Source organism: Lactuca saligna, chromosome 7, assembly GCF_052625555.1.
Source record: "Lactuca saligna cultivar CGN05327 chromosome 7, ASM5262555v1, whole genome shotgun sequence".
NCBI lineage: Eukaryota > Viridiplantae > Streptophyta > Magnoliopsida > Asterales > Asteraceae > Lactuca > Lactuca saligna.
In genome coordinates, this window is record NC_136423.1 from 141,826,060 (window position 1) to 141,898,148 (window position 72,089).

At 35.2% G+C, this 72,089-nt stretch overlaps 1 protein-coding gene and 1 pseudogene across 2 annotated transcripts; both read right to left on the reverse strand.

The window, feature by feature from the left end:
- Positions 1 to 15,761: 15,761 nt before the first annotated feature.
- On the reverse strand, positions 15,762 to 25,965 carry LOC145006194 (pyridoxal kinase-like; annotated as a pseudogene). The gene is made up of 13 exons (XR_013662830.1): positions 25,780 to 25,965; positions 25,408 to 25,501; positions 25,256 to 25,360; positions 25,053 to 25,136; positions 24,888 to 24,946; positions 23,182 to 23,199; positions 23,007 to 23,071; positions 22,822 to 22,885; positions 22,678 to 22,743; positions 22,521 to 22,577; positions 22,399 to 22,443; positions 22,240 to 22,293; positions 15,762 to 15,902 (listed from the first exon to the last, which is right to left on the reverse strand). The product of XR_013662830.1 is annotated as a pyridoxal kinase-like (transcript).
- A 23,249-nt stretch (positions 25,966 to 49,214) lies between these two features.
- On the reverse strand, positions 49,215 to 49,921 carry LOC145005902 (small ribosomal subunit protein uS9). Its single transcript, XM_078965017.1, has one exon. It carries the CDS (start codon positions 49,835 to 49,837, stop codon positions 49,400 to 49,402), a length of 438 nt encoding a protein of 145 aa, XP_078821143.1. The 5' UTR covers positions 49,838 to 49,921; the 3' UTR covers positions 49,215 to 49,399.
- Between the last annotated feature and the right edge of the window lie 22,168 nt (positions 49,922 to 72,089).

The window sequence follows — 72,089 nt, forward strand, 5'->3', positions numbered from 1 at the left end:
TCTGAAAGTGCAATTAGGATCTATCACAATCCAGTGCAACACTCAAAAACCAAGCATATTGCACTTCGATATCAATTTATCAAGGATCATGTAGAAGACGGGAACGTGGAAGTACACTTTGTTCGATATGCTGATCAACTGACTAACATCTTTACTAAAGCCTTACCTGAAGCTACATTTAATAAAATTTTACAAGGCTTGGGCATGATGGAAAGAGAGTCAGTACCGAATCCTCAAATCTCTCACTAAAAATTAGACAGGCTAAATGGAGCAAACGCTCGGTCTATCTCGGCTCCATAATTTTCGGGAACCGAAATGAACCGAACGCTCGGTCTATTTCGGCTCTGGAATTTTAGGGAACCGAAATGAACCGAACGCTCGGTCTATTTCGCGTCACTCATTTAAGATAAGGTTTCGGTTGTATATCTTGTACATTCTTTTCTCATGTCTTTTATTTAAACTTAATTATTTTATCTTTCTTTTTTTATTCTTTTTCAGAAAATTTCAAAAATCCAATAATATTTTATTTTTCTGTTTTATTCTTTTTCAGAAAATTTCAAAAATCCAAAAATATTTTATCTTTATGTTTTTATTCTTTTTCAGAAAATTTCAAAAATCCAAAAATATTTTATCTTTCTGTTTTTATTCTTTTTCAGAAAATTTCAAAAATCCAAAAATATTATATCTTTTTGTTTTTATTCTTTTTTCAGAAAATTTCAAAAATCCAAAAATATTGTATGGTGTGTTTCTTGTTCTTCTTAAGTGATATGAGTACCAGTACAACAGAATATGGATCTAAGGCAGGTATATTTAATTTTCATAAGAACTAGTTAAGGGTCCCTAGAAGCATGCTGCTGCATGTTGACCTAAGCCTCTGTGATGTGTTGTACTGCATTATTTCTATGTGGTTTATGTCATGTGTATATCAGAGTTAGAACCGGAAGGTTCACAGAGTTAGGACCAGAGGGTCCATAGAGTAAGGGCCTACGGGCCCACAGAGTTATAGCCTCGAGTGGCTAGTATGTTTTATGTATGGTATTTTGGGGAACTCACTAAGCTTTATGCTTACAGTGTTATGTGTTATGTGTTTCAGGTACCAGTGATGATCGCGGGAAGGCGCTGTCATGATTCGTACACACGCATGGGTTTTTATGCATTTTGATCTTGGGAAATATTTTGTGAAACAAAGTTATGATACAATGGGGTTTTACTGATAAATGTGTTTGGAAAAATGTGAAAAAATTTGTTTTAAATTTTACGGTGTTACACATATTTAGTGCAAGTGCAATTCTCGTGTTCTTTATTACGTTATTGTTTATTAACTTGCTTAGAATCATTCTATCCTAAAAGAACTTAGTTCTAACACCGATGATGACATCAAAGCTTTTTATGGTGATTGGCATTAAGTCGATTTGAAATGAATGTTCGTTTAGAGTTAGTGTGCAGCCTATGTACATATCGTTTGTGCTTTCTGTCCTACCGTTTGTCATTTCAACTGTAAATATCTTATTGAGTGATTGAGGGTTATGTTTTAGTATGTGTTTGAATTTATGACGCACGAAACTCCTTTCCGCACCACAATCAAAGAGTATGCATGCATAAGCGTTATTAAGGAGAAACGTACCTGTAACCACCGTGGGATCAGCTATTGCTTCGTTATGCCCTATTGCCAGCACTCTTCCTATACCGCTAGCATTCCTTGCCTTAGGCCAGTCACTCTTGTAGTGTCCAGCCTCACCGCATCCATAACATGCCTGGCCCACCCTGACTCCAGGGACTTGGGTGATTGGTCGTGCCGGTGCCTTACAGAAACGGGCAGTGAGCCCTTTCTTGTTACAATTGTTGCAGTGCATCTCCCGACAAATTCTGTTGTGATGGAAATTACATTTGTTGCACTTTGGTATGTTCCCCGCATTTGCTTTGCTGGTGCAGGGGTAACTGGAGCAGCAGTGGGGGTAGTAGCGGCATGGACTGCCACTATTTGTTGCTTCTTGGAAGGTTCCTGTGAAGACTGACCCTCCCTCTTGTTCCAAAACTTCTTCTTGCTGTTGTTGTTGGTACTGATTGTTTTTTTTTTTTTTTTTTTTTTTTTTTTTTTTTTTTTTGTTTCCTATGGTTTGCTCTGGGATAGCAGTTGCGAAGCCTTGACAGATTCCATGGTCAACGAGAGCTTGTGCCAACTGTTTGGCGCTATCGAAAATGACTGGTTTGGAAGCTAGTACACTTCCTCGAATCTGGGGTGACAGTCCCCAGATGTATCTTTCGATCTTCTTGCTCTCTAGAGCAACCATCCCTGGGCAAAGGACTACCAAGTCACTAATCCTATTGGTATAGGTTTTGATGTCCGAGCCTACCATAGTAAGCTCCAAAGTTCCTGCTCTAGCTTTTGTACTTCGCCCCTTGGACAATACTCTTACATTAATAGTTATTTTAGATTCTCCTAGCCCATAGAATTTGCCACTACCAGAGTTAGTGACTTAACGTGTCCATTCCACCACGTCAGGGCTCTCTCGGAGAATGTACATGCGGCAAATTTTACCTTACTCACTTCTAGACATGCACAGATCTCGAAAACCGCTTATGTTTTCTTTATCCATTGTGATAGAGCCATTATCCCTCCGGATCTGTTAAAAGTCATGGGCTTGCTATTGGTGAAGTCCTTGAATGTGCAATCCCCTAAACGAACTTGACGTTGGCCATTCGTAGAGCTATTCACTCCTCATCCCGACCCATTATTACTCATCTGCGCCATTGCTGCTGTTACTGCAACTGTTACAGCTGCTATCAATGCGGCATTTTCCGTCGATGGAGGTGGTGCTGGTGGAGGTATCGTGCCCGACCTGGGTATTAGGTTTGGACGAGGAGGCATCACGCTGCCAAGAAATATAAATAAAAGATTATAAGTTTTGGTGGTTGAGAGTTGAATGATAATGAGTTAACTATCTTTAATAGTTTAAGAATTTGGTTTGACCAACACAGGGATTTGAGTTTTCACCAATGAAGTTTGAATAAAAATAAACAAACTCATGAACTCGAATGAAATTCACAGAATTAACACACGAAAGAGGTATGCCCTATATATATATATATATATATATATATATATATATATATATATATATATATATATATATATATATATATATATATATATATATTAAACATATGGTTGCCTTACATCCGAAGTTAGAAGATTTTGACCTTTCTAAAGGTCTCTGATTACAGAAAGTTAAAGAAGGTAAGACTTTTAGCCGATGATCCTATTCTATATCAAAATTTGGGAGTTAGGCGAGCACTACTTGCTGCACGGATTACGCTTGGAGCATGACTCTGCATCCGATTGCTTGGCTCCCATGAGACGCCTGTCAAAGGCAGCTTGTTGCTCCCTCAAATCTCTCATTTCGGAGTGAGTTGCAGTCATTTGTTCCTGGAGGGAGTTGGTGTGGAGTTGAGCATTCCCTTGTAGCATGTCTAGGTGACGGATATCAGATGCATTCTCTTCCATCCTTATGTCAACCTTGCGAATCCGGTTTGCTTGGACTCCAGATTGATAAGCCTGAATGGCAAGTTTGCCAACCACAACTGGGAGTGCTCGATCAGCTGAACTTCCTCCGCTAACATCATAGAAGTCCCGAAACATACCGTAAGTAGGATGCAGTCCTTGCTGCTAGCTCCAATGGTGGATGTGGCTTCCCTAGATGAGAGTTGGTCCTTGAAATCCCATCCTGAAAGGAGGTCGAACCGATGGAGGTTGGACGGCTGGCGGATTAATTACCTCGGACTCTGAAGCTGAGCTATCTGAATCTTCCTCTTCCTCGTTTTCCATGGGTTCCTCCTCGGGGTCGTCTACAATCCATCCTTCATTACCTTGGTTGGGGTAATAAGGGTCGCCATGGTAATGAAATCCAACCATTGAGTCTATAGGTGAATAGGGTTAAGAATTGACTATATGCTAAAGCATGTAAAATTTACCCCTAAGTTTGACGGTTGAAGATACCCAAATACTCCCATAGTATTCTTAATGATATGCTCTTCGTAAGTTTTAAATTTGTTGTCCACTGCAGACACCCCCTGGCATACATTAGTCGACTCTCGGACAAATATAGTAGATCAGGCTATATTCATCCCAGTTCCGATTACATATCCCAAGGCACACCTGCACTGCACAATTTATATATAATACTTCTATATTGCTCTAAGTATGAAAATAAATCGTTGTATTCATGTATTTGTGCTTTTACAATTCAAATATTTTAAGTTAAAATGAAACGCGGTTCAGGTGTAAAAACGTTTTGTCAGAAACTTTGAGTCCCTATGCATTTATAGTTTTTATATCTTATGTGGTTCGATATACTTAGTCCACTATAAACAATGCTCTGATACCAATCTGTCACACCCCCAAACCAGAACGGCGGAATCGTTCGAGGGCGGATGACTTCATGTAGTATCATAACAATTGAATACATAGTAAAGAAAGTAATACAACCATCATATATATAATTTAAAAGTTTACATTGGTGAAAGGTACTTATTTCAAAACAAAATACAATATGATGTCAAAATGAAACTAAACTGACGCCACAGCTTCCCTTCTTCAAAAGCTGTTTGTTTACCTGTTTTACTAAATTCCTAAGAAATACAAGTAGTTTTGAAAGAGTAGATCAACATTTAAGCTAGTGAGTTCATAATTATTTAGTAACAATGTTTGGATGAAATAGAATGAAATGGTTTGTACATGTTTGAATGTTCCTAGAAAATCCCATATTTTCTACTATAGTAGATGGTAGTTTAATTGTTCCAAAACATTTAATGCAATAGTGCTTTTCATGCCTAAAATAGTAGGTTTATGTATAAATCGCTAAGGCATTTGAAGAACCCCGTAAATCAATTTGTTTTTAATACTCCATGTGAGTCTTATAACCATGCTATTTGACCAGGATCCCTATAACAACGTTCTTCAAGCGTTGGAAGGTTATGACGTTTGTCACCCCAGGCCTGCCGGCCTAGCTGTAGCTAACAACTTAGGTGTGGGATTGTCCATCCCGTATAGATTTGTACACAAGTATCACGCTCCCCCTACAAGGGATTTTGGTATATAATACAAGACTTAAAATGCATACTTGAAAGTACGTAAAATGTCTCACAAAACTAAGTATAAAACAGATATACGTATGAAAATGTCCATTTGTTCTTGTGTATGAAAATATCTCCTTGATATAGTGTTTCTAGTATGTAAATGTTCATGATTTTCTCGTAAACTATACCTATTATAGTTGTTCAAAGTATGTGTTTCGTACGTATAGTAAACCCTAGTGTAATGCTCACTTGTTATGTAAAGTATAATATTTATAGTGACATAAAGGATCATATATACTTAAAGTATAAATAAAGTGTTTGATTCGTGTATATATATAAACATGTTTTATTTCCGAAATACAAGATGTTATCGAGAATATATATTGCATACGAAAGTTCCCATGTATTAGTTATGAATCACATATGATTTACTTGATAAAAAGAGTATATAGTGCAACTTTATGTTACACACGATAATAACCGTGTATTTACTTGTATCCCCCCCTTAAAAGTGTATAAAAAGCATTGATAAAATAGTTGAAAGTGTAGTTTATAGGGGTATGAACTCACTTGATTGATGGGAGAAAGCGAGATGATAATCGAGCAGCACTTCGACTTGGAAGAGTTGATTTTCTCGGGATTATCGGGAATCTCGGGACTCTCGGGAGTGTAGAACCTTCCTTCGGAACTTGAATATGAAAACCGGGGCTTCGGGAAGGCTTATCAAGGTAATTATGCAGAGTAATAGCACTTAGATGGAAAGAGATGAGCACCAAACCCGACACCCTTAAGCTTCTATTTATAGGTTATTTCTGGTGTGTCACGTCATGGACAACTGTGCAATGTCGTGGTGAGAAAAATATTATCCTCTTCCATTGATTGGATGCCCTCAGTCACTTGTTGGGTCGCGGCCAACTGTGCCACGTCGTGGCAGACCTGACAGCCTCGGATTTTGAGCCTTAAACTTGTAAAATCCGTAACATTCGCGCACGAGCTCCGTTTTCGATGTTCTTTATATGCATGCGTAGGTAAGAATATACTCTACAAATATCATTTAGACTTTGTTTGCTAATTTTGACTTTATTTTTAATTATTTATTTTTAACATGCCGGGACTGGAAAAACCCGTTAAAAATCCATAACTTCTTCGTCCGGCGTCCGTTTTTGCCAGACTTTTTACCGTTGTGCTACTTTGGTTGAGACTTTCGATTCTTATTTAGGTTGTTTCGGCCAAAAGTCTCTCTATCTCTATTTCGAGTTTTTAGCTGTCTACTGCTATATCCGGATCTTGGAAAAATCATAACTTTCTCATCCGAAGTCAGATGTGGACGTTCTTTTTATGTACGCTCACAGTTTAATGATATCTAAAACTTTCATTTAGATCCTTAGGTCTAAAAACTATTGTATTGAAACTTCGTGTTTTTCGTTTAATCGGTGTTGCCGGTTTTATCGGAAATCTTAGAATGGTCATAACTTCTTCGTTATAACTCGGATTTTAGTGTTCTTAGTATTTCTGTAAACCTTGACACAATATCTAACATAGTAGGTAACCCAATAGAGACTTTTGTACATTTTATTTTCAAAGTTAATTTCATTATTTCAAAAGTGGTTACAATACCTGACTTTTTAGGTCTTTACATAGAGTCGAAATATCGGGTTGTCACACTGAGGTTGTGGCTACTGTAGCTACTGCCGCCGTTGCGGCTGCCAGGCCTCAGGGAGGTGACTCGTTGTTGTTTCGGGAGTTCAGCAACACGAAGCCACCAGAGTTCGATGGGACGCAGGATCCGATCGCTGCGATGAGATGGATTTCTGATATTGAGGGATGTTTCTACACATGTTCTTTTCCAAAGCATTTGAGGGTACGGTTCGCGCTGAACCAGCTTCTCTTGGGAGCGAAGGATTGGTGGAAGTTCGTGACGACGAGCTTTACTCTTGCGGAGATTTCTAAGGTGACCTGGGAGAGGTTCACCACCATGTTTAGAGATGAGTATGTTCCCCCTGTGGAGAGGGAGCGGTTGGATCAGGAGTTCTTGACCCTCAAGCAGGGTACTAATTCGGTTACTGTGATTACCAGGAAGTTTCATGAGAGGGCGATGTTCTACCCTGATCAGGTGTCTACCGAGCAGGCACGCATGAGCCTATATTTGAGCATTTTGAGGAGGGATATTCGGGAGTTTGTATCAAACTCGACTTACCGGACATTTGCTGAGCTTCAGGAAAATGCACGGAAGAAGGAGATTGAGTTGGAGACTCATGCCAGGGAGGAGGCCGAGTCTCAGGGGATGGACAGACGGCCGGCACAGTCTCAGCCGGCAGCAAAGCGGGCAAAGCCCGCCGATCTGAGAAATAGAAGATAGAAGGGCCGCACTTGCAGAAAGTGCGGCAAGGGACACGATGGGGTTTGTCGATCTGGTGCTTGCTAAAAATGTGGCAAGGAGGGGTATATAGGCAAGGATTGCCCCAAGGGATTCATGGTTTGCTTTCATTGCAACCAGACGGGCCATCGGAAGGCCGAGTGTCCGCAGCTGCGAGGGACAGCACAGGGAGCACAGCAGGGATCTGCCCGTGCTGCCGTGCGCGCTACTAAGGTTCGGCCGATGAAGGCCGAGGCACCGAAGGGTCGCAGGAGAGCCTTCCAATTGACAGCAGAGGAGGTCCGTGCAACGCCCGATTTCGTGGCTGGTATGTATTCTTTCATTTATTTATGTTGATATTGAGATGTTGTGCTTATATTATGATATGCGTAGGTACTTTTCTTGTGAATTATGTACCTGCTTTGGTGTTATTTGACTCGGGTGCGAGTCGGTCATTTGTTTCCTTGGCATTTAGTCAGCACATCAGTATCCGGCGAGAGGCATTGAGTCGGCCTCTGCGAGTTTCTATATCTAACGAGCGAGCGGTCTATGCGACAGATGTGATTCGAGGATGTATACTTGAGATCTTCGGTGTGGAGTTTCCGATAGATCTGGTCCCGATTGCGATGGGGGACGTATGTGTCATAATGGGCATGGATTGGTTGAGCCTATTTGGAGCTTTTATAGACTACGAGCATTAGTTGGTGACGATACGAGACCCTAGTGGGGGAGTACTTACAGTGTACGGTGAGGGTACCTAATGCGGGTCAACATTTTGTTCGGCTGCCAGAGCGAGACAGAGTTTGCAGCAGGGTTGCAGCGGGTTTGTAGCCTATATGATGGACACACGAGTGGCCGTTGGGAGGCCAAGTTCGATTGATGAGGTCCCGATAGTGTGCGAGTTCCCAGATGTTTTTCCCGAGGAATTGCGAGGTGTGCCTCCCGAGAGGAAAGTAGAGTTCTGTATCGATTTGGTTCCGGGGCAACACCTATCCCCAAGGCGCCTTACCACCTTGCGCCACCAGAGATGCAGGAGTGATCCTCGCAGCTTCAGGACCTGCTGGGGAAAGGGTTTATTAGACCGAGTAGCTCACCTTGGGGAGTGCCGATCCTTTTTTCAAGAAAAAAGATAGTTCACACCGGATGTGCATTGATTACCGAGAGTTGAACAAGTTGATGGTCAACAACCGTTATCCGTTACCGAGGATCGATGATCTATTCGATCAATTGCAGGGGGCGTCTTGGTTCTCCAAGATAGACTTAAGGTCGGGATATCATCAGATGAGGGTTCGGGACAAAGATATCCAGAAGACGGTGTTCAAAACTCGTTATGGGCACTACGAGTTCGTGGTGATGCCCTTTGGGCTCACCAATGCACTGACAACGTTCATGGATCTCATGAACAGGGTGTGCAGGTCGATGCTGGATCGGTCAGTGATCGTGTTCATTGATGACTTTCTGGTGTACTCGAGATCTAGAGAGTAGCACGAGGAGCATCTGAGAGAGATTCTCGAGGTATTGAGATCAGAGAGTCTTTTCACCAAATTCACCAAGTGTGATTTTTGGTTACGAGAGGTCCATTTCTTGGGACACCTCGTTAACCAAGATGGGATATTGGTCAACCTGGACAAGATTGAGGCGGTTATGAGATGGGAGGTACCGGGATCACCCACCGAGATTAGAAGTTTTCTAGGGTTGGCCGGCTATTATCGGAGATTTATCAGGGATTTCTCCAAGATCGCCGTGCCTCTCACCAGGTTGACCCAGAAGGGTATCGCTTTTTCATTGGGTCCAGAGTAGGAGACCTCGTTTGAGACACTTTGCCAGAGATTGTGCAAAGCACCGGTGCTAGCCCTCCTGGAAGGGATGGAGGATTTTGTGGTGTATTGTGACGCATCGATATCGGGGTTGGGTGCATACTTATGTAGAGGGGGCATGTGATAGCGTATGCGTCAAGGCAGCTGAAGCCTCATGAGACGAGGTACCCTACCCATGATTCGGAGTTGGGGGCAGTGGTGTTCGCCCTCAAGATCTGGCATCACTATTTGTATGGGGTTCGGTGTACCATCTACACGGACCACAAGAGTTTGAAGTATTTGATGGATCAGCCCAATCTGAATATGAGCCGGAGGAGATGGCTAGATGTGGTAAAGGATTATGATTATGAGATCATGTACCACCCCGGCAAGGCTAATGTCCTAGCTGATGCCCTGAGCCGTAGGGCGGAGAGCGCCTTGATTCGAGATAATTGTATGTGATTGACAGTGATGACTCCGGTGTTGGACACCATCCGGGAGGCCTAGGAAGAGGCCGTGAGACCAGAGAACCGTAAGAGGGAGCGGGTGATTGGGCAGGTGTCGGAGTTCATTACCGATAGTCGCGGGCTAATGACCCTTCAGGGTTGGATTTGGGTGTCGTATGCAGGCAAAGCGCGCACCACCTTGATGGAGGACGCGCATAAATTGAGATTTTCGATCCATACCGAGGCCACTAAGATGTATTTGGATTTGAAGAAGAAGTATTGGTGGCCATGTATGAATAGGGATGTAGCATGGTTTGTTGAGAGGTGCTTAACCTGTCGCATGGTTAAGGCTGAGCACCAGCAACCGCATGGCTGGTTGCAGCCACTTGAGGTTCCCCAATGGAAGTGGGAACAGATTTCTATGGATTTCATCACCAAGTTTCCGATGACTGCGAGGGGTGTCGAAGCAATTTGGGTGATCGTCGACCGGCTGACGAAGATTGCTCAGTTTCTTGCTATCAGTGAGAGATTTTTTGCTGAGAGGCTGACAGAGTTGTATGTGAGGGAGGTGGTATCGCGACATGGTGTACCGATCTCGATTGTGTCAGACCGAGATGTGCGTTTCACTTCCAGGTTTTAGAAGAAGTTCCATGAGGAGTTGGGTACTAGGCTGCATTTCAGTACCGCTTACCATCCACAGACGGACGGACAGAGTGAGCGGATGATTCAGACGCTCGAAGACATGCTTCGGGCATATGTGTTGGACTTCGGAGGGACTTGGGACACATATCTGCCATTGGCTGAGTTTTCTTATAACAACAACCACCATCGAGCATTGGTATGCCTCCCTTTGAGTTGTTGTATGGGAGGAGGTGTTGGACTCCCATCTATTGGGGAGAGGTAGGGCAGCGAGTGATGGGCAACACTAAGATAGTGCTTCAGACAACATAGCAGATACAACAAGTCAGGCAGAGGTTGTTGACAGCTCAGAGTCACTAGAAAAGTTACGCGGACAGACGACGATCCGAGCTCGAGTTTCAGGTCGGGGATTTTGTACTCCTGAAAGTGTCTCCATGGAAAGGAGTGATTCAATTCAGGAAGATAGGCAAGTTGGGGCCCCGATGTATTGGGCCATTTAGGGTGATCGCGAGGGTGGGCGGAGTGGCATATCGTTTGGAGCTACCTGCGGAGTTGGGCCAGATTCACGATACCTTCCACGTGTCTCAGCTGAGGAAGTGTATAGCCGATGAGTCAGCAGTGGTACCGTTGGAGGATATCCAGGTGGACGCGAGTCTGAATTATGTCGAGAGGCCAATCGCAATCTTGGATCGGAAGATCAAGGTTCTGAGGAGCAAGGATGTGCCCCTGGTTCAGGTTTGTGGCAACATCGGAGGGGGTCCCAGTTGACTTGGGAGTCGGATTCGGAGATGCGGGAGCAGCATCCGGAGTTGTTTTCGACATGAGACTTCGAGGGCGAAGTCTGGTTCTAGTGGTGGATAATTGTAACATCCCTAAATTCAGGTAAAGCTATTTAACCCTTCTTCTTTTTCCAAGTTGTCAGTTAAGTCCCCTTAGTAAAAGAGTTAGGCTTGTGAGTACATTGGGCATACAGAGGAGTACGTTGCACATACTCGCACACTAATTTGGACGCAGATTCAATTGGGTACGCTGGGCGTAGTGAGCCCAGGTGGAAATCCTAATTTGGGGCTTGAGCACTATAAAAGGAATGTTATGGCCTTGAACTTAGCCTCCATTCCAGAGAGTGAAACCCTAAAAGAGAGTCCTCCTTCGTTTCTAGCTAGTGTCTTGGTGTTCTAAGCTTCTAAGTATCATTTCATGATGGTGGAGAAGAAGAAGAGGTCATTTTGGAGGCTAGGAGTTCGTGGGAAAGAGTAGATCCGAGCTTTTCATAGGTTGGAGCTTCTTCATGAGGCAAAAAGCTCAAAACTTGCATTGTCTTTTGTGTTGTGTGCTTCTTGGACCAATTTCTAGGGTTTTCGGTCGCAAGATGGAGACTTTATGAGCAAATGGTCTCCATTGGCCTAGATCTATCATATTTCAAGACTATAAGAGTTGTATGTTCATAAAAATGCAATCTTGGACGTACACATTGAGCCATGCATGAGATCTAGACTTTAGAGGAAAAAGGAAAGGTGTTAGATAGTGTAGGGTCCTCTACATCCATGCCAAGGCTTAAAGGTTTCGACTTTATGGGATAAGAGGCTTAAGGAGAACCAGATCTGGGAGTTGAAGGAGTGTCTTAACCGTTAAGACCAAAATCCATGGAATGGCTGAAACTGAGACTTACGTTGGGCGTAACTCTCAGTGCGCACAACGTAAGGGGTGGAGACCTCAATTGTGGTTCGCCGACGTACGCCCCACGTACAAAAAAGGTACGTGCCACGTACTACCCCCTGTTGACTTTTAGGGTTTTGGTCAACCTTTGGACTTTTGGGTCAGAGAGGGATAAAATGGTATTTTACCCTTCTGTGGAAATCGTAGAATGGATTTTATCTAGCCTTTGAGAGTCGTTATTTATTTGAGAGTATTGTTATGTGTTTAGGCGAGGACTAGACCAGTGCGTTCGAGTGCAAGATTATCCGAGATACCGAGGTGAGTCTTCTCACTATACTGTACCTGGAAGAGTACCTATGTGTGACCGGAAGGTCTTGTATGCTTTGAGATGTATATGCTATATGCTGTTATGTGATATGTATGTGTTATGTATGTTATGTATGATAAGGACCGGAAGGTCAGGAGGTTACAGACCGGAAGGTCGATACGGGTAGGACCGTAAGGTCTACCGGGATTCGGGATGGAAGTCTCCTGAGACACTTGGATCGGAAGATCCTACAGAGTTATGGCCTGGAAAGACTATGTGTTGTATGTGGTATTTTGGGGAACTCACTAAGCATTTATGCTTACAGTATTGTGTTATGTGTTTCAGGTACCAATGAGGATCGCGGGAAGGCGTCGGCCTGATCAGTACACACATGAGGAGTTTTTACATATTATGATCTTGGGATGTAATGGGTTGTTATGTGATACAATGAAATTTTTATAACCATTATGAATGAAAGTGTGTTTTTAAATTGTGAAAAATTGTTTTGAAATTTACGTCGTTACATCTGGATTAGAGATGAGATTTAAAAACAGAAACCAGAACCGGAACCAATAGAACCATAATATGTAGAATCGGTTCGAGTTTCGGGTTTAAAAATAGTTTATCCGGGTTTGGGTCCGCCAGGTCCAGGTGAATCAGGTTTATGAATCAGAACTAGTGTTAGGAACTGGAATCGGTTTTAACTTTTAAGGATGGAAACGGTTTCTATAAAAAGTTTAAAACATGCATATTTAATTCGTTTGAAGTCGGATTGGTATGAGTTTTTTTCAATGTGTGGTTTATAGTTTGTAAATGATTTTAAACTATAATTTTATCATTTTTGGGTTAATATTCTATGACTTACAGTCTCTTGAATTCGAGATATCAAAGCTGAAAATTTTAGCTTTTCAACTATCTGTTTTTGTACTTTGTATTATGTGGAAAGTTTAAAATATGCATATATCATTCTTTTGAAGTCGGATTCACATAAGGTTTTGTTTCAGCATGTATTTTAGAGTTTGCATATTATTTTAAACTATATATTTGTCATTTTTTGGTTCATATTCAATGACTTATAGTACCCTGAAGTCGGGATATCAAATTTGATTTTTTTCAATGTTCAACCCAAAAAATTCTTGTTTTTCCGGGTTTTTCGGTCCTAGACCCACTCTACCCGGTTCCACCCTACCGACTTTGACATTTCTGATTTTTTCGGTTCTAGACCCATTTTACTCGGTACCATACCTGGAACCAAACGGGAACCGATTCCTATATACCGGTTTGATTTCCGATCCTACAAAATCTCATTAACGGGTTTCCAGGTTTTCCTTCCAGGTCGAGTTTGGACCTCCTTTCATCCCTACTACGGAGAATGTAAAACCACATCCTCAAACAACAAAAAAAAAATGACCAAGTCTACTGGATTTTTCACCATTAGTGCTAACTCTAATGAAAGAAAAACCATCCATCCGAATATCACATAAGCATGCCTCCGAGATAAACGAATTAAAATCATTTGCTATTCTTTGAGAAAAATTGCAACCCATTCGTTCACCTTGATTTCTTTGGTAGCATTAAAGTGACCTAAAATCATATAACAACCACCAATTACGAAGCATAAAAGAAATAAGAAAATTCCATAATTGTCCTTTTTTAGCTTCCTTTTACGGGGGGAGTATACATTAACCATAAAACATTGCAATTTATTCACCAAACATTCTCCTTGCATAATTACAACATACTCGGTACAAGTAATTTATTTTTAATAAAAGTCGTTGGATCCCAAATAAAAAGAATATCTCCCGATCGCCCGCAAGAACACCTATTAGCAAACTCAAACGAAAAGTTACCCCACATGCTTCTAAGAACAAAAAGATCGACTGATTGCATCCGAGTTTTTTGAATAACAAGTACACATGAAGTCGAAATCTTCCTCCTCTTCAGATTTATAGACAACGTATTCAATTATCAATAAGCTTTACACCCATTTCTTTTAAAATAGATTCAATATTCACATTACATATATTACCAACTTCTGCAATTCTAGCCATAACATCAAGTAAAGACGTTCCATCTATATCCTTAATATTAGCCCAACTAAGAGTGTTCACCTTTCTCCTATTCGAGCTGCCAGAAAAAAGATGCTTTTGGTACATATAGCTTTGACACTCCCTTATTAAGAATATAGTTACTAAAACCTGGTGGCTTTGAAAGAGACCGAAAGTTTTCATTCAACTCATTAGGCATTTGTGTCTTGCTTGTAGAGTCGCCAAGTTCTTCAAGAACAAAGTTTTCATCATTTTCTTAAGAAATCGAACAAAAAACAAAGTCTTCTACAACATTGTCGCTCACAAAGTTTCCATAGATCATTCGGAGTCATTGTTTAAGGGAAATTTGTAACATAAACACTAACTGAAACCTCGTCTAGGTTTTTGTAATTTGATTGCATATTACCATCGTTTCTATTATGTATTTGGGGTCTTCCATGCAAATGTGATGTCTACCAATGCACCATTGCCAACCTTCATCCTTATTTTACGAACCCTTAGTGAATACACATGAAAAAGACTTGAAAAACAACCGCAAAGAGAGATCAGAGCCTAGCGGGAAATCATTAGGGTTGCCGGTTTTTTATAATAACTTTAAAGTTCTTTATTTAATTTTGTTTTAATGATGATAATCAACCCGATCATATTTCATTATCAATTGTTTCATTTGAGTGTTTACAAATAAGTTGATTGAATCGGGATTGTGTTTCAAGAAACCATATGCCATAAATTCATCGTTACGCGTGCCACCACGAACTTAATGAGAAGAAAATCATACAATGCGTTCTAAAGTAATCAATGGACTAAATCATTTTCTTTCATACACATCAATTTCAGGAGGTCAAGAAAATGGTTTTATGCAGAAAAGTCTCATATAGACCATATGATCAAATTGCCTTTTGATCCTTATAAAATGAGATTTTGACATGTTGGCAAAATTGCCTCTTAAGTCCTGTTTATAAGTTGATGAGAACGTAACGGTCAACCAGAGGTTTCTTTGGTCAACCATATAGACCATATGATTGTTTGGCTTGGCCAGACTTGTCCTAGCTAGTGTCACAAGATGTCTGAAAAACATCATTTTTATAGGGTTGTGTCTCTTTACTTTGAACTTATCATGTCTGAAAAACATCATTTTTGTTGCGAGAGAACATACATATCATAATCTATATATGTTTATCCAATATCATATTAATTCTCCACTAAATAATCAATGTGATTGTTTACATTAAATTACCCCATTTAGAATCCCTACGATAAAAATCGTTGCATAGAAATCACCAAAATTGAAAATCTAACAAAAGAGTAAATTTTCTAACTTACGTAGATGATGTACATCAACTTAAGATTTGACGCTATAATTTGTAATTAATCACAAATTATCTAAAAATTCTAAGTTTGATTAACATTAAGAATTGTACATACGTATTTAAATATTTAATCGTATAATTGAGAAATGTATTTAATTTGTGGGTTCCGAATATCATCTTGACTTTGAATCAATCTAATCTCCAAGCTGCTTGACTGTGGTTCATACCCTGCTTTCTCATAATCCTCTAATGTTCGACTCAAAACAGCCTGTATGTAAATATTGTCACACAAATAACACATCACATAAATATATAGAAGATAATTTGAATTTTGTCTTGTCCAAAATATATGCTATGCTAATTATCAGAGTGAAAGACAAGTGCAATAAATGCTTTTGATATAAGAAAGTAACCATAAGAGCATAGAATCCAGTAAAGTAGTAGGGAACTTGCCAAAAGTTATAACAATATTTTTGATACAAGAAATAGATCCGATAAAGGATAGAATAAGTAGATAAATACTCAAATGCAAATAAAATTAAAATAACAAACAACTATACTACTCCACTACCCTAACAGTCTCCACCCTCCTTTGGTCATGCCCAAACCACCGTAATTTGCCTTCCCTCGATTTGTCAATGTTAGAAAACTCCTAACTTATTTCCTGATATACGAATGAATATTACATTCAATATGTTGGGTTAATCGCTCATTTATCGGTTAATGTGATCATATGAATGGCTTGAACTTGGAATTAATAAGTATTTATGGTTACGTTGAAAAAAGTGTATGTGAAGAAGGTGGGTCATTAGGTTGTATCAGTTCTTTAAGTGGATTAAATGAGTAGTATTTTATTGCTACTTTAATGTTTCATGTTGCTCTCTGAAAAGCCACTTGGTATGAGAGTCTGTTTGTGGTTCGTGTGAAAGGGGTGTAAGTTGAATCTAATAAAAGGTTGAAGAGTCGCAAAAACAACCTCTACTCTTGATCAGCCCGTTCGTGTTGAAAATAGATTAAGGTGTTGTTTGTTTTTTCGAAGCGAAAATGTCTGAAATCTGCAGATCACTTTTGCAATATTTAATAAAAACTTTGTTTGTCTTTTAACGTCTGCAAGTTGTTGCAGTAAGTTAAGGTAAGGCGTGAAGATGTTCGAAGTAGTTGGTTTAGTGTTGCGCTACGCAGCACACGCGCAATAGTTTTTAAGTCGGAAGTTTTCTGAAAAACAAACAGTTATGAAGGGTCAAGTGTTGCGCGGCACAACAATAAGTGTTCTGAAGTGGTTTTTAGAAAAAACAAACAACATCTAACCGACAGAGGTGCGTAAGAAAAAACGAATGAAAAGGATGCGTAAAAACAGGTGGCATTGGAACCGGTTCGTTTTGCAGATGCAAAAAGACGGTAAAACTTGTAGTTTGTTTTCTTTGTCGGTGGAATAGGCCTATGGAGCAGGTCTGATGGGCAAGGGTTAAAGCTATCAAAAGGAAGAATAGAATGGAGATGGTATCACATAAAGAAGGAGGTTCAATGTCGTACCAAGTTACGGTTTTGACCACACGACACTTCGGAGTGGATCAAGTGAGAAATGTTCGGCTTGCAACTTTTCTTCAAATTGTGGCTTTAAAAAAGCAATGTTTCGAGTTGGATTCGATGCTATTTGACGACAGCATTTGTGGATTTAAGGCATACATGAAGCATACAAAAGAAACCAAGCAAACGAAGGACATTCAAGGTGGGTTTTTGTTAGCTACTCAAGAAAAACTGCATGTATGTCAACACTGTGGCGGTAGAAGTTAATTTTAAAAATAAAATAAATAAATAAATAAATAAAAGACTTTGGACGTTGCCAGCGAAGAGGTCATGGGTACAGGAAGAGCTTCCCAAGATGATAATGAGCGTTTCCGGGAGAAAAATCATACGAAAGGTTATAAGTGTAGTTGAATTTGATCATTAGAACAATGAGTGTCCAAAATTGAAAAAATAAAGAGGCAAAAGTGGTCAAAGAGGAACCAACGTTGTGAATGGATGGGAAGATAACCAATTAAAGGGGTGATTGTTCGGTTAATCGTTCATTTATCAGATTCACGTGATTATATGCGTGGCTAGAAACTTGGAATTAATAAGTATTTATGGTTTTATATGTTATATTTTAGTTAATAGTTTATTAGTTGAAATTGGTATTCTAGCTTGACTGATTTCAATAGATTTGTACGTTGAGAGAATGTACGTGAGGGGAGTGGGTCATTAGGTTGTATAAGTTCTTTAGGTGGACTAAATGAGTAGTATTTTATTGCTAATGTCATCCTCAACGTTGCTATCAGAAGGCTATATATAGTTTTTCTCTTATATGAATAAAAAGTATAGTTTCAATCCTTAGTTCTCCATTGATTGCATATTTAATTCGTTCGATCTGAGAAGTTTTTTTTTCTTCTTTTTATCTTCATATTTATTTACGTAATAAACAAAAAGAGACTATCATTTTGGTTTTATAAATTACAAGAAAGTCCCAAATTGCATAAAGACAGAATGACAGCCTCCTTTTGTTTGTAACACAAATATTAAAAAAGAAAGAAGAAAAAAAAAATAACTTCTCTGATTAAACGAATTAAATATGCAATAAATGGAGGACTAAAACTTATATATATATATATATATATATATATATATATATATATATATATATATATATATATATATATATATATATATATATATATATATATTCTAATAAAAAAATAGTTTTATTCTTATTTTGACATTTGTCATACTATTAGGCCTCCTAATTAATACATATTTTATTCACCTTTTTGTCATATGTCATCTTATTATGTCTCCTAATTAATGTATGTCATTTGTCAACTCTATTTCAAATTTTAAAATTTTAAAATTTCCACTTTAATTACATTAAATTAAAAACATTAGAATAAAAATTAAAATAAAAATAATACAAATCATATAATTTCACGTATTTATTTAAACCAATGATTAAAAATTTTATAAATAAAAAAAACTCTTAATTAATAATTTATTTAAAATAATTAATTAATAATTTTAATTTTTTACTATAAAAATTTAATTAATTTTATAACCATAGTTCCCACGGCTTATAAACTAATATATATATATATATATATATATATATATATATATATATATATATATATATATATATATATATATATATATATATATATATATATATATAAGATTAGGTTCATTTGAGACCATTCTAATTTTGTAAGACCGTGAGACCAAATTTAAAAATAATTTTAAAATGCAAAATAAATGGAAAAATCCAAAAATTCTTTTTTTAAATATTATTTTCGGAACTTGAATTAACTAAAAAAATAAAAATAATAAAAAAATAATAAAAAAAAAATTCCGTTTTTTTTAAGAATAAGTGAAATATTTTAATAGAATATTACACTGACATATTTTAAAAAATAATTTTAAAATGCAGAATAAATGGAAAAATCTAAAAATTCTTTTTTAAATATTATTTTCGGAACTTGAATTAACTAAATAAAATAAAATAAAATAAAAATAAAAATAAATTCCAACTTTTGAAAAATACGTGAAATATTCTAATAGAATATTACACTGGTATATTTTAAAAAATAATTTTAAAATGCAAAATAAATGGAAAAATCCAAAAATTCTTTTTTTAAATATTATTCTCGGAACTTGAATTAACTAAAAAAAATAAAAATAAATAAAAAAAATGCGTCTCACGGTCTCACAAAATTATACCATCTCACATTAACATAACTCTATATATATATATATATATATAATCTTCTGATAACAACTTAAAGCATGAAGATAGCAACAAAACACTACTCATTTTGTCCACCTAAAGAACTAGAACAAACCTAATGACCCACTCTCCTTACGTACATTTTCTCAGCATATAAATCCATAGAATTCGGTCAATAGAATATTAATTCTAACTAATAAACTATTAACTAAAACAGAGCATATACGCCATAAATACTTATTAATTCCGAATTTCCAATCATGCATATAATCACGTAAACCCGGTAAATGAGCGATTAATCCAACAATCACCCCTTCAATCGGTTATTTACCCATCTACTCCTAACAACGTTGGTTCCTCTTCAATCAAATTTGTATCTTGATTTTTTAATTGTGGACAGTCATTGTTGTAATGACCAAAATTCACCCCTTATAACATTTCACATGGCTTTTATCCTTGAAACGATCATTACCATCTCGACTCTTTCCGGACCAAGACCCGCAACCTCTTCTACGACCACGTCTAAAGTCATCACTGTTTTAACTTCTAATGTCACAATGTTTATACACATAAGGGTTTTCTTGACCAGCCAACCTACCAACGACCTCGTCAAATAATATCAAATCCAACTCGAATCATTGTTCTATTGAAGCCACGATTTGGAAAAAAGGACTTAGGCATCAAATCAAGTAACCTTTTCACCAAAACCAAATTTTCAAGCTCATATCCAAGGCTCCTTGCCTTAGAGGCTAAACCAACAAAGTTGGTCACAAAATCAACAACCATTTCACCCTCCTTCATACGCAAACCTTTAAGTTCCTTCTTTAAGGTTGCAAGTCGAGCCATTCTCACCTGATCCACTCCCAAATATCGTGTGTTTAGCCCATCACACATTTGCTCTAGGTCAGCGTAACTCGCCATTTGCAATACCATGTCTTCGGGTATCGCTTGAAACAAAAAGTAAGTGCTTGTTTTGACTTCCTTGAATCTAATTCTTCACCTAACATCCTCGGTTTGACCATCTCCCATGTGTCATGTGCATCCATAATCAACATTATTTTGACTGCACACCAGATAATTTGATGTGGTCAAAACCAGAACTTGATACGACATCAAACCTCCTCTTTAACTGGTGTTATCGTCATTCTATTCTTCCTTTTGATAGCTTTAACCCTTTGCCCATCAGACCTATTCCAGAAGACTACTCCACCGACCAAGAAAACAAGCTACAAGAACATGCTTTAATGCATCTTTTCCGTTCATTTTCCACCGACCAAATCCAAAGTCACGTGCTTTGACACATCTTTATGTTCATGTTCTTATGTACCTCCATCGGTTAGTCTCTTTTCAACACGAACATGCTTATCAATAGTAGAAGTTGCTTTCGTGACTCTTTTTCCATCAGATTCAGCTTACACATTCACACAAACCTCTGATACCAAGTGTAGTATATAAAAACAAAATGACAGCCTCCTTTTGTTTATTACGCAAATATGAAGACAAAAAGAAGAAGAAAAAAAACTTTTTTGGCCAAACATCTAAATATGCAGTGAATGGAGACTAAAGACAAAAACTCTACTTTTTATTCATATCAGACAAAAGCTATATATGGCCTTTTAAGAGCAACATGAACCATAAAAGTAACAATAAAATACTACTCATTTAGTCCACTTAAAACACTGGTACAACCTAATGACCTACTCCCCTCACGCACATACATATAAATCCATGGAATTCGGTCAAAACTAGAATAACAATTTTAACTAATAAACTATTAACTAAAACATAACATATAAACCCACAAATACTTATTAATTCTAAGTTTCCAACCATGCATATGATTACGTGAACCTGATAAATGAGCGATTAACCTAACAATTGTATCTAACATTGTTTTACCACATGTTCAGTGGCGGATCCAGGCCGAAGGTCAACTGGGGTCCACTAGTGGGAGCGTTTTCCGGCGACTTTAAGTAGTTTCGAGTAGTTATCGGCAACTGTAGCAGTGTTCGACAGTTTCACACGAGTTTGAGCAGTTTTGTGACTATTATTAGTCGTTTGCAGTGAATGAGAGTGTTTTTCGGTGACTTCTCGGTTGCATCTGACTTGTTTTCTTAGCGTATTTGAGCACACCAGTGCCATATTAGGCTAATAATGAATGAAATTATTATTTCTTGATGCAAGTGGTGCCTGTCTTTTTGTAAAGTGGGGGCCAATCATATATTTAATAACTATAGTTGCAAAGAATTAGATGTATATAAAAGGTTTAGTCACTCCAAGTGGGGCCATACACCCCACTTCACAAAGGTTGGCTCCGCCATTGTACATGTTCATAGTAGCCTCCTTATTTCTCTACAGCTTCTAATATGTGTTGTTTGTTGGCTAACATTTGGATGCATGCAACATAGTTGGCATAACTGTAACCTTTTTTCTTCCAAAGTCATCCTCCAAATATCCAATCTAACATTCAACTCCATCCTTGTCTTTGGCACCAACACAATATCATCTGTAAAAACACACACCTTGCACCCTTCATCTGGGCTAAGTGTTGATCCGTGATGAAGCCCTATTTCCAAAGGGAAAGACTACACTTTGTGTCAACTAATGGAGTTCAAAATATCATTGACTCACTTGATTTAGAGTACGTATCGAGTTAGTGCTAAATAATATATCTCATTAGGACCCTTCTATTGTAACTTCTATCTTACAAGGTCCTTTAAATCCTCTCTCGTGGAATATTATTATATGTATTCCCAAGTTCAATGAACACTCTATGGAGATTCATACATCTTTCTCTATATTTCTCCATAAGGTGTCCAAGTAGATGAATTGCATCTATCGTCGACGATACCTGTAAGCTTGATACAACAAGTTACGCTGCTTTGTCAAGGTTGTCAGGATATTTCTGAAGAAGAAAAAAAGACAATTTATAAGAACCAACATTTAATTAAAAAAATATGAAACCTGAAGGATGATGAACTAATTAGCATAAAAAAAATGCATTGATTACATTGCTCCATCCAAGTAATAATGCAGTCATCAAATCTCCTGTTCCCTACAACTAGAAAGATGAATACATACATCATATGCTACAAACACACACACACACATAAAAGAAAAGAAAATGCATACAGTGAAATATGCAGGGATTTTAGGGATGACAATCTTGAATTGTACAGGAGATTGATCCTATCATATTTAGAATTCATATTAGAGTAATGAATTTGTATATTAACAAAACAAAAAAGTTAAAAATAAATAAAACTAAAAAGATTAGTGGAATGTGTACCTTTAGTTTCTGATGACTTCCGATTAGAAGAAGATTTCCATCAATGGATATGCTTGTTATCACAACCTGAGAAAAAAATTTTAAGAAAATTAGATGCTAAAGAAAATAAATAATGAAAAAAAATAGTAGAGAGAGAGAGAGAACCTCTGATGGACCAGTTGCATGAAGATGTTTGCATGCTTTTCGCCCATCTTCTTCAGATGCAATTCTACAAAAGGTGGATAAATATATCAAAGGGTTGATATCATAAAAGATCTTTATATATTGTTGCTTTTCAGATTAAAAACTTAAGGTTTTTTAGGAAAAAATGAAAAAGGTGAAAAAAGTACCTGAATCCAGTCAATTGTTCAGCTTCAAACTGATTGGGAGTCCACATTGATGCAACAAGGACAACCTAAACAAGAATTACAAAAACAGATGATAATCATTGTATATAAGTAATCAAATTTATTTCAATATATATATATATATATATATATATATATATATATATCAAGATGTTACCTTTTCACGATATACAGACTGTTGGAATCCTAAGTCGGTGAGGACTTGGAGACCAAGCAATCTAATTTATGGAAAGTTTAGTTTATGGCAAGTTGGTCATAAATTTCCTAGTCTAATACAAGTTGGTTTGTTAGGCTATATATATACCTATCTATAATCGAGTTTATGATTATGAGAACAGATTGTAAAAACATTGGTTTTGAGTGATTTTCCAATTAATCAAAGAGTTATTTTGGTTATTTGTTTTGCATTCTTGTTTTCAAAACTTTAATTGGTATCAGAGCTTAGGTTAAGAAGCTGTGAGATCGATTTGTACCTGTTGACGAGTCAGGTCAACATGACAGATACAGGGGGAGAAGGAGAAGCTCCGGTGAGAGTGAAGGAGGTTGGGACAACCTCAGTTTCGTGTCCGATGCTCACATCCACTAACTACACCGTGTGGGCAATGCGTATGAAGGTTGTCTTACGCATCCACAAAGCCTGGACTGTGATTGATCCAGGAACCGATGTCAATGAAGAAAAGGACTGCCTTGCCATGGGTTTGCTATATCAAGCCCTACCAGAAAACCTCATAATGCAGATTGGAGATCAGGATTCGGCCAAGAAATTGTGGGATGCGATTAGAGCACGTAATGTGGGCGCAGATAGAGTCAAAGAAGCGAGATTACAAACCTTGATGTCGGAATTCGATCGCCTGAAGATGCTCGAGTCAGAAACAATCGATAGCTTTGCCGGAAAGCTGTCCGGAATCGCGTCTACATCGTCGGCATTAGGAGAAACGATTGAGGAATCAAAATTAGTGAAGAAATTCCTCAAATCATTACCCAGAAACTTCATTCACATCGTTGCATCTCTTGAACAGGTACTAGATTTAAAATCGGTAGGGTTTGAAGACGTAGTGGGTCGATTGAAGGCATATGAAGAAAGAATAAGGGAAGTCGATGCTGGAGAAGGACAATCGAGGGTTGTATTTGCCGAAAAATCGACCGGAGATGGAGGTGGGTCGTCGACTGGTGGGGGTAACTCATCGGGAACGAAGGGAAATTGGAAAGGATCGATTGGGTCTAATAAAGCAAATGAGTTTAATGGGACTAATGGGTCAAGTGGATCCGGATATAGTGGGTTATCCAGGTCGGGCGGATCAGGCGGGCCCAAAGGGAATAATAGGGTTTCTCAAAGCAGTCGGCCCAATAAACTGTCCAATTCTAATTCTGATTGCAAAAATTGTAATTGTTGTTGGGGGAAGAATCGGAAAAATAGGGAAAAGGATCGATCTAAGGTGATTTGTTTTCGGTGTGACAAACCGGGTCACTTTGCTTCTGAATGTCCGGAACGACTCCAAAAATTACAAGACGGTGATTTTTCGGAACGTGACGACAGTGACGAATCCGTTTTTTAAATACGGATCGGGTTGAAGAATTCTCTAGAAGGACTTAGAGATTCGGGGGTGATTGTTGGAATCCTAAGTCGATGAGGACTTGGAGACCAAGCAATCTAATTTATGGAAAGTTTAGTTTATGGCAAGTTGGTCATAAATTTCCTAGTCTAATACAAGTTGGTTTGTTAGGCTATATATATATACCTATCTATAATCGAGTTTATGATTATGAGAACAGATTGTAAAAACATTGGTTTTGAGTGATTTTCCAATTAATCAAAGAGTTATTTTGGTTATTTGTTTTGCATTCTTGTTTTCAAAAGTTTACAGACACCAATTCTTGAGGGACATACAACTTTCCTTCATCACCTATAACTAGATCACAAAGTAACAATGGAAAACACAGAATGATAAGGCAACTATATATATACACTACAAAAAAAAAAAAAAAAAAAAAAAAAAAAAAAAAAAAAACGTATCCTTCGTAACTTAGCATATGTAAGTGTAGGATTGATGGATCGAAGCTTTTTAACTACTTCTAACACATTATCCAAGAAAGAAACTGAACCAATGTAACCTGTAATTGTAATTTGTAAATGCATCAACAAAACCATAAAATCATAATTCTTCTTCTAAGTAGTCATGTTAAATAAGATGCTTTTTGTATTAGAAAAAAGATAGAAAATAGTCAAATACCTGTCAATAGATGTGTGTAGTATAGTAGATTATTGGCTTCTAGGCCTTCTATCAACTCCCAAAGTTGTTTTCCATTTAGAGCTTGCCGCTTGAAAGTTGGGTATCCTGCAAACTTTGTGTTTGATTTGATGAAGTAGATAAAAGAAACTTGCATGTATGATTTGAGAATTGCACTGACATAATCGGATCAACATCATAACATAGTAGTTGGAGTGGAAAGATGGCTGATTTATTGCCAACATAACCCTAGAGAGAGAGAGAGAGAGAGAGAGAGAGAGAAAGAGAGAAAGAGAGAGCAACTTTAGAAAATCAAGATGTATGATCAAAGGATGATTAAGAATTGCTTCATTAAAGATACTGAACATGTAAAGTGTTATACACAAAGTAACAGTTGTCATCAAAATCACTGTAACTAATTTCCTGATTTTGATCGAACATGGGAAAGCGATAATCTAATGTCAATTTCCAATAAGTCAAACAAATTTGCAGTCAAACGGTGGAAGGGGACGAATAGCAAAACGAACCTGAACAGTGTGAGACTGAATACTGAGAACCCGACCTGTTTCTGATGGTAAAGCTAGAGATAGAATAGGAGGTGCCATTTTTCGTGAATCCTTCTTCGAGCTCCTACCCCTTCAATTCGAATTAAAATCCATCCGCACAAATAAAGGAACGAATTAATTACAATACGCCCAATCAGCTCAAATCAACAAAATGTACACAGGTAAAACTTCATCTTCACCTAAAATAAGATAATCTCCGGAATGCGATCGATTCAAAACGGAAATTATTGCACAATGAACTCTGTAATCTAATCATAAACCAAAGAAGACGATACGTGAATTACCACTAAACAATTAAATTCAACACTTTCGATTTATGCTGAGAACTTTGCTTGTAAACTAAACTAAAATGTTTGCAAATTTTCGAAGCAAATCATGAAGAATTTTGTATGGGTGTTCATACGAGATAAAGAATAAGATAATAAGGTTTTTAGGATAGCTAGTCAAACTGCATAGTTATAGTCGTCAATAACGTAGGGTCATAGCGACTAGAGACACTATGGCGTTATTTGGGCTTTAGCTGCAGATAGCGGGCTTGACAGCGTCTTGGACTTGATCACTTCTCATCAGCGCCTGTAATATAGACTTGCTCTCTTTGACCTTCGACGCCCTAAAACTGTTTGCCTATTTTTATTGTTCATATTTATTTTTATTTAAATTGCTATTATCTGCTTTTATAATTGACAAAATGACCATTAGTCCAATAATATTTTTGAAATTTACTGAGTTTGCTCCTTTAACTTTTTTTGGTGTGTTATAAGGACATAAAGTAGATGTTGTCATGTTCATTTAGTTTCTTTAACCTGAAATAATTTGTCTACTTTGACACACAATCAGTTGGAGAATATGTAGTTGCCTAATCAGCATGATGTTGTTGACAACCTTCCGATCCATCAAACCACATTCTAAGTCTCAGCCTCCAAAATCACCGTCAATCAGACTTCCATCTTCATCACCACCATCATAAAACTCTAATCTCTCGCCGTCGGTGGCCTCAAAGCAACCTAATTGGTCGGTGTATATGATCTTCTTAACTAATCACCCCTCCCTATCAAAATATATGTTGGTGGAGAAATTAAATATTCTTCTACATTTTAGTCCTACTATCCTCCTATAAACATTAAATGGTGATAAGTAAACTAAAATATTTTCAATTTCATTAAATGTGACACATATCAACATTTGATATGGTAGGAGGATACGTATGAATAAAATGTAGGAGGATATTTAATTTTTCATGTTGGTGTCACCACCAATTTTTCTCGCGGTAAACCCCATGAGGAAATTTTAGACCTTTCAAAGTCAATGTGGGTTAGGAAAATGGGTCAAGTAGTGTTTATGTGGAAAAAGGGTAGTCAGGTTACCCCTTCATTTTGTCCAAAGTGGCCAATTAGACCCGACAAAAATAAATTTATTCTTTCATAAAGCATGAAAATAAGTTAAGGGATTGATTCGAAAATTTTGAAATACATTGTTGGGCTATATATATATATATATAATGGGTTAAATCATAACCATAAAAGATTAGGAACCTGAACCCCCCATTTCATAAGTAAATATGTATTCAGAATATTATTAAATATGTTAAAATCCTGATTTTTATCTTTTTGGTGAGAAAAATATAACCAAAAAGACAAAAATCATAATGTCTATAGTCTAATGTGACATCCGGATTTTCATTGCCAGAAAATATCGATTTGTTTATGTTTATTTAAAAATCAGAGTATCCTTTTTGAAGCATAATATTGCGGAATTTGTTCCCAGAAAACATGATAATCATATTATCAAAGCATTTCCGAAGAAATGTATTTTATTTATATTAAAACATTGGGATGTCATCGTCAATATAGAAACATAAGTATAACGAAATATTACAAGTCTTACGGTAATTAAACTAGTGGCTTAATACTTTTGAATCTCTCAACATAGGGATGGTAAAAGAATCTGAACTCGATGGTGAAAACCGAAAACCGACATATTAGGTTCGGTTTTGGGGTCGGTTAATCGGGGCCGGGATCGGGTTTGGTATGCTTTTAGAAAATTTTTGCGGGTTTGGTTACGAGGATGATAAACAAAATACCCGTCCCGATTACCCGAAACCAAAACCAAAACCCGTTACCTGAAATAGTTCATATGATTATATATATATATATATATATATATATATATATATATATATATATATATATATATATATATATAGAGAGAGAGAGAGAGAGAGAGCGCGTTAGGTTCAAATGTTTTTAGCAACTATTGTGTGCCTAAATGCACCAATCAGAAAATTGCAAATAATTAAATAATTAATTAAATAGAAAAGGGTATTTTCGGTTTTTTGCATTAGCAATTAATGAGATCATTTAAATAAATCCCTACAATCTTAAATATTACTAAAAGAGAAACCTTATGACATCATCTTAAATAATCTGAACCATTGATTGTATTTCAATCTTATTTTTTCCACCCATAGATCAAATTGCTGACATCATCTTCCCCATATGGAATGTAATTAATTCCAATAAATGATTTTCAATCATCAATCAATAACTTACATTCGTTGAAATAGAATGTATTTTATCCAATAAAAGTTTTCCATATTTTACATCTTGAATTTTCAGCTATAAAGATTTTAATATGGTCAATTTTAAAAACATATTACTAACAAATCATTTCAATCAAGGCCTCAATATCAACCATTAATATAAATCCGTTTATATTAGTAAACAATTAATATAAAATCTTTTTTTATTAGGAAATCATTAATACCGAAAAATCATATTCAAATTATCACATACATATACGAATCATCATTGAATCCGCGACTCACATTTATTTTCAATCGTTTCTTTTCTTCAAACCTTCTCCCACAACATCGTTAATATTGCTTATAACTTCCATCATCATTCTCTGCTATAAACATTCACTCTTGTGCGCTAGAAGGTCAGTACCTTCTTTCGCTTTTTATTTTATTTTTTCGATTATTTTTTGTTCCTATATCAAATGTGTGTATTCATATATTTCGATTTTCTTTGTCACAAATTACATGAAATCAGTTAACTACTTTTCTGAAAATTTTCAAATAAACATGAAAAGATATTAGGTACCTTTAACAAAACAAAAATTAACTATCTTGGGAACTGACATTAATTACGAAAATGTTACTTTTATATATTAAAGATAATTATGATTTTTTTAATTTTTATGTCATAAGAATCCGGTTAATTTTGACATTATTTTAAAATATCATTGAAATTATTATGATTTTGTATATCATATCAACCTACTTTTTTATCTTTGTATAGTAACAATAAAATTTATTAATTTACACAACAAATATAGATATTTCAAATTTTGAAATATTATTATACCTTACAAAATATAACTCCCTCCAAAATAAATTTTCGCTAGTAATTTCATCCATAATTTCAACAAATTTAAATTTGTATTTTCTTTATATAACTTTTTTTAATGATCCTGGTTTTTTTTTTTCTCCAAAAGTATATCAAACATTTACGTCTTAGATAATGTTGCCCTATTATAATTATTATTTTCCAAAAGTATATCCATTTAATGAGGAATTTGATATGATAAAGGAAGTGAATGTTAATTAAAATGAAATATATATTCCATAATTATTAGATGAGTTTATTAAAAAAAATAATATCAAGGTGTAAACATTAAACATTTTTAAAGTGAAATTTCAGAATACATACAAACGATGATGTTGTACAATGAAATATAAAATTGAATAGACTGAAAAAAAAAACACTATTAAAGCAGTCAATCTTGAAAATAATATAGTTATGAAAAATTATAAAGTAAGATAAAAATTACAAGATATTAGGAGATTTGTAAAAAGTACATTTAGTAAAAGCGTTACGGTTATTAGAAAAAATAAGACCGTTAAGATTAGTGAAAATACAATATATCAACTAAATTATCATAATAGTAATGAAATGTCATTATTTGATATTTCATATAATTGACAGATATATCAAATTACATTGATGATATACTAAAATTATTCAAAATTGCGCCAAAACAAATGCAAAGTTCTTGCGAACACTAAATAAATATAAACAAACATAAAAGCTAACATTTATATTTATAATCAATTTAAAATAAACCAATCATGATTTAGAAAAGAATCTCCATTGATGATATACTAAAATTATATATATATATATATATATATATATATATATATATATATATATATATATATATATATAACATTTAACATTTTATAAATTATATTGCATAACTTTATTTGAATAAATGAAATAGTTGTCAATATTTAATGCAATAGAAAAAACGGTATATTGGTTGTCAATATATGTTTAAATTAGGTAACATTATTATGCAATGAACGTCTAATTAAAATGCTTATAAGTATATAAATATCATAATTATATGAGATGAGGAAAGTCGTTCAACTAATAAAACAAAAAAGGATGTCTACAAAGAGATCTTTCAATGATTTTATATATATATATATATATATATATATATATATATATATATATATATATATATATATATATATATATATCGTTTTCAATGTATTTTCTACACATTTCAATAATACCAATAACCATATATTTTTTTTATAATCATTATACAATATCTATAAACGATTATATGTTTTTTATGCGTTTCCCGCGTTTAACGCGGGTTATAATCTAGTTAAGGGAACAAAACAAATACCTAATATATTTCTTTTACAAACGTGGACATCAATTTTTTCCCTTTATTATCTATTCTCCCTCTCTTTCTCTAATCCTACCTTTGCATCTTTATAACCCTAACCAAATTGCCAGCTATCCCATTGCTGCCGTTCACACACATTTTTCCATCCCCTCATCACCTCTCATTTTTTCACGATTGTTCCTTTTGGGCAGGTTCGATTTGCCTTTGATTTACCTGTCGATCTTCACCTTTCTTTATCCCTCTCGCCCCACGTCGCTGATTTCGACCGGAGACGGAAAAGAGAAGCAGCAACAACGAAGATGCATCCTTCAAGCAGCAGGTAATTAGAGGGTGTCCACTCAGTCAACGGTTGTGTCTATTCTCTCTATGATTCCTGCAATACTAGACGATTTGAAGGTGATGTCGATTTAATGGTCACCACATCACCGTTTGTGGATGATAGATCGATTAGGAGAGAGGCAAAGACCAGCCCACCAAGGTACGCTGTGATTTTCTAGAAATATGTTTTGTTATTGATTTTGAATATGAATTTGTAGGATACAAAATTGTTGCAAGCATTTATCTGTATAAATGTCTGTTTATATTATATGAAATCTTTGACTAATGAGTAACAACTGATAGAATCTGTGATGATACAGTGTGTGCCTAAAAGGTGTTCGATGAAATGTCGATTAGAATAAATTACAATTGTTTGATGTCTACTACATTCTATCAGAATTTACAGTTATTCTTTTAGAATGCTCCAAATTTGTTAATATTTGAAAGTTGATTGTCTTTTTTTTTTGTGGATTTAGGGTTTGAAGAGACTAAATTCGATAGAATTCTATTTCAATCTCTCCTTATTTGTCAAGATAGGAAAAGTAAAAAACATTGCAATATAGGAAAAATGAAATACATTCTGTTAGAATCTGGTCATGTGGTATGTATTCTGTCAAAACTCTTAGAATGTCTATTATTCTGGCAGAATTCGATTTTAATCTCCTTATTTGTCAATGTAGGAAAAGTAAAAACAATTGCAAGATATGAAAAATGAAATACATTCTATTAGAATATGCTATCATTCTATAATATATAGTTTTTATAAAATAAGTAATTCTTGTATTCTGTCAGAATTTATTTGTAGAAATACATTCTGTTAGAATGTCTTTTGAGAATGTTTGTTAACAACAAGTACATTAGCTTCATTGGTAATACTAATGAATAATGCATTTTATTCTTTCAGAATGGCTTTGAAGAAGGAATTCAATATTGATCATACAAGAGAAAGATTTGGAATCGAGGTCAACAACAAATACATTTTTCGAAGAATTACATTCTTACGATAATATATCACATTTTCATCATAGTTTGAATCAAGTGCATTATTTGGACCTTTGATGAAGAGCATGTGTATTTGCTTAATAATTGTATATTTAAGAATGTTATTTCTTAATATTTTTATTCATTTTTGATGATATTCTGCTAGAATATGTATAACTATATTAAATTGTATAAGACTATTAGTTTGTAAGAATATGTATGATTTTGTATTCACGTTTGAATGTATATGAAGAATATATGTTGAATTATTAAATCAGGTTAATTATAAAAAATATATGCATTGGAAATACATTCCACAAGAATAAAATTGAAAATATCTTTACTAATTAATGTTTGACATTCTGATAGAATAAAATCATATTTAAATTTGGATTATTTAAAAATATTCAGATTTTAAAAAATAAAGGTATTCATTATCCTTAAAAATCCGAAAATTTCCTTTTTTAAATATAGGTTGATTGACTAAAATGCCCTTATGCTGGAATTTGTGTGATTATATGGTACATGTTACCCTATTGTGATATCATAGACCATCAGATCATGATCTTTAATTCTATTCCATCTGGTGGTCTACATTTGGGCATTCTGACACACAATAGTTAGTAAAAACAAAATAACCTAACCCTATATATATATATATATATATATATATATATATATATATATATATATGTGTGTGTGTGTGTGTGTGTGTGTTAGGGTGCAAAGTCGTGCTTGGATGTAATGTTTTAGGCTTTCCTCTTTGTATGTGTAAATGGGTTGAGTCTTTCCTATAAATAGGAAGTGAGTGACTCCCATTATGAAAAGAGTCAATTTGGAGTGTTAGACTAGAGAGAGAATTTGTATACAAACCCATTTTGTATAATCTTTCTAGATCTAATAAGAGCTTACAAAGAATTATTTACTCCTTGTGTTCTTGAATTTGTATGATGAATCACTAGATCATTCTAATTCCGCATATGCCATCATAATCAACACCACTACAATTGGTATCAGAGCGGGTGTTCTTGATTTTCATCAAGAATTGATCCTTAATGGCTATTTTGATTTGGTGATTCTTTTTATTCATTGATCTTCGTGTTTAGAGAGTGTTTTTGTGATCTAGAAGTAGAATTTTTCTTTGATTTGATCCATAATTCGACTTTCTCTCTCTAGAATACTTGTTTGTATCACTTTATCTCTCTAGAAAACCCATTCAAAATCACTTTCTCTCTCTAGAAATCTTCAAGTTTTTGTGATCATGGTGGGTTTGCCATATGATTATTGGATTGTGATCGTTAAAGATGTGAAATACAAAGTCAATGAAGATCAATTTTATGGGTTGGTGTTAAGCAAATTGATTTCATGGGGTAATTTGGTTTCTTATGGAGGTTTGAAAGATGATCACGGAAGCTTGGTATTTCAACCAATTTGTAAGATTGCATGGTTGAATAAAATTGCCTTGTCCATATTAGTTTGTAGTAGAAATCAAAAGGAAGGAGAAGAAAGAGATTTGTTCAATAAGAAATATGTTTCTCTTATTGAAGACCCAAATGATCTTCGCGCTCTTAAATTTCTTAAAGTTCTTGATAATGGAGTTCAATGTGATGTTCTTGATGTTCAAGAAAAAGGAGTTCAAGTTGATTCTCAAGATGAAAAAGTTTTTTGCTCGATTGGTAGCGATTTCAAGTTGTTACCTAATCATTGAGCTTATCCTGGTCTAATTTTTGTTCTTGACTTCACTGATTCGTACTCGTTGAGTTCACGATTTCTTGATTTTACTCATTCTCAAATCGCATTTTCTTTGATATTCATATGATCGATGTTTGTATTGTATAATGATTAATAATCGATCTTGTTTTTACATCAATTTGGCTTATTAGTCCAAGGTTGATTCCGATTGTTGATTGAATGTAATGAATTTGGGAATTTTCTTGGACATTTCGTGATTCTTGAGATGAAAGGTCAAGAACAATTGAAGAAATGTTGAACAAGTTGAATATTTAGTAAACGATGATAGATTCATGAATTTGTGGTTGAAAACGATTTTGGAATTGGGGCATAAGATCGATTTTGAAGTCGATTTTCGAAGGGTTGGTTAAGTGAAATCAGGAATCGATGGGTTTGTTGGAATCGATGATGTTTTGGTTTGAATGATAAAAACGAAGGATTGTTGGTAGATATGTGAAGTCATTGATGTTGATGATTAACTGGAAGGAATCGAAGGGTATAATGGTGATTTTGATTTGAAGAATGTTTGGGATTAATACGAACGGTTAAGCATCGATTTGGGAACAAAGACTGTAAGAACAGATGATCGACTGGAAAAACGAAGGGTATAAGTGAATTAGGAAAAACGAAGAGTCTCTAATTGAACGAAGGGGTACAAAATTTCAGGTGTTATTGTTTTGGAACGAAGGGTGTTTGTGATGAATTTTCGAAGGGATGCTTATAATGGTTTACAGTTGAATAGTTTGATAACGAAGGGTTGCTTTACGAAGGGTCGTTAAAAAAAAAAAAAAAAAAAAAAAAAAAAAAAAAAAAAAAACTCTTCGTATGACTGGCCTTGTATAAATGGTGAAGAATCTTCGTGCTTCGAATCTTCAATGCTTCGAAAGAATCGAGCAAAACACAAAGTTTCAAAGACAGCCCCTGAACCTTCGATTTGTTGACACTTCGAAAATTAACACAAGTTTCAAATGTTTGACACTTTTCACCCGATTTCGAAATTTTTTTTTTTGGAGCTTCGAATTTTTGGAACAACTCTTTGTATGTTTGAACACAAAGAGCAGAATTTCGAAGATGGTCCCTGATACTTCGAATTTTTGGCAGTTTTCACCCAAATTCGAAAAAGGACTATTTTTTGCTGAAAATTGAAGATTGTGCATTTCTGGTCCCTGCAGTTTGTGCAAATTGACGCTTTCTACCCAGATTTGGAAAAGGGGAAGAGTTTTGCATATTTGGCTGTATTGGATGCAACGGGTCCCTGCAAGTTTCAGAAATTGACAATTTCTACCCGGATTTTGAAAAATCTTGCAACTTTCACCCAAAAAGTCAAAATTTTTCATAAATTGAAAATTTTTTGTGGCTTTTTCGTGATTGTTTTTCCGTGCAAGAATTTTGTTGATTCATTTTTGGTACACATCAAGGGGGAGTATCGTGAAGATTATTCCTCAGGCGCTTCTCATCCTTAGTGGGTTTTATAATCATTTTTTGATTATAAAAAGGGGGAGAATGATGGGTATTCGAAGCTTCTCGGGTTTGTCGAATATTCATTCGCGGATTTGAAGACCAGTGTTACTTCGAGGGGGAGTTTGGTCTTAATCGCGCTAGCTCGTTGGAGATTAACGCCGGACATCCAATCTTAACTTTGAGGGGGAGAATGTTAGGGTGCAAAGTCATGCTTGGATGTAATGTTTTAGGCTTTCCTCTTTGTATGTGTAAATGGGTTGAGTCTTTCCTATAAATAGGAAGTGAGTGACTCCCATTATGAAAAGAGTCAATTTGGAGTGTTAGACTAGAGAGAGAATTTGTATACAAACCCATTTTGTATAATCTTTCTAGATCTAATAAGAGCTTACAAAGAATTATTTACTCCTTGTGTTCTTGAATTTGTATGATGAATCACTAGATCATTCTAATTCCGCACATGCCATCATAATCAACACCACTACAATATATATATATATATATATATATATATTTATGTATGTATGTATGTATGTATATTAATTTCCTTGAGTTATCTTCTTTGTTGTGAAAGATTTAAAGATAATTTCTTGAGATAGCTTCCTGTTTATTTGTATTTGTAGTGCTAGTGTTTTGACATTTTTTATTCATAGTACTTAGAGTAATAGTGATATTATGATTTATGAATGCTAGTGTCTTTATTGTTTTTTTTGCTACTAGTAACAACTTATGTATCAGAACAAATACGTCTTCTCTTAATGGTTTTTTAGATGATCAAAATTATTTTGGCTATGAATTTATGTTTGCATCACTAAGTCCAATGGTTTTCTATTCTCATTGCATCAAAATTATTCTTAATTTGAATGTTAAACAAGGATCCCCGTTACCCCATCGGGATACCCGCAGACCCAATAGTGTTTGTAAACGGGTACCCGTTGGGAATCGGGTCGGTGATGGGATCGATTTTGATATTCGGGGATGGGGACGGGATTACCAAAACCCGTCCCAAACCCGCCACGTTTCCATCCCTATCTCAACATGATTTCTCTTTAATATCGTTACCTGTGATACAATAAACTGAGTGAGTCAGGTTGGGAAACCCGGTGAGTACATAGGGTTTTCAACCCACAATAATATAATTATATTTAATTATCAAACAATTAACTCAATTTGTCATCCTCATTATCTTCTTTATTCTTAATGATATTTCCTAAGAATCATGTATTCTTCCTTTATTCATTCCTAAGGATTGTCTTAAGGAATAGGCTTGAAGTCCATCGTTGTCAGGGTTTATCTAACAGGAACTAAGCCTATAGTTGTCGATGTTATCTATTAGGCACAACTGTCAATGTTATTTATTAGACACTAAGTTCATAGTTGCCAATGTTCATTATAAGGCACTAAGTCCATAGATGTCATGGTTTTTAGAGTACATCTGGTAAACACGTAGTTCCAAAACACCTACAGGTTATGAGCCTACTAGCGTTCCATAGGACTGTCTAGAATCGTTCGTGGTTGTCATCTATACTATGCTAGATGACTAGATCAACTTTAAATTCAAGGCTTCTCATCATCTATATCATCTTTTTTCTCTCATCATCCATGTCATCTTTCATCTACCCATCTTTACCCATTATATTTATAGGTATAAAAATACATATACGATTTAAATCAAGTAAAACATGTATAAATCGTTCATCTAGCATAGATATCAGGAGCACAGATAATAAGCACATATAGCATGTATTAATATTAAATACTTCATATCTAGGTGTAAGATGAAAGTAACTATGCACTCACTTGTTAAAGTGACGATTCGAAATTCGGACAGCGCTTCGCATCTAGCAACTGTCTTTTCCTTAGACGAAACCTAGTATCACTATCACTAAGTTTTAGTCTAATAATTATTGTGACTAATTATTAGTCTAGATTCGTCATTAATTCAAGGTCTACTTCAAGATCTATCAAGTAAGGAACAACCAGGTAGGATCATATCCAGAGCCGACCCAAGGGATGATCAGACAGTGTACGTGAACAGGGCCTACTGAAATTTAGGGCCCAAATTTTTGTATATTTTGTACTATCATGTGTTCATATTTTGGCCCAATCATATTAGGTTAAGTCGTTAAGGAATGTATGATCAATATGTACCAGGCGAGAGTAAAGAACGGAAGCGGGAAAAATTTCGGGAAAAGCAAACGACGCTTTGGTTCCTTCATTCTCACTAATAGTGATTATAATATTTCCATCTCGATTCTCATAAATTCTTACGATACTCTATCATACATTGATACGCAACAAAGGAAAGTTGCAAAAAAGAATGATGACAACCGAATCGATTTGAAGTCTAAAATATTCTTTCTCTAAGTCTACCATATTACCATCTTGATTCTCGGTGACTCCATCATTATTGGTTCATGTCTTGTGGTTCCTTATCCCTCAAACTAGTTCTTCAATCTCTGTAATTTATATTTGTTGCAGTGTTGCTTCAATTTTAGTCGACTATTTCGGTCCTATTTTCTCATCGGTTTACACCAAATACGAAAAATTTATGTGTTTTAGTCTTTTACATCCACAATGTTATTGAAACAATATCTCTCGTCTGCACACTCTTTCCCTCATTAGTTTTGTGAAATGTTTATTTGGTATATGTTCTTTTTAATTGCAATCTAATTTTAATTTGATGTATACTGATTTTTCTTGCTAATAATATTAACTGATGATGTCTAGTTAAAAAGAAATTTAATTTTTTAATGAATGGATCATCTGTGCTAATTGCTATGTTTTGAATTTATTTTGATAATATATAAACATATCTCTCTAGATTTTACTTGCGAGCTGTTGATTTCTAAGAGAAATTTGCTTCAAGCGTTTTTGCTTTCTTTTTATGTTCTAACCATATAAGTTCATTTTGTTTGTTGTTTGTATCTTGGTTATTTAGCCGTTAGGCTAAGAGGAGTGGTAACATTTAAACATGATTTTTAAAATTAAAAGAACTTTTCCAATATTCTTTTGGTTACTTAGCTTTTAGGCTAAAGGGATTTTTAAAATTAAAAGAACTTTTTTCAATATTATTCAAGCATAACCGATGAAACTGTCATTTATGGATATAATGACAATACTTTTAGGGCCTAAATTTGATGAATCACACAGGGCCCTTAAAATGTTAGGGCTGACCCTAATCATATCGTAGGTAGGGTCCGTTTGGTATACGAAATATACTGTTTGGAAATCTTACTTTGAACACCTCACTAAATCCAGCCTAGACATCATCCTTGTAAGTAGATCAATCAGCATAACGACTTGGGATCACTAATAAATCTTGTTTATAGGTTCATAATAACAATAATGAACTTAAACATAAGTTATACTTAAAGTACGGTAAGCATAACTCAACTTACAGGTGGTTTAGAGAGAATCCAGACTCTGCACGGGCAGAGCTGCTAAGCTGAAAGCTCTACTTCTCAGAGCTGTCTGATGTTATGCAACTTCGCTACTAACACTTAGGAAGTGCTAGAGAAAAGGCATAGAGGATTTGAGGGTTGGGGAGAGAATTGGTAGAATTGTGTGAAGAAAAGAGTGATTTTCGAGCTCTGTTTATAGGTTGCCAGCAAACATGTATGCGGGGCGTACTCAAAGGATACGTTGGGCATACACATGCTACATGTCGTGATCTTGTGGAAAGTCTTGAGGAAGATGGTGTGGCCTAGATCTTGCCACGTGTCAATTTCTGGTTAATCCGAAAATTAATTATCTTATCAAATCCGTCACTTCCGCATACTAGCTTTGTTTTTTTCTTTCTTTATATCCACGCGTAGCTATCGACGGGATCTACAACTTTCGTTTAGACTTTGTCGGCTAATTTTGATTTTATTTTTAAAGTTATATTTTAACAGGCTTAAACAGTTAAAGCCCGTTAAAAATTCATAACTTTGTCATCCGACGTCAGTTTTTTACTATCTTTATATAGTTGAGTTCCTGTCAACGAGATCTTCAATTATTGTTTAGATGGTGTTGGCCAATAATCGATCGATCTAAATTTCGATTTCCAGGTTGTATATTGTTACGCAAAGTGTTACAAATATCATAACTTCCTCTAATGAAGTCAAATTAAAAACTTTCTCTACATGTACGCTATCGGTTTAACGTCTACTACGACTTTCATTTAGATTGCTAAAGATAAAAAGTATTTTATCAAAAATTTACTTTTTTACAATACACAGAATCGTGTCGGTTTAATCATGAAACTTCGATGGGTCATAACTTCTTCGTTATAATTCGGATTTCAGTGTTATTTATATGTATGGAATCCTTGTGACATATTATAAATTTGGTTAAGATTATTTATCCTAAATAATCTTTTATCAAAAATTCATTTTTAATGCTTATTATCTCTAAATTGATTAGTCCAAATTTGCGTACGTTACAATTATCTCCCCCTTAGGATGATTATGTCCCAGAATCATCAACAAAACAGGGCTCCTATAATGACTCCATACTTTATCTTTTCATCCTAGGTAATAACTGTAACTCTTATGTCCTTTCAAATGAGTATCTAACTTTTGGACTTCTTGACCACTGACGGTGCTCAATCTTGCATCTGATCTTCATACTATGTTAGACTTTTAATCGTAACCTTCGAGTTACAAACTCGATCCTTATTGGAGACTCCTGCTCCTTCTCGAAAAAACTTAACTTAAGATAAGTTGTTTACTTCAATTATTGTAGCCAGACCGATGGGTCATGCTTTAATGACCTCTCGTCGTATGATGCAACGCTTAGACTCAGGTCTTTTAGAGTTAAAATCCAGAATTGAAGATACCTTCCTTCATGTTCTAATGTGATATAATCACATTCTAGCATGTAGCACTTCTAGCTACAAGCTTCTTACTTTAATGACGATCACGATACTTCCATTGAGCTCTTCAATTATCTTTCACTTCAATCTTCTGGCTTAAGTCGGATGCTACATCGAAATTGGTTCTCTAAACCACGTAACATACATATCTTATCCAGACTTTATTTGATATGACCACTAGGATCGCAATATCAATCATCTTCTTGGTCATTACCGAAACGATGGTAACGACATACATGAACAAAAAGAAATCAATTACTAGCGCCTTGGTAACCTTATGACTTTCTTTGATCCAAGTGTGAGTCATATGCTTCTGGTAGTATAGGCCTCTACTACTTTTCACACCTACTCATACTCTTCCCAAGTATTGCCTCTCAGTTCTCCAAGTCACCACACAAGAATTTCACATAGTCATTTAACACATAGGATAGCATAACTAAGGTTTATATTATTTCTTGAAACGATTACATAATATTCAAGTTCACCCTATACTATGCCTCTTATATTAGGCTACACCACATGATACTATCTATATGGCTACTTTTATATTTCGATCTTAAAATATATAGATCCTTACTCCTAATCCCTTGCATTGTCACTTGCTTCATTAAGGATAATCTGGAATGCTCTTTCCTTTGGCTTCGGTGGCGCATTCGGCCTTCCAGCTTCATTTTTCTTCGAGGAATATTTTGACATGTGCCCTTTGTCTCCACATCTGTAACATACTTTATCATTAATCGTACAATCTTTGGAATAGCGACCGATCCTCCCACACTTATAACAAGTCACTTTTCCATCGCATCTCCCATAATGCTTCTTCTTGCACTTCTCACACCACTTTTCTCCATTTCTATCCCCATAGCTCTTGTTGTTGGGGTCAGATTTCGGGAACCTATTTTTCTTGTCGGATCTTGAAGACCCCTCAAACTTCCTTTTCTCGCCAACTTCAACCTTATTGGCAGTTCTGCCTTTGATCATTTCTTCAACAGACTTAGCAGCCCAGATGGCCACCTCAAGAGTAGGTGTCTGGCGTATTGGCATGATGTAATCTCGTGGTATTCCCTTTATATACTTATCAATTTTTGTTAGCTTGTCAGGGACGATGCGCAAAGAAAACTTCATCTTGTCCGTGAAGGCATTGGTATACTCATCAATGGACATGCTGCCCTTTTTCATTATTAGAAACTGGTTCTCCAGCTCTAGCATGTTTTGGGTTGAGCAGAACTTGAGTTTAAAGTGTACCAAGAATTTTTCCCATGTCAGTTATAGTGGCTCATTGGGGCTTATGATCTTTCCCAAAGTGTTCCACCAACGAACACCCCCGCCCCTAAACTGACGCACAACATAAGTGGTTTGTAGCTTTCCCTTGCAACCACATGTTATGAAAGCTAGCTCCATCTCAGAGATATAGTTCATAACTCCGATTGGATCTTCTTTCCCAGTAAAAGTCGATGGTTTGCAAGTCGTAAATTCTTTATACTTGCATCCACTCCTTTCAGTTCCTTCATCCTGGTTATTCCTCCTAACCATTTGTGGTTCGGCTTGACTTACGGTTCTACTATAATTTCCTTCTTCTGATTGTTCAATGTTCAGTTCGGGTTGTATAATAGGTATAGTAGGTTCATCCCTATTAAGCAACATTTTCTCATCTCCTTCATTTGTTCGGCATCATAGCCCGAATCATCGCTTAGACTCCTGCCATCGTGATTGGCTCGAGTGTAGCTGCTACCTCTGGTGCACGCTCAATCACTCGTGGCTCAGGCTGTTGGTTTCCATTAGAATTTCCTAATCCGTTGCGAGTTCTCACCATTTCGATCTATACACTCTAGAAGATGTTCGGTGTACAACAACGAGAATTAAGATAGGGAAAGCTTTATTTACGATAGACGTATAAATCTCTTTATCACTTCGAAAAGTTACATGTCAATTGAATTATCGTAATTAAACGTTTAGAAATCTGAACACATAAAGTTTCCAGATCCGATCGGCAATAGATCATAGACCCGATCAAATAATAGCATCATAAGGTATCATAAATCATTTAACAAATAAAAGCAATTTAGGAATCTTTCCTAAAATAAACTAGTGCCCGTGTCAATTCAGGTGTACTTACCTAAAATATAATAGACACACTCCTCACGATCATCGCTTAGCATTCTAAGTTTAAGTCTAGAAATAAATCCTTACTCCTAGTTCGCTTAAACTAATGCTCTGATACCAACTGTGACATCCTCATTTTCACGGCCAGAAAAGACCGATTTGTTTATGCCTATTTAAAAATCAGAATATCCTTTTTGAAGAATAATATTGCGGAATTTGTTCCCAGAAAACATGATAATGATATTATCAAAGCATTTCCCAGAAAATATGATAATGACATTAATATGTCATCGTCAATCCAGAAACACAAGCATAACGAAATATTACAAGCCTTACAATAATTAAACTAGTGGCTTAATACTCCTCGAATCTCTCAGTAGAATGTATCTTTGAACGTTACCTGTGATACAATAAACTGAGTGGGTCAGGTTGAGATACTTGGTGAGTACATAGGGTTTTCAACCCACAATAATATAATTATTATGTTTAATCATCAAACAATTAAACCAATTTCTCATCCCCATTATCTTTTTTATTCTTAAGGATCTTCCCTAAGAATCATCTTTTCTTCATTTATTCATTCCTAAGGATTGTCCTAAGGAATAGGCACGAAGTCCATCGCTTCCAGGGTTTATCTTACATGCACCAAGTCCATAGTTGTCGATGTTATCTATTAGGCACAACTGTCAGTGTTATCTATTAGACACTAAGTCCATAACTGCCATTGTTCGTTATAAGGCACTAAGTCCATAGTTGTCAGGGTTTTTAGAGTACATATGGTGAACACGTAGCTCAAAAACACCTACAAGTTGTGAGTCTGCTAGCGTTCCACAGGACCGTCTAGAATCGTCCGTGATTGTTTTCTATACTCTGCTAAATGATTGGATCATTTTTAAAGTCAAGGCTTCTCATCATCTTTCACCTCTCATTATCTATATTATCTTTCTTCTCTCATCATCCATATCATCTTTCATCTATCCATCTTTACCCATTATATTTATAGGTATAATGACACCTACACCCCGAATAGACAACAAGCCTGTGGGCACGACTTTCTCTCCTTTTTTCCTATTCCATATGTTTTTCTCATTCAAAAGCATGTAAGATAGGAAGGATGATCACCCTCTCCTCCCGATATGCATTCAATGCAAATATTCTTAATTTTAATATCAAAGTGCACACTAATAAACTCACATGTAATAATAAAACGGCACAAGGTTCCAAAGCCTCTAGTTTTGACCTGCCTTGAGTCTAGAGGCCAATGCCTCGACCATACCTCTTCAAAATGGAAAACGGTTCTAAATCCCCTGACTTTGAACAGCCTTGAGTCTAAAGGCTAATGCCTCGACCATATCTCTTCAAAACGGCACACGATTCCAAAGCCCATGGCTTTGACTATCTTGAATCTAGAGCCCCATGCCTCGACCATATCTCTTCAAAATGGAACATGATTCCAAATCCTATGGCTTTGACCTGCCTTGAGTTTAGAGGCCAATGCCTCAACCATATCTCTTCAAAACGGATAACGGTTCCTGCAAAAGCTACAGATTTATCCTCCACCAGTCGTTCCTTCTCAGACAAGTCCCTCTCAATGCTCTCCAACTAAATACTCAAACCCTCATTCTCCTGTTTCAGTCGACCCACCACAACCCCCAAAGCGAGCTTGTCATGATCAAGACTCGTGACATTTTCCTCCAACACTTTCTTCTCTGAATCAAGAACATCCAACCACGAAACATTTCCCTTAAACTCAAAATTTTTATTCTTTAATGCAACATTTTCTGAACAAAGGGCATGATTTTCTTTCACAAAGGGGGCAAGATCACCATCAACGACAAGGAATCGTTCAAGACGGTTAGCACCTTTAGCAAAGAAGTTGGCGCCCTTAGCTATAGCAAAGCGAAAAAACCCAACAAGGTTAGTTAAAGAATAATTGGTCGTTTCAGATTGTGTGCCTAGAGGAATAACATTCTTCGTGAAATCTATAACAGCTTCAAACAAGGACAAGCGTGAATCATTTTTCAAGTACCAGGAAGGAAAAAAAACCACACCGTTGGAACTCCCCAATCCGCTATCACCAACAGTTGGAGACTTTATATGACCAAAACGCAAGAAATGAGAACCCTCATTCACATTACTCCCACCACCCGCAACATTCAAGCGCTCTGAAGTTTCCAAAACAACACCTGGTTCAGACTCAACAAGATTTGCACCTGCATCCAATTAGGGGAAACCCCACTTGTCTACAATCCCATCACCATGAATATCAGTCACCTCCGTTTGAGCACTCGCCACACGTGTACTCCCCCCAACCAACTTCTGCGGATGCAAACACCAAACCAAAGCAATATTTTCAACATCATGGCCACCAACACTTTGCCAAGCAACTTTCCGCTTATTCACTGGAAGGAGAACCCCTCCTTACTGTCTTCCACAAGCTCTTTTTCCCCAAATTTTTTCGTGAAGGCTCCACAACAGCACGACGCCGCTCAGCATCCTGAATTGGAGACGCACGAACAATGAAAGCCTCATTACAGAAAGGAAATGACGGAAACACCCTGTCAATAAGCTCCACTTCACGATATCGGAGACTTCTCACCCACTTTTTTGCCAACACGTCTATAAAGTCAACCCTTTTCTCAACACATATACAATACAAATAGATATATTCTTTTTTTTAAGGCAAGGGGGAGGAGAAGAGAATGGCAGGTGAAGAAAAGAATCAAAGCAAACCTCTCGACACAATGTAAAACTCTAACATCTTTCCACGAAGCCGCCACGATGAACTCATACCAGCCCCAACAAGCATCTATTCGAGGAAATCATCAGCCACAACGCGAAAACAAAGAAGAACCCTAGAAATATGCTTATTGTCTTAGTATATAGTAAAGCATTGATCGGAAATGGAAGTCGAGTGGCACTCCATGAACCCTACGCGATCAGCATTAACCCAATAATAAAGGTTCGCCCAATTCTTTGGTGAGTTCTTCTACTCGGTAACTAGTGATGGAAAACGTAGGTTACAAAAATTCTATGCTCTAAGCGGAAAAACATTTAACAATTAAATGATTAGGGTACGTGCAACCTATGATGGATCTATGTATTTCATATAAAGGCAACATTCTATGAACTATCAAACTACAAAATTTCTTATCTAAAATCTGAATTCATAAGATAGAATACATACCTTATTGATTGTTGAAGTAAACAATCAAGAATCAATTTTGTTGATCTTTTGGAAGCAAGCACTACAAGCGTCGTGCCTCTAGTTGTTCACACCTAACACAAGCAAGAAGGATATTGAGGAAAGAGGGGGAAGGAGATCAGAATTTCGGCCTATCTCTTCTAAGGAATGAATGTCGAAATTGCTATGGGTTGGCCCATTTATATAGTGCAGCAAGGAAACCCTAGATAAACCCAAAACCAATATAATAATATTATCTTTGAATTGGTTATTATCCAGCTTCCTAATTATCCACATGGATAATTCTAGAACCCTAAATCCACCTGAAACTCATCCAAGGCTTCAAGTAGGTTCTAAAATGCCTTTTGTTCAACTATTGAACAATTACACTTTAGTCCATGCACTTTTAATTAACTCTTTTAATCACAAAATTAATTCCAATTAACTTATGATTAAATATCAATTAAATATTACTATTTCTAATTAATATATTATTCTCATAATATATTAATAAATTATTTATTTCAATTTATTAATCAAATAATGAATCAATCTCTCTCTCCAAAAATATCTTGTCTGATTGCTATGTTTGAGGGTAACCCAAAAGGATTGTGCTACTATCAATTCAAGTTCATACCAATAATAGTTATAGCTTATATACCTAATCCAACAACTAGAACATGACTATGCTTGCGGACGTCGCAGGTATAACTTTCACCAGAGGAAACAGCAGCGAAATGGAAGAAATGACGAAAAACCCAAATGTTAGGGTTGATCCCATTAGCACGCCACATCATCTCAAAAGCAACCACCTTGCTTATACCATTGGGAACCAACTGATTGATGTGAACCTTATGAGTAGGGAGAACTTCTCAAAAGAAATTTGACGTCGCAAGGCGATAACCGGCGTCGAAGTGTTTCACATATATGCCAATGAGGATTAATGAAACTGGCACTCTCACCGGGAAATGTCACACTGTCTTCGGGCTGAAAACCATATCTCTTGGATAGCAGCAAACTGATTAGGGTCGGAACGAACCTGGATGGAGAATCCATAGTAAAGAAAAGAATAAACGCGGAAGGAAATAAAACAAAGATCAAGAGGGAGGAAAAGTGAAAACTAGGAAACCATAAAAAGCACCGATAGGCGGGAAATTCGAAAACCCTAATGATGACAGTTGACGTCACAGTTGGAAACTGTTGCGACGTGCAGCCGAAAAGACAGCAACCAAATGCAACGAAACACGTCATTAAAGGCTAGTCCCATCCGTTGCAACTAAACATGCATACATCACAATAGATAAGACTAGATAGACTTCATAACGTGCCTCCTAGACATTCCAAGAATGTCGAGAGCACTTGCCACATGGCTCGACCAGCTAGCCATCCTTACCGTCCAGCACCTATTGTGCCTGGAACGGAATATCCCTCGATACCCGGGATCCATCTAGGAACCCGCGTGGGAAGGTCGACTGATGACAAACGGACACCTGTTAACTCTAGTGAAGGTGCACACATCACTATCATGGCTAAGCCAATCACAGCTTAGATAGGGACAATCTACCGATCAACGTCTTTGTCCCGATCGGGGTCTGATACTCCTGTCTCCACGAGTGGGATCTATGCCTAGAACCCCTACAATAAAAGGTTGTGTGCTTCCAACAGTAAAGGGGATGAATCCTCACTCTCTAAGCCTTACGCTACTTACACTTCATCTCTCTCAGAGACTGACTTAATCGTCAGAGCGCTCTCCTAGGACCTCCTCTCGAAGACCGGCTAACAGTTTGTTTCTCTTGTTGTGATTGCGGTCCTCGACTGGAACAGAAGCCCAACCAAGCCATTGAAGAGCATCACCAGAGATCTAATATCACATCAGTGATAATATCATATATTCTTCAAATAGAGATACATGAGAATTTTCCTTTTTTTGCAATATGTTATGTCTTGGTTTTTTCTAATTTTGTCCATAACCGGCAGCCATAAAAGGGATGTCCATATATGACAGAGGAATACACGAAGTCTATGTAGTCAAAGTTTATTTGGTCTTTCTGCCTTAACATGGGAAGTTTATCTTTAAACCCCTCGGTGATTTGGTGTTGACATCAAATGCATGGTCATGCTAAGACTCTATTGATAATTAATCAATAGTGCAATTTGTTATGGTCGACACAAGTTTCTATCGGGAAATATGATCTTGAACATTTGAGATTGACATCTTTCCACGACTAACGTTCATATGGATATCAAAGAGAGAATGAATATTTGATCACTTGTCTAAGGGTTTTTTCACAAGTTAGAGTTGTGAGTATGAAAATATTCATTGGATGGCACAATCCTTGCTATGGTAGGGATGTTAAGTCATTCTATTGTTGATGACTTATGCAAGTATCAGAATGTTGGAATTAGTACCCACAATCACAACAAGTTGGTAATGTTACTATTTATGCAAAGGTCCTTTGTGTTACACACAAGAAAGATTTTAAGCAATATTTAACAAGAGATAAATAATAAGGATTTAGTTGTTCATTTATTAGAGATTAATAACTTAACAGGAACATATAAAAATCTTAAGGGTGTCTATTTGACTTCTGAAGGGGATAGAAAGTAACAAAAAAATCATCACCCCTCATTATTCTCTCTATCTCCCGAACCTGTTTAAGATTGAGATGTGGCCTCTTACTTTTCATGGCGCAATCATGGTGCAATCAAATCCATCAGTTTATGTTCAAAGTGTTCACAAGATATCGAGGTGTCAAGTGTTGCTAATATATTCTTGTGTGTGACTACCAAAGAGGAGTTTTGGTTTGGACTCTTTACATCCTTTCTCCAAAACAAGGAAAATTTTAAAGCCTTCAAGTGTTCGTTGTGCCTTTATAACTTGTTTGTATCCCCATAACCCAACAATATATTAGGGCTTTCATACGGTTTCCCATGTTATCATTATTATTATTACTTATTATTATGATAGCTAATGGAATTAGTGTCGATTTTCATTACATATCTACTATGAGTTAAGCAATTACATGTTATTTAATTATCCACGGAAGTTTTAGTGGTCATTGACAATTTGACATAAAGATAAAAGATTTTAAAGCTTTAAATTATAAGAATAACATTGATTTAACAAAATTCTGACATATGAGTTTTGATTGAATAACTCATCTTCCTTTTGTTGTTAACTTGTTTATTCTACTAAATATATGAACATAGCAATATATATATACGAGTTTTAATTCAACTTGTCTTCCTTTTGTTGTTAACTTGTTTATTCTACTAAATATATGAGCATAGGAATATGTATACGCTTTCATGAGCTAGTTGTAATCAAAAGGTTTCAAGTTTTCATCATAAGTGAAAATTTTTGAGTTGTAGTAATTAACATCAAGTTTTAGTTAACCAATTAAGTATCATAAGTGAAAGAACGGTTTGGTGCAAGAATCTAAAAACATTGTTTAAATCTAAATATTAATATTATACTATTAACAATTTGAGTTTATATTTTATCAATTGCATGAATCTCGAAACATTATTTAAATCAATCATAGACTATATTGAGATATGGCAATACGCTTAAATACATACATATAACTTTTTATTATTATTTTAATTGTATATAACGAAACTATTTTTGGTCTTTTATGAAAATGTAACTTAGGAGTTGAATCCCTTGAATATGATAACCAGATAAAGGATGAAATATAATCAAGAATCAAAAAGAATGAGGTTTAATTTAACAAAACACAACCTTTTCATACATTTTCCCTTATTACTTTCATAAAGAGCTTAATGAGATCACTAACATCCCTCAAAAATCACTACATTAATCCCATAACACCAATAATATATCAAAAGCAGATTAGCTACCCTGTTATACTTGACCATAATTAATATAAAAACATTTGTGTTGTTGTGAGTCAAGAAGAATTGATTCAAGAATTGATGATACACAATGCAGGTGTTAATTTGATGTCTAGGACTCTTGAAAGGAAGCTAAGCTTATATCAACTAAATTGACAACTATATAACCAGACATTTGAAGCATTATAAACAAGAATCAAGTTTGATAATTAGCAAATGATGATTGATTATATGGAAAACAGAAATAGGTAATCATGAAAACAGTCTAACAAAATTAAACTTCTACGAAAGATAACACCATAACAATGTCGCAAAATACTCTCAGAAAAAGAAACCAGACACAAATTAAAGATAGTTTCAAAAAGGGCAATAACATTACTCTGTTTTCAACGGTATGATTTCTGGAACCTAGCACGAGCACCACGACCTCCAAACTTCTTCGGCTCGCACCTTCTCGGATCAGCAACGAGAAGAGTCCTGTCGTACCTCACGAGGATATCTTTGATTTCCTTCTTCTGTTCTTCATCAACGAATTTCTGGTAGTAAGCGACGAGAGCTTTCGAGATGCTTTGACGGATTGCGTAGATCTGAGAAGTGTGACCTCCACCCTTGACGCGGATCCTCATGTCAACGCCAGCAAACTTGTGGCGTCCAAGAAGAAGGATCGGCTCGAACGCCTTGTATCGGAGGATTTCAGGCTGAACAAGCTCGATTGGGACACCGTTGATTTTGATTAGGCCACGACCAGCCTTGCAGTGAGTCACGGCAACCGCCGTCTTCTTCCGGCCGAAGCATTGGACGGAATTTGGAGGAGCTGCCGCCATGTTTGTGAGAAACCCTAGTTGCCTAAGAGTGATCTCTGAGAGGAAGAAAATGTCAGGCGATGAATTGTGAGAGAGGAGTTTTATGAGCTGCGCTAGGGTTTTGTTATAAAATTTGTGGGCTTCATTCTTATGGGCTGAATATATGTTCTTTTGGGTTATTTGATCCATTAGAATGTTAGATATTCTTGAAATGTGCTTTAGATTAAGTTTTAAAGCTTAATTGATTGATTAGGTTAATCGAGTAAAAATTTTGGGTTTTAGGTATAACGGTTCGGGTAATTCGAGTATTTCTTTAAAATAATAATACTCATTACCTAACCTATATTTTAATTTGGGTTCCTGGTTTTTGGGTATTCGGGTTTTAGATCGGGTAGGTATTTTTCGGTATACCTAAAAATTACTTAAGTGTTACTTATTGATTTTTTTAAAAATTCCTTTTTGCATTTCAGTTACTTTAATAAAAAAATGGATAACAAAATATTTCATACAATTAACAATTACATATACAATAACAATACAAATCATTATAATATGTTATGTGATTTTTCATTTTTGATTAAAAAAAATAATAATAATATTTATAGAGTACATGATCAATGTTTGATCAAATTTGGATTAACCAAAAATGTTACATGATTTAATGCAAAAGTTGGGTACATAAAAGTTATAAATAAAAAAATTTATCATGTTATCTAAATTGCAGGGACTAATTATATAGCTATATTTCAATTCATAAAGAATAAATGACAAAAAACAAACATATGCATAGTTGAAAAAAAGAAACAGATCCCTAGTGCATAAAGAAAATGAAGAGGAATCTAACATCTTATTCATTTTCATTATATATATATTGTAACATTGTGTTCAAAACTTCATTTCATTTCTAACAATTTCTTTTATATTTATTATATACCGTTCAAATAATGAAGTCATATAACATTTGGTTTAAATTATAAGGAACACTAATTATGTAAAATAATGATACAACTTTAATAGTTATTATAACTAGTGTATTAATTAGTTTTTTTTTCTAAATCGGGTATTCGGGTATACCCGAATTTTTTTAAACCTATCCAATACCCGACCTAATTAAATATTGGGTTACCTGATTACCTGAATTTTCAAAGCCGAAACCCAATTTACCGGACCCGATTTACCCGAATTCAAAACGGGTCGGGTCGGGTGATCGGGTATTGGATATTTTCAACAAGCCTATTCATTAGCCCATTAAAAGACATGCTTTTGATTCGTTTAGACAAAACATGATCATATAATTTTCTTTGCTTAAGAAAATTAGACATTGAGACAAATGAAAATTTTGACAATGTTCCATAACACTAAAGTCTTGTATAATTTAAATTGCATAGCATTTTAATAAGCATATATAAGAATCTAGAGTACATTGCATAAATGTTCTTTGGTTTTTACAAATTCGAGTCTTAAATTTCAAAATTTTAACACAACCGGTCCTTATTGTTTTATTTTTTTGCATTTTCGTTCCCTATTGCATTTATTGGCTGTGGATATCCATTAACTGTCTTCACGTGCCCCTCACACGAGGGCATCTCCATCTTAAGTGTATGATTAGTCTAAGATCGAGAGTCCTAGGGCGGTTGGGAATAATATGTGCATAATAGCTCATTCTCACCTCAAAATTCTTTAGAAGAATATATATATATATATATATATATATATATATATATATATATATATATATATATATGTCACCTCAATGTGCGGTTTATTTGTGTTAAAGCTTAAATTTTGGTGAAATCAAGTGCAATTCAAAGAGAATATAACATCATCTTGGATTTGAGGTAAATAACCAACACTTGTTCTTATCCGGTGAAATTGGTATGATCTATGATTTATAAAATTAACCTCAATGTTAAATTTTGTTTTATGATTCAATTGATGTTAGATTACAGAACAATGAGTAACAAAAACAAGTTTTTTTTATAACATTAACATGATTGAGTCCAGAGTCATCAAAGTTGAAGTTGATAAGTTATTGGTTAGTTAAAGTGATGCAAATGCAAGTTGATCGATGAAATTTGATCAATTTTTTTTATGAAAATGATAATGTGCTCCAAATTTATGTGTTCAAGCTTTATTGAATAAGTTGATGTTTAATGAGAACAATGAGTTTATTGATTAATAGTTGATCCTATTAATGGCATTGTGAGACAAATTCATGTATATTGAGGTATTGTTTATGATTATTTGGGGATGTCTAGAAGTGGAGATTTAGATAAGAGCAAGATACAAGTTAGCTTGAATTATTTCAAAAGTGAGTACATATAAATTTGCAACTTTGGACACATCTCACAAATTACTTGTTTCATTACAAAGTTGAAATATCAACCATTATGATATGCTTACACAATTTCTTTATGACATGTTATGATTAATGTTCAAAGTTACAAATGTATTAACATTGCAGATCGTGTCATTATGTGTGTGTGAAATGAATGTTGGAAAGAAAATAAATTATATATAGTGTTATCATACATACACATTGAAAACATTTGCATTAAATGATTGTCTAGATAATAGGCAATAAGGTGCCTAAAAGACTCTGAGGGTATGACCTTAAAATAACGGGAGTATAAACTCCCCATACAACAATTACAAATTGATTTGTTCTTTATATATATGGAAAGAACCAGTGTTACCAACCTTAGTGGCATGAACTATCCAATCCTTGTGCGTGTGTTGGAATGGTACATTGTGTTGCATAGTATAAATGCATGAAAATGTTTAAAGTCATATGTTTGGAAAAGTGTTTTGAAATAAATGTATATGTATTTTGTATCAAAATATATGTATCTCACGAAACTTTATGGATTGTGTATTTCCCTTTTTATTATTGTACTCGAGGTACCAATGAGATGTCTCTTTCTAGAATTCACTTCTGGGACATTTTGAAGACATACTTTTAAGAAGTAGTTCATTGGAAAACATGTAATATATTTTCAGTGTAGATTTATAGTCGTTGATTATTGCAAACATCTTGAGCTAAAATGACTATTAATTTTAGCGGAAGTATGGTAATCACAGACAATGAGAGAAAATTGAGATACTTAGCGACAAAAAAAATTGTTAAGACATAAAATGTTAGACTAATAAGGTGATATTTTGATCGCTTCCTGTGTTGATATATCCCCCCTCCCCCCTCTCCCCACATACGGGTTAAAAAGAAATTCAGTGTCGGCTATTACATGAGGACACTTTGTGTTTTATGCACACAAAAGGCAACATATTAGAAAATATATAGTTGTTTAATTTTCGTAAGGAAACCAAAAACTAGAGTATCATGTTTTTTATGCTCACAATATGGATAAGGAAGAGAAGATATGGTTTCGAGAAGTTGTTTGTGCTTATCATGAAGGTATAATCATTTTACAGAGCTTGCGTAGGATCAACGGGGTCATAGTAGGTGGTACTTGTTTTTTTTTTTTTTTTTTTTTTTTCTAAAAGCTCTCTGGCCTTTTTTTGCAAACAAGCATACGTTTTCTACGCATTTTGTTTGTTTTTTAGAAGATCGCACACCTAAAAAAGTTTGTACATCCTATTTTGTAGAACATGTGACACGTGTTATTCCAAAACTCGTAGATGTTTGCATGTCTTATATGTATCACCTTTGATAAACTAGATATTATTATATAATTTGACCTTTCATTTGGCAAGATTTTTAGATAACACAATGTAATAATTTCTTTTTTTATCCTTTAAAGAAATAATAATATAATAACTAAAAACCTTATAATTGTCATCACTAATACTAATAGTAACAAATAAGTACTGACATTGAAAATAAATATTATATATTAAAAATAATAATTGAATTTTTGTTATTATTACTATTACTAGTTATGAGACTTTTATATTATACGGATTGATTAAAATAAAAAATTAAATATAAAGGTTTATACAAAAGTTTACTTAAATTTGAAATTTTAGATTTTAAATTTTAAATTTTAAATTTGAATTTAAAAGGAAACATATTAAATACAATATATGACTAGTTATATTGTAATTTATTGACTAATTTCAATTAAGATAATATTAATTGAGGGGTATATATCATGTATTAATTAAGAAAAGATAAAACAATAAGAAAATAAAATATGGAAAAACATTTATTCAAATATATTAGAAAATATCATGTGTTTAAATGAATGAGAAATAATACGGGCAAAAATATTTTGATTTATTAGGGAGGATATTTTGAATATCAATACTAAGTTAAGAACGACCAACTCAATGTGCACAAGTTATCAATAAATAATAATAATTAGATAGTAACGATCAACTCAGTGTGTCACTTCAAAATAACTAGTGTGCGTTGATAATTACGATAACTAGGTTGAAGCACATAATAGTGCATCGGAGCGTGAACATGTGGTTCATACTATTAAGTACTTAATGAAAAATGTAAAGTATGTAATGAATATTAAAAAAATAAAACATTTGTTATGGCGGACGTATAGATTAAATTTCAATGTTGCAACGCTATATATATATATATATATATATATATATATATATATATATATATATATATATATATATATATATATATATATATATATATATATATCAAAACTCAAGTCTTCAAGTTGGTAGCTAAGGCAGTAAACAAACTCACCGTTCGACGAACCGTTTGTGAACCATTCGACAAAAAGTTCGTTTATATTTGTTTGTTTAATAAACGAACGAACAAGATATCTCGTTTGTTTAGTCAAACAAATAAACACGAACAATGATCTCGTTTGTTCATTTATGTTCGTAAACGTTTATTCGTTTATGTTCATTTGTTTATTTTATTATCAATAGACTATATATATATATATATATATATATATATATATATATATATATATATATATATATATATATATATATATATATATATATATATATATATATATATATGTGTGTGTGTGTGTGTGTGTATGTGTGTACTCGTTTAAATTCGCATCTATTTTTTTGTTTATATTTATTTAAGTTCATCTATATTCATTAGTTTATGTTCTTTAATATTAAATTATGTTTGCTTATCAGTTAAACAAACAAAAATAAACGAACATGAATAGACTAAATTTCTTAACAAACGAACACGAACATAGAATTTTGTGTGTTTAATTGTCCGTGTTCGTTTGTTTATCGTTTAAAGTTAAAGGAATGAACACAAACAAACCTTTGGTCGTGTTCGTTCGGTTCATTTACAACCCTATTTGCAACTCATTTCACTGAGTCAACAATTCCGCAGCAGGCTAGTGTCCATAATAAGCAAATAAGTAGCTCTTTGCCTTAGATTATTTGCAAGTTTTCCCACTAAGTCACTTCTAAACATGTTTTTCCACCGCATTCTAACACTATCGGAGGCTCTGCCTTTAGGACTTCATAAGGGGGCGTTTGCCCTTTACCCCATGAATTTCGTAAAGTTCGGGATGAAACTAGTATACAAACATACACTCTACACCATCTAATTTGTATTATATTGTGGTTTAAATCCCCATTAGACTCATGTTTATTCAAAATTTTGAATTACACTAAATGACGACAACACTAAAATCACCACCAATTTATTGACTAGTAAATTAGCCCAAAATGTGTCATCAACAAGAGCAACAATTGTTTAATCTTCATAGATACAATAATCTTGCATCCCCGTCTAGCCCTAGGGAATGCACCATCAGTTAGCAAAGACCATGAAACAATCCATGATTATCAGAGTCTTTACAATGATTAATCCCAAAAAACCAAACCAATTGAAATCAATAAACTGGTTTATATCTAGTCAAAAAATATAAAAAAAAAAAAACCCTTTACCAAAATCATGAATGCTGCCCAAAGTTAACATCTCCTTGCTCTTGTAGCCAATGCACTTCTAATTTCAAAAGCCTTTTGGTCAATTGAATTATCCACAAAACTAACATCTCCATGATACTGAGAACTGTCATCATATTCATCAGATTTCCCAGATAAAGAAGAGTAATCTTCCCTCATAAGCAAAGCATTATGAAGAATCGAACAAGCACCAATGTAAGCCACCATAGTCTTGATCTCTTCCTTAATCGGCTTACTCAAAACACCCCATTTCTTTAAACTATCAATCGTTCTAAACCCAGATGCAAGCATTATAGTATGTGCAGAATTAAAGTTCTCTTCGTATGAATTCATCACGGGTTGATGAAATGGAACCATTAGCCATGGAAGAAAAGGATAGCTTTTATCACCGATTAAGTATTGAGGTATAGATACACCGTTTATATCTATAGGTGGAGAGTTTAACAAGCTGTTTGATTCGATGTCTTGGTATAAAGTTGACGACTTGAGAATGAGTTGATTACCCTTTTTGCCATTGATGCCGGCGACAATGCTGAGAATCTTCGATGACGTATCGACGACGATTTGAGCAGATATTGGAACTTCCTCCATGGATTCAGGCTTGAGAATGTTGAATCGTGTACAATGTATAACTCCACAGCAATTGGGCAAACCTGTTAGGGTTTCGAATGATTTGGTGATTGGTTCGAGCTCGTTTGGGGTTGGGAATCCGACCCAGAAACGAAAATTGGTGCATAAGACTCGGCAGAATTGCTTGACACAGAATTTCGCTACAGATTCTGAAACTTTAAACCGTTGTGAAATGTCGGAGTAATCGGAACCGGTTGCTAGCCGGTAAAGTCCGATACCGAGGCGGGTTTCGACGGGAAGATTCAGGGGAGAATTGACTGGGTCACGGCACTCGAGCAGCGGTTCGAGGAGGGCTGAGAGCCACTCGAATGTTGAAGCAGTCATTTTGAAACAGAGTTTGAAGGAGTCGGGGTTTCTTGGTATGGCTGAATGGGCGCCGACGAACTGACGACCGAGTTTGGTTAGATGGCTGATTTCGTCGGTGGGGACACCGGGTTCCGGGGATTGGGATCGCTTCCGTTTGTTTGATAGAAGGGAGAGGGTGGCGGCGGTATTTGAAAAGGATAGTAGGTCGGTGATGAGCGGGGAAAGGGAATTGAACGGAGAAGAAAATGAGTCGCCGGGGATGGGGGGGATGACGAAGAGGAGGAGGAGGAGCTCCGATATGAGGGAAGAAAGTAGGGCCACGAGGGCCCTTTTATCCATTTTTTCTCTGCAATTAGCAGCTTATTTTGTCAAGAAATGGGGGATTTTCGAGGAAATCAAAGAAGATTAGGGAACGATGATTGGGGAGTTGAATGGAATCTTGAATCCCAGTGGACGATAGGCGCTTGCTTTACTTCATTTGGTTCGTTAGTCAAACTAGTACTTATATTTTACAATAAATTACACATTTGGTCCATGAGGTTTGTCCAAATTTACACTATTGGTCTGGTATTGATTTTATTACATGGATAGTACATGTTGTTTGCATCGTGATGTAATCATCCCCTCATCTTACACGTATAAAGGTGTAAAATGTAAATTATCATCACAATAAAACTTGGGGTTGGGATTAATACCCTATATATCGATACATCCTAATTGTTCATAATATTGATCCCATACACCAAACAAAAGGCGATAACAAAAAAAAAAAAAAAAAAAAATGTATGGATGGCAAGACAAACATGAAAAATAAATTAGGCATCCCTAAATTTACAGTTATTTTAAAAAATTTCGTTGTGCTTATTTTAAAATAGGGTATTTCTTTTGTTCCATAATTGGTCTCGAAAATATTATTTCAATGTGACATAATATTAACATTAAACATTTCCAAATAAACGTTCGACGTTGATATCTTTTCAAAACTTGGAATGTCACAGCTGATACAAAATATAAACATAAACAAATCTTACATTTATTTACACTAATGATCTATCCCTCGTTTAATCTCTCAGTGTAATGTATATTTGCATCGATACATGTATTACAAAAAAAATGAGTGTGTGAGTTTGAAAAACATTGTGAGTACATAGGGTTTTCAACCCACAATAATATAATTAATTATCAAACAATTAACCCAATTTTTCATCATTGTTATCTTTTTTATTCTTAGGGATCTACTCTAAGGATCATTTATGCTAACAATACTAGTTCATGGATTCCTCCATAATACTTGTCAGTAGGTTGTTTTACTATCTTCTTTCCTAAGGGTTTGTTCTAAGGAATAGATACGAAGTCCATCACTGTTAGTTTTTATCTGATAGATACTAAGTTCATAGTTGCCGGTGTTTATCTGGTAGTCTTTATCTAATAGGCACTAGGTTTATAATTGCTAGTGTTTAGGCACGAAATTCATCGTTGTTAGTATTCCACAGATAGTCATGAATAGTCTGGTGGTTGTCACCTTTACTTTGTTAGGTGATTATATCATTGGTACATTAGTATCATTCCTACATCATTGGCACACTAGTACATTTTCTACGGCTGTGGCTTTCTATCATTGCCTATATCTTCCATTTTACTATGGCCCCTATTACTACTATTATATCTATAAAAATACATATATTGGATAAATTATATAACTTATCTTTATAGTATTCCATCTAACACATATCGTCTTTGCACATAAGCACATATAACAATTTAACAATTAGATATTGCTTATCTATATGTAAGATGAAGGTAACTATGCACTCACTTGTTAAAGTGGATGATTGAAAAGTTGGGTAGCGCTTCGCTTTAGCACTTGGCTTTTCCCTTGATGTGACCTAGGTTCAATTATCATTAACTCTTAGTTTATTATTTCTTATGACTAATTAATAGTAAAAATCCCTTAATAATCCAAATGTTTAATGATCTATAATTGATAGGAGACAATTAGGTAGTATCATATCGGAGATAAGGTCTGTTTGGTATACATTGTATACTGTTTGGAAATCCCACATTAGATACATCACTAAATGCAGCCTAGACATCATCCCCATAAGCAGATCAATCGATGCAACGACTTGGAATCACTGATAAATCTTAATTATATGTTCATAATAATGACTATAATTATAATTAAAAGTTAACCTTAAACAAAATAAGCGTAGCTTAACTTACAGAGTAATCTAGTGAAAATCAGGAAATTACGCGGACAAAATCTCGATCTAGGAGCTTCTATTATCCGGCTATCTGACCCCGCAGGACCCCGCTATAGTGACTGAGAACTAGGGATGTGACATCCCCATTTTCACAGCTAGAAAGACCGTTTTGTTTATGCTTTATTTTAAAATTAGAGTATCCTTTTAAAGAAAAGTGTTGCAAAATTTGTTCCCAAAAATATGATAAATATTTTATCAAAATATTTCCGAAGAAATGTATTTCATTATATTAAAAACCTCGGGATGTCATTGTCAATACATATCAAAAGCATAAACAAAAACAACATAGATCTTACAACATTTATTTATTTCTGCTGGCCTATAATCCATAATCCTTCATCCAATCATCTCAACTATGCTCTTGTTTCACTACATGTAATACAAGAAACTGAGTGAGTGAGGCATGGGAGCCTGTTGAACACATAGAATTTTCAGCCCACAATAAATATTTTATTAGTTTCATCAAATCTATCAATTCGATTACCCGTTCCCATTATCCTCACTTTACGTCCCTAAACAATAATTGTTCGGGATAGACACTACTGCTAAGGGGGTTCCTCAACAATAATTGTTCGTAAGGGACCATGATGGGGGATGGAGTACACTGGTGAACACATCGTTCACAAAATCTACAGGTTGCGAGTCTGCTAACATTCCACTAGATTGTCTAGAATAGTTAATGGTTGTCATCTATACTCCGCTAGATGACTGATTCATTGTCAACATTAAGGTGTCTCATCATTTTATCACACATCAACTATTTCATCTACCTATGTTTTACCCAACGTTTTCGTATATATAAAATACATATACAGTTTAAATCATTTAAAACATGTATAAATCATTCATCCAGCATAAATATCAAGAACACAGATAATATGCACACATAGCACGTAGTTTATATTAAATACTTCATATCTACGTGTAAGATGAAAGTAGCTATGCACTCACTTGTTAAAGTGGTGATTCCAACTCGAACAACGCTTCACTTCTAACAATTATATGTCCCTTCGACGAAACCTAGTATTATTACCACTAGATTTTAGTCGAATATTTATCACGACTATTTACGAGCGATATTGTTTTATAAGTGTTAAACAATACTTTTCAACCGATATGTATAGACAGAGGTCAGACATGAAACACCGGAGGGCAAGACCATTTTGGCATTATAGCACTTTTGAAATCTAACAACTCTATGCGACTCTTCAAACCAGATTCCCCGTACCGCGAGTAGTTAAAAGATATTATAATAACACTTTATATTATATATATATATATATATATATATATATATATATATATATATATATATATATATATAGTTTATAATTTCATAATAATGATAATAAATTTAAACCTAAGTTATACTTAAAGTAGGGTAAGAATAACTCACTTACCGGGAGGTTTCGCTAGAAACCAGGCTCTGCGGGGGCATAACTTCCGAGCCAAAAAGCTCTTTTCCTCAGAGTCTTTTGGCGCTCTGAGGATTTTCTCTAGCACTTAGAAGTTACTAGAGGTTGGGGATGTTTAGAGAGAGGTTAGAGAGAGAGAGAGAGAGAGAGAATGGTGAAGGAGTGAAGAATGAAGGCAACCCTCACACCTTTTATATATAGGGGCTTGGTCTTTGGTTTACGTAGGCCGTACCTCGGATGTACGTTGCGCGTACTAGAGGGACATGTGTTGCATTTCAGATGGGGTGATGTGGTTGATCGGGAGCCACGCTTTGTGTGAACGCGGGGCGTTCACATGCAATCTCGCATCAACCACTTTTGACTTCTAAATTCTATAACTTTCGCATATGAGCACCATTTTTTACGTTATTTATATACATGTGTAGGTGGATATGTACTCTACAACTTTCGTTTAGACTCTATCGACTAATTTTGACTTTAACTTAGAGTTATATTTTAACAGGCCTGGACAAGTAAAGTCTGTTAAAAAATCATAATTTTGTCATCCGATGTCCTTTTTCGTCTGTTTTTTTATTGTTGAACTCTTATTAATGAGACCTTCGATTCTCGTTTAGGTTGTATCAACTAAAAATCGGTCGATCTAAGATTTGAATTTCGAGCTACATACTGTTATGCTAAAATTTAGAAAAATAATAACTTCCTCGTACGAAGTCAGATTTGGATGTTCTTTTTATGCACGCTCTCGGTTTAACGCTATGACTTTCGTCTAGATAGCTAAGGTTAAAAAGTACTTTATCGTAAACTCACTTTTTACGTCGCACAGCGTCGTGTCGGTTTTATCTCGTAACTTTGACAGGTCATAACTTCTTCGTTATAACTCGGATTTCAACGTTTTATATATCTATAGAATCCTTGCACGACCACTACAATTTTCTTCATATATATTGGGTTCATCTATTATTTTATTTTTGATGTTTATTTTTATTCTTAACTTATTATATCTTATAAATAAGTATAATGCATATAAAATCACGTAATTCACATAATATTCAAGTAATTCATATTTATTACTTCAAAATAGGTTATAATTGTTGACCGTATCTATTACATCATCACACTAATGCTTAGCCTAGAAACACGAGCGTTACAATTCACTCCTCCTTAGGATGATTTCATCCCGGAATCATGCATCAACAAGCATATGTAGATAGTGACTCATCATGTCACTTTCTGTTTCCCAGGTGAGGTTTGACTTATTCGTATGTTTCCATCGCACAAGCACTAAGTCGACCATCTTGCATCGCAAATTCTTAGTCTTAAAGTCAACAGTTGCCTCAGACTCTTCAATTAGCCTCTTATTTTCATCCATCCTTAACTCTGAAATTGGAATTATATCGGTAACTTCTCCTGTAAATTTCCTCAAGTAACACACATGGAAGGTGTTATGAATACCGTCTAGTTCTTCTGGTTGTTCTAGCTTGTAAGCTTGGTTCATAATCACCTGAAGAACTTCAAATGGTCCAATAAATCGTGGACTCAACTTTCCTCTTATCTCAAATCTTTTAAGTCCCTTCCACGGTGAGAATTTGAGCAAAACCGAATCTCCAACTTCAAATGGCATTGGCTGTCTCTTACTGTCAGAATAGCTCTTTTGGCAATCTTGAGCCGCTAACATTCTTTCCCTAATCACCCTCAGCCTTTCAGTAGCTTGATTGACTATCTCGGGGCCCATAAACTGCTTTTCTCTAGCCTCAAGACAACAAGACGACGTACAACACTTTTTTTTTTGTACAAGGCTTTATAAGGTGTCATCTTGATGCTCGAATGGTAACTATTATTGTAGGTTAACTCTACCAGGGATAAGTGCTCATTCGAGTTACCTTGGAATTGCAGGGTACATGCTCTTAGCATATCTTCCAGTGTTTGAATCATTCTTTCGCTCAGACCATCGGTCTTTGGATGGTAAGTTGTACTTAACATAGCTTCGTACCCATTTCCTATTGTAGACTTCTCCAAAAACTCGATGTGAAACGACTATCACGATATGATATAATCGTTAATGGTATACTGTGAAGTCTTTCTACCTCCTCCACGTAAGCATTTGCAAGATTATCCATAGACCATCTCTCATTGGCTGCTAGGAAGTGTGCACTCTTAGTGAAACAATACACGACTACCCAAATCATGTCGTAGCCATTCTTCGTTCTGGGCAGTTTAGTCACAAAATCCATGGTGATGTCTTCCCATTTACCCATGGGTATATGTAAAGGTTCTAAACTCCCATATGGTTTCTAATGTTGTGTCTTAATGCTTGCACATTGATGTGCAAGAAAGTACCCACTAATTTTATAATTTATAACCTAACTAACTTAACTAACTAAAATGCACCTAGGTAGTGTACCTAGTCGAATTATAGAATAGTTTGGTAAGTTGGGTGTCGATCACAGGGAACGGTGTTGACTAATTAATTTATTTACTACTAAACTAACCTAATTACTAACAAAGGAAAGGGTTTTATCTAATTTTGCAAGTTTAGATGAACTTAATTCTTTAACAAAAACTCAATCAATAACAAACACTTATGTTAGTTCAAATCCGCTTTCACTCAATGGTTATACATTAGCTTTGACTATTACTGTTGGTTACCAATTAAATAAGTATTACCAATTTAGTTCTAAATCTACTAATTATTAATCAATTCATGTAAATCTATGTATGGTCACACAATAGTTAACACGTAATCAATTATTAGATAAGATTGGAGTCATGAAGATTGATTAATCAAAACACAATTACAGTCATAATATGAGTTCTCTAACACAGCTCAATTCAATGATCCAATTATTTATCTAAGATTGGTTTGATCTTAGCTCTAATAAACCAGTGTTCACTATATTATTATGTATTCAGATTCATGCAGATTTGTGTTCACTAACTACACAGAACAAGAATTTTAAGCAATCAAATAATTAATTAAAGCATGCTAGGTAAAATCAATCAACACAAGCATATTACCAACAAGTAAAGTCAAATCTGATGCATTAAAACCATGAGTTCCAGCTTCATCTAGCTAACAAAAGCAGCTAGATTTAGCTGGACATCCTAACAACTAAACAAACAAAAATTGTAATCAAAGACATGTTTAAGTGTACCAATTTAAAAACCAAATTATGAATTTCGTCTTCCTTGGTGTTAAAACCAGCTTCCAAATATTCTTTTCCCTCTGAAATTCGTCACCAGGAACCCTTCTAGGTCAGCCAAAAAGTCCCTCAATCATAATGGGTAAGTGTATTTATAATATCTCCAAATTTACCGTTCACATCATGAGATTTTGAGTCTCACGTCGTGAATTAGTGATAATCGTGATCGGCAAGGATTCCTTCACCCGGATACTTATCTTCTAGAATTCCATATTCACGTCGTGAATATTACTTCCTCACGTCGTGAACTCGATTTTTTCTGATTTTTTTCATTCTTTTTTTCTTCAAGCTCCCCAAAATTCTAGATCTTGTCACTTATGGTTCCTTTCTTCGAAAATACTTCTATTTAGCTACACATAACAATTTATCCTTATAAGTACCATAATTCCATGCAAATAACCAAGATATTTATAAAAATGTAGATCAATATTGCCTAAATATATATATATATATATATATATATATATATATATATATATATATATATATATATATATATATTATAAAAATGTAGTACCATAATTCGGTCATTTTTCTCTAAAGCTTATTCCTGAACTTTCTTGATGCTTTCCACAATCGTTGAGAAGCCTTCTATTCTTAACGCTCTTGACCTTTTTCTTTCAAGGTTTACTTTTCGACTTAGAGCACCAGCTACAACATTTACTTTATCAAGGTGGTAAAGTATCTCACAATCGTAATCTTTGAGTAACTCTAGCAAGCATCGTTGTCTCATATTCAATTCCTTATGATTAAAGAGATACTAGAGACTCTTGTAATCAGTGAAAAGTATTCACTTTGTTCCATAAAGTTAATGCCTCCGTATCTTTAATGCGAATACTACCGTTGCCAACTCCAGATCATGAGTGGGGTAGTTATTTTCATTCTCTTTCAACTGTCGAGATGCGTATGCTATCACATTATCTCTCTGGGTAAGAACACAACCTAACCAAATTCCAGATGCATCGCTATAGACTGCAAAGTCTTCAACTCCGTCAGGTAAATAAAGAATTGGTGCTTCACACAAATTTTTTTAGCTTATCGAATGATTCTTCGTGTTTCTCATTCCATGTATATGTAGCTCATTTATGAGTCAAATCTGTCAATGGCGCAACTATCGAAGAAATACCTTTGATAAACCTCTGATAATATTCAGCTAATCCCATCAAGCTTTGAATCTCTGTGGGAATTTTTGGTCGTTCCGACTTTATCACAACTTCAATCTTTGCTAGGTCACTCATTATCCCCTCTTGGTTAACCACATGACCCAATAATTGGACTTCTCGAATCCAAAAATCACATTTGGAGAACTTTGCATACAACTTGTCCTTCTTCAAAACTTCTAACACTTCTCGTAGATGCTTGTGATGCTCCTGATGGATCTTTGAGTAAATCAGAATGCAATCTAAGAAAATTACCACATATTTATCGAGGAATGGTTTACAAACCATGTTCATCAAATCCATGAATGCTACTGGAGCATTGGTTAGTCTAAACGACATAACTAATAACTCATAGTGTCCATATCTCATTCTGAATGTGGTATTCTCAATATCTTATTCTCTCACCTTCAATTGATGATATCCTAACTTAAGATCGATCTTTGAGAAATAGCTCGAACCTTGAAGCTGATCGAATAGGTCATCGATCCTTGGCAACGGGTACTTGTTCTTTACAGTTGCCTTGTTCAGCTCTCTATAGTCTACGTACATCCTCATGCTTCCATCATTTTTCTTCATGAATAACATCGGAGCTCCCTAGGGTGATGAACTATGTCTAATGAAACCATTATCCAACAACTCCTGAAGTTGCATTATAAGCTCCTTCATCTCTATTGGTGCTAATTGGTATGACACTTTTGCAATTGGTGTTGATATTGGTAGCAAGTCTATTTTAAACTCCACTTGTCTATCAGGGGGAAATCCAGGAAGATCTCCAGGAAAGACTTCCGGATAGTCACACACCACTGGTATTCTTTGTATCTCCTTTTATCCTTCTTTGAATCAATTACAAATACCAAGTATGATGTGCATCCTTTAGACAATCATTTTAAGGCCTTCATTATGGAAGTGATTCCAGAATTCACTCTATGTTTGTTCGCGAACATCATAAATGAATCTTTTCCAAGTGGGTTTACTCTCACCATATTCTTCTTGCATAGTATCCCGACATCATTTGCACTAAGCCAATCCATTCCCAGTATGCTGTAAAAACCATTCAACTCAATGGACAACAACTCCTCGTGAAAATTTTTTCCCATTCAAGTTGATGGCGATGTCTTTAATACAATCGTTGATAGGTATAAATTTTCCACTGGAAACTTCTACAACTAGAGATTATCAAGTTTATCTTCAGATAATGCTAGTCTTCTACCAAAATTTTGCAATACAAAGGAGTAGTTTGCTCCCGAATCAAACAATATATTGGCAAGCAATCCATTTACAAGAAAGGTACTTGAAACGATATCTGATGCATCCTTTGCAGATTCCAAGGTCATCTGGAAATCTCTCGCCATCGATCTCGGTGGAAAGTTAGGCCTTTCCGCCTCCTTTTTCTTCGGGCGATCCCTCGACATGTGTCCTTCTTCATTACACCCATAACATACTTTTTTGTTGAGGGTGCATTCATTGGCATAATTACCAGACTTTCCACACTTAAAATAGGTGACCTCTTTGCCACATTTTCCATAGTGCTTCTTTTTGCACTTCTCGCATGTCACACCCCCGAACCAGGACGACAGAAACGTCCAGGGGCGGATGACGTCATTGTATAGTACCATCACAATTGGATATGAATGAAACATAGCATTACAAGCGACATACATTGAGAATACAAACTTACATTGTTTACATGTTATACTTGTTCATCAGTTACACAAAAGTGACAAAAGGTAAAATTTTATAAGGTTGCATCACTTGATCTCTTTGCAGAGTTGATTACCTATTACTGGTTCCCTAAGAATACAAGTCATTTTTTAAAAGCATCAACTAAAATGTTGATGAGTTCATAATCACTTTGTATAAAAGTGGTTTTTGTACTTGTTTAGATAGTTCTCATAGTACTTTCAGAAAATTTGATATTTTCTATGAAATTGTTTGTAAGTCTCGTTCTAAAACCGTGAATATATGCATGCGTGTCCTTTGTTTTCTATTATTTATATTTTTAAAACGTACATTCCCAGAAAATCCAATACTTTATGATGTATGTAATATGTAAAGTATAGTGTATATCCCCATAAAATCCAATATTTTCTGTTGTAGGTAAACTATAGTGTATAGTATATATCCCCAGACCAATAGTGTTTTGATAGATCGTATGCAGTTTTAATTTATATAAAACAACGAGGTGTAAGCTTGTCACACCCCCAAACCAAGGATGACGGAAACTTCCGGGGGTGGCGGACTTCATGTATAGTATCACAACAACGAGTATAATAGTGCTCAAAGTAAATACAACCAATCATAAATATAATCAGAAAAAGAATTACATGATTTCAAGTATTACATATTTCAATGATTGATCACAACATGATATAAAAATAGTTGTTCAATGTCGTAGCATTCCATCCTCAAAAGCTTGTGGTTACTTGGTTTTGTTGATTTCCTGAGAATACAAGTAGTTTTGAAAAAGTGTCAGCAATTAAGTTGGTGAGCTCATAAGCTTTTTAGATAAAGAGTTTGGAAACTGTTCTTTGTAATGTGTTGTGTGTTACCAAGAAAATCCTATATTTTCCTTACAAAAATGATGTGTAGTCTTAAATACCAAGACCAAAAGTGTATAGTAATATCCGTACATATTGATATAAAAAGTGATTTTAAATCAACATAAAACCCTTTTTGATTTATGAAAATACCCTTAAAATTTATGTGTTGTTAACCCCCTATGTGAGTCGCTATAACCATACTATGATTAAACGGTACTTTGTAATGTACCCCTTTTTGTATAAAACCGGTACTTTATATTTGTACCCCATTTATATGAAGACCCAGTACTTTGTAATGTACCCCTTTTTGTATAAACTCGGTACTTTGTATTCGTACCCCATTTATAAGAATATATGGTACTTTGTAACGTACCCCTTTTTGTATGAACCCGGTACTTTGTATTCGTACCCCATTTATAAGAATATCTGGTACTTTGTAATGTACCCCTTTTTGTGAAAACCCGGTACTGTATGGCCGTACCTCGCTTAATGTATAACCTGGTACCGTATGGTCGTACCTCGCTTAACGTGAAAACCTAGTACTTTGTATTCATACCCCATTTATATGAATAACCCGACACTTTATAGTTGTACCCCACTTAATGAATAAACCTACACTTTATAGTTGTACCCACTTATGAATAAATCTTTTGTAATGAGTTTGAAAAGTAAATGGATCACAAACTATACCTATTATAGTTTATAAAAAATATTGGTAATGCAATGAACATAACTATGCCTATGACAGTTTATCAATTGTTTGTAAGGTTAGAAATCCTTTTGTTTTCTGTGTAATACCTATTTCCAAGGTAAAATATATTTTATTATATCCAACATGTATTTATATATGATAATACACACCATGCTTAGCAAGTTACAACGTGTAAATGAGTTAATAACAATTTGCTAGTTTTATACTTTCTGTTCTTGTTGTTGGAATAATTATGGAAAATTCATAAGGAGTCAAAAACTGATTCCGTAAAATCTGAGAGTTTAGAAATTTTGTCTAGTTTGTTCATAATTTTTCTCATGTTTTTTAGAAGTCTAGATCTAGTGTGAAAAGGTTCATATTCACACACTGGTCCGGATTTGTTCTTGAAATGATGGGCAATTTTGTAAAAATCACTATAAATTGTAGAAACATCGTATGAACATGTGAAAGTAGTCATTTTAAATGTATAACCCTGAACTATTTGCATATAATACAGTTTTTAAAACTAAAATGATTAAGTTGACCAAAACAGTCCGTGAATGGAGTTAAACTTTTCTGATGAAAGCTGTTGGATGAGTTTAGTTATGTTCTTGGTGTTTTAACTTGTATTCCCCCCCCCCCTAAAACTTAAGAAAAACGTTAAAAGATAGGTTTATGAACTCACCTTGAGTGATTTCAGTTGATGGATGTTGAAGAAGGGAAGTATTCAACTCAAGAACACTTAGAATGTGGCTAGAAGATTCGAAGATCTAACACCAATATGATGGAATTTGTGTAAGTAATCTATGATTTGGATAGAAGGAAGTGAAATAATCATATGAAGGGTAATAATAATTACCAAAAGTAGATGAAGAACTTCGAAAATATCCCTTGAATCTCGAATTTTAGAAAGAGAATTGAGAAAAAAATTTGTTTGTCTTATGGAGGAAAAATGAGAGAAATGTGAGGAGAGAGGAGTGTTTTCTAGTCCTTGACCAAGTGTGTGGCTGGAAAAAGGTGGGAAAAGTACTATGGAATGATTAGGTATGGTGTAAGGAAAAGAGTTGGTCATGTAGTGGGTATGGGGTGGTTGCTTGTGTCATACACTAAAGCAAAGTCAACACTCCGCCAATAATATCCCACCCACTCTTCTTGGATAAGGATTATGCCCCAAAACGTGATTAATTATGAAATAAAGGGTTTTATATGTTAAAATATTGTAACGCCTACAGATCCGGGCTAGTCAATTTAGAGGTAATAGGGGTCGAAAACGACTTTTCTACAAAAAGATTATTTAGAATAAATAATCTTAACCAAGTTGTAGAATATGTCACAAGGTTTCCGTACATATAAAGAACACCGAAATCCGAGTTATAACGAAGAAGTTATGACCCGTCGAAGTTTCGCGTCGGAACCGGCACGGCGCCGGGAAGCGTAAAATAGTAAATTTATGATAGAGAGAGATTTATCCTTAGCACTCTAAACGAAAGTCGTAGAATATGTTAAACTAAGAACATCGATAAAAATAACGCCCAAATCTGACTTCGTATGAAGAAGTTATGGTTTTTCGAAGTTTCGGATTAGCGGTGTACAACCCGAAATTCGAATTTTAGATCGATTGATTTTTAGCCGACACAACCTAAACAAGAATCGAAGATCTCGTTATTAGTAGCGTAACAATAAAAATACAGACGAAAATGGACATCGGATAAAGAAGTTATGAGATTTTAACGGACCAATCCTGTCCCGGCCTGTTAAAAATATAACTATAAAATAAAGTCAAAATTAGCCGACGGAGTCTAAACAAAAGTTGTAGAGTACGTCTCCACCTACGCGTGGATATAAAGAACGTCAAAAACGGAGTTCGTATGAACGAGTTACAAATTATAATAGCATATTTACGTATTAAAATAAAGTATAAATCATGTATACGTACACACACACACACACACACATATATATATATATATATATACATATGTATATATCATTAGAAAGGTATCGACGATGCGGTCATTATAAGACTAATGTTGAGTTCTTTCGACATTAGTTTAGTACAAATATCATTAAATCCATTTAAAATAGTATTATAGAGGGGTGTTTAGTTGTTTATATAACTAAAAGGTCATTAAGTAATTATGGAGGGTAGTTTTTGAAAATTCAATTAGTATAAATAAGAGCCTTGGGCTCTCATATTTCTTGCACCATTCTCTTGATTCAAGAGTCTTTCTCTCCTTATCCCCCGAGCATTTCGGTCCCTCGTAATTCGACTTCTCTTTCTGTAGTTTTAGTATAGTAAGGTGAGCGCTGAAGTGCTGCACGAATCTTTCTTAGAAAGATTCAGCGACGAAGTTCTGCCCCTGCAGAGCCCGACTCCTAGCTAAAATCCCCTTGAAAGTAAGTTGCGCTTACCCTATTTTAAATATAGTTTATATTTAAAATTAGTATTGTTATTATAAATTTATAATAAATATTTGAGCTATTATTATGACTTATATAAGTGTCGTTATAATATCTTTTAACTACTCGCGGTACAGGGAATCTGGTTTAAAGGGCCGCATAGGGTTGTTGGATTTCAGAAGTGCTATACGCCAAAATGGTCCTGCCCTCCGGTGTTTTATGTCTGGCCCCTGTCTGTACATAGTAGTTGGAAAGTATTGTTTAAACGCTTATATAATAATAATAATAATAATAATAATAATAATAAGAATAATAATTAGTCACGGTAATATTAGACTAAAATCTAGTGGTGATAATACTAGGTTTCGTCAAAGGAAATTATTTTAAAGTAAACGAAGCGTTGTCCGAGTACCGAGTCACCACCTTCTCAGGTGAGTGCATAGTCCCTTTCATCTTACACATAGATATGAAGTATTTTAATATAAATTACGTGCTATGTGTGCATATTGTCTGAATACTTACTATCTATGTTGAGTGAAAGATTTTATACATGTTTTAAATGATTTAAACTATATATGTATTTTCTATCTACGAAAATGTTGGGGTAAAACATGGGTAGATATAATAGATGAAATATGAGTTGGATGATGAGTTGACAGGTGATATAGACTATAAGGTAAGGGTGAGAGGTGTACGATGTGAGAAGCCTTTTCCCAAACGATGTCCCCGTCATTCAGCAGAGTATGGATGTCAACCACGGACTATCCTAGATAGTCCAGTGGAACACTATCAGGCTCGCAACCTGTAGGTGTTGTGAACGATGTGTTCACCCAGTGTACTCTAAACCTTGGTGATCATGCAGACTTGATACCTAGACCCTGGCGATCATGCAGACTTGGTGCCAAAACCTTGGCGACTATGCAGACTTAGTGCCTATTATATAAATTCTGGCGACTATGCAGACTTAGTGCCTAAACCCCGGTGACGATGGACTTTGTGCCGATTCCTTAGGATGATCCTTAGGAATGTATGAACGAGGAATAGTTGATTCTTAGGGTAGATCCTTAAGAATAAAGCAGATAATAGGGATGAGTAATTGGGTTGATTGTTTGATTGTTTGAAAATAATAATTATATTATTGTGGGTTGAAAACCCTATGTACTCACCAGGTTTCCCAACCTGACCCACTCAGTTTATTTATATCACAGGTGTTGATATGAAGTCACATTACACTGAGAGATTTAAAGAGATGTAGATCACTAGTGTAAATAAATGTAAGTTCTGTTTATGCTTATGTTTCTGTATTAACGATGACATCCCAAATGTTTTAAAATGAACAAAATACGTTTCTTCGAAAATGTTTTAAAAACGTATTTATCATGTTTTTCTGGGAACAAATTCCGCAACATTTTTATTAAAAGAAGTACTCTGATTTTTATAAAACATAAACAAAAATCGGTCTTTTCTGGCCGTGAAAATGGGGATGTCACAAATATGTTTTTGGTTGAAAACCCCACGCTAAAATAATTAAATCCGGGCTTTGAACGCAAAACTAGTCGAAATCCGTGAAGAAAGGCGAAATTTGCAAGACTTCTCGGTACTGGCTGAGGTTCGGTCCTTACTGCTGCTGGGCCGAAGGTGAGTTGGAGCGAAATAGCCGAAAGGCGAAGGTGGTCAGGAGCGAACTTGGGCGAAGGCGAAATGGACCGAAGGGTTCGGTCCCCTGGTTGCAAGGTTTGGGCCCGAGAGGACCTTCGGGTTCGGGTCTTGGGGCTTCGGCTCAGCAGTTC

What these genes read in the sequence shown, in the direction of transcription:
- LOC145005902 (XM_078965017.1), bottom strand. Translation starts at nt 49,837, where the DNA reads ATGGCGGCAGCTCCTCCAAATTCCGTCCAATGCTTCGGCCGGAAGAAG.